General features: G+C 42.3%; 4 protein-coding genes across 4 annotated transcripts in view; 2 read left to right on the forward strand and 2 right to left on the reverse strand.

The window, feature by feature from the left end:
- LOC310927353 (arrestin-C-like) overlaps window positions 1-3,605 on the reverse strand; it is a gene marked incomplete at both ends in the record, with an annotated part of 5,127 nt that extends 1,522 nt beyond the window's left edge. Inside the window, 12 exons of the mRNA XM_083889648.1 lie at window positions 1-43; window positions 135-272; window positions 367-439; window positions 532-616; window positions 1,825-1,960; window positions 2,038-2,114; window positions 2,198-2,257; window positions 2,827-3,017; window positions 3,093-3,137; window positions 3,224-3,284; window positions 3,370-3,400; window positions 3,499-3,605. The exon at window positions 1-43 is cut by the window's left edge and continues 38 nt beyond it. Of these exons, the coding sequence (XP_083745774.1) occupies window positions 1-43; window positions 135-272; window positions 367-439; window positions 532-616; window positions 1,825-1,960; window positions 2,038-2,114; window positions 2,198-2,257; window positions 2,827-3,017; window positions 3,093-3,137; window positions 3,224-3,284; window positions 3,370-3,400; window positions 3,499-3,605 (1,047 nt within the window). The remainder of the gene's footprint in view (window positions 44-134; window positions 273-366; window positions 440-531; window positions 617-1,824; window positions 1,961-2,037; window positions 2,115-2,197; window positions 2,258-2,826; window positions 3,018-3,092; window positions 3,138-3,223; window positions 3,285-3,369; window positions 3,401-3,498) is intronic.
- A 6,354-nt stretch (window positions 3,606-9,959) lies between these two features.
- On the forward strand, window positions 9,960-24,632 carry mcf2b (MCF.2 cell line derived transforming sequence b; the record flags this gene model as incomplete). The annotated part of the gene is made up of 25 exons (XM_083888794.1): window positions 9,960-10,010; window positions 11,994-12,128; window positions 12,930-13,046; window positions 13,144-13,293; window positions 13,420-13,544; window positions 13,647-13,761; window positions 13,847-13,966; window positions 14,663-14,854; window positions 14,970-15,161; window positions 15,237-15,417; window positions 15,503-15,591; window positions 16,192-16,292; window positions 16,429-16,495; window positions 17,273-17,388; window positions 17,504-17,573; window positions 17,664-17,756; window positions 17,875-17,967; window positions 18,286-18,411; window positions 18,712-18,927; window positions 19,373-19,465; window positions 19,570-19,682; window positions 21,749-21,921; window positions 23,614-23,732; window positions 23,982-24,094; window positions 24,551-24,632. The coding sequence occupies 25 exons, from the start codon at window positions 9,960-9,962 to the stop codon at window positions 24,630-24,632; spliced, it is 3,042 nt and encodes a 1,013-aa protein (XP_083744920.1).
- Window positions 24,633-27,828: 3,196 nt separating this feature from the next.
- On the reverse strand, window positions 27,829-37,378 carry f9b (coagulation factor IXb; the record flags this gene model as incomplete). The annotated part of the gene is made up of 8 exons (XM_083889649.1): window positions 27,829-28,385; window positions 29,436-29,580; window positions 32,035-32,450; window positions 34,250-34,381; window positions 34,493-34,606; window positions 34,683-34,707; window positions 34,813-34,982; window positions 37,300-37,378. The coding sequence occupies 8 exons, from the start codon at window positions 37,376-37,378 to the stop codon at window positions 27,829-27,831; spliced, it is 1,638 nt and encodes a 545-aa protein (XP_083745775.1).
- Window positions 37,379-43,059: 5,681 nt separating this feature from the next.
- On the forward strand, window positions 43,060-44,993 carry LOC310927355 (keratin, type I cytoskeletal 13-like; the record flags this gene model as incomplete). Its single annotated transcript, XM_083889650.1, has 7 exons — window positions 43,060-43,449; window positions 43,575-43,657; window positions 43,831-43,987; window positions 44,066-44,227; window positions 44,387-44,512; window positions 44,605-44,825; window positions 44,912-44,993. 7 exons carry the CDS (start codon window positions 43,060-43,062, stop codon window positions 44,991-44,993), a joined length of 1,221 nt encoding a protein of 406 aa, XP_083745776.1.
- Between the last annotated feature and the right edge of the window lie 5,664 nt (window positions 44,994-50,657).

Genomic DNA, 50,657 nt, shown 5'->3' on the forward strand with positions numbered 1-50,657 from the left:
GGAAACCAGGATTCCCAACACCTCTTTATCGACATTCCGCAGCCTGAGGTAAAGAGAAATTATTTATATGGTTTATTAGAGGGTCAAACAATAAAAATGGCCGTAACTGTGCTCCATAGATTTTGTGAACCTACATGTTGGACGAGGCCAAGTTAGTGTCTTCGTCCTTCAGCCGTCCGTCCAGCGCCAAACCTCTTTTCTCCGTGTTCTCAGCCAGCACAGGAGTGATGGTCATGCTGTTCTCGTAGGTGCCGCTGGGCTCCACCGACACTCTGTTAGAGATGAAGCACAAACGAGTGTCAATTCATCGCGTCGTCACTGCTTTTGTGATATTTGTGCTGAGCCGTTTCACGTCTGTGCACGCACCCAAACTCTTTGGTGAGGACAGTCTTGGTGTATTTGTCCGCTGAGTAGAGGACAATGTCTGTGGTTTGGTCAACTGTGAAAGGACAAAGAACGAAGACAGAGTGAGACAAAACATGTGTCCGAGAAGTTTGTTCCAGTTGTTGTTCTGATAACAGTTTTACCCACCGGTGACTTTGATGTTCTTCACTGATTTGTTGCTCTCGTTGTTGATTTTGACTTTGATCGGGATGCTTTCACCGTGGAAGTAGAGCTGTGGTCAAAACAGGACGACAACATGTTAACGATGGACACGTTAGTGTTCTGCGATGTCCACTCTGAAACATTTTGGAGGGTTAATCTGCCATCACAAAAAAAAACCGATGCATAATCCGATTAAATAAAGGCAAGAACCACCTCCCTTTTCAGCAAAATCAGCCTCCATAGTTCCCTGATCCACATGGGAAAACATGGAGGATGGATGCACTCTGCAGTCTCACCATTAGATGTCACTAATTCTTACACTTTGGACCTTTAAGCTTGTTGCAGTTGCATATTATTAAAAACACAAACTCTTCAGAGAAGAAAACACGTGAGCAGCCTGCCGTCACCTATTGATTTAGGAAAGTGTCTTGTTTTCACCATATTTGGAAAAGAGTGGTGAAAAAAGTGAGGGGCGGAGCTTCCTGAGAGCAGGAGGAGGGTCAACAGGGAGGTCACTGTGCTGTCCGTCACATCATAGCAACACCGTAAAACTGATCTGAAACTAGTGATTAAGTCCAGTGTTTCCCAAACGTTCTATATGGAACCATGAAGAGTTTCTAAGAGTTGTTTGGTAAATTAATTCCAACTTAACCCTTGAAGGTACTACTCAACCATTTGGTGGACCACACTTTAAGTCACTATATCTCATTGAAAAATGCATCAAGCTGAACTCACTAACACTTAATGTGACTTGTGAATGTTGTACTTTATGAATTATGCAAACCAGGTTTATTATGAACAGACGTCTCAACCGTTTGGTAGAGGCCTGTATCTGAAATACTGTAGGGTCTAATTAAGATAAATAAATAAATAAATATTGATTGTCATTATGGTTATCATAAGGAAATAAAATAAAATAATAAAAAATGCAAAGAAATTATTTCTCCTTAGCTCTTTTCTTGGTGCGTACCTTAAACGATTATTGCATAAATGTTCACGAAAATTTTGGGAAAATTATTCTTTCACAATCCATCAACATGTGTCCCAACCGAGTTTTAGCGAATCACCAATTTAGACCATAAACAAACTCCTCAGGATCAAGTGAAAAGTATAGTTATTTCCCCTGGTGGACATTTAGGAGAATACAGGTTTCAGATACTTCCACATTGGCTTCACTCTCCATTTTCTTTCCATCTATTTATATTCTATCAGAATTAGAATTCATTCTGGTTATATTTTGTTTTTAAAGAGATGTAAATTGAGATGTTTGTACTGTACATCTTTCGCCATGGACACCTCCAGATGAACAGGCTTGTCAGACATCATGAAGCTCTTGCAGATGTCCGCCTTGGGCCCTTCTCCGACCTGTGACGGAGCGAACTGGACTTTACGGATGATGAGGCGAGCGGTGTCCCTGTCAGAGAGCAGAGGTATCGTGAGGTAACGGCAGATCAGTCACACTCAAACGCAGGAAGATGGAGGTGTTCTTACTTCTTATGAATCTTCTCATCTGGGTTACTTTTGGCCACGGCAAGGTACGTTTTGACCTCAAAGTCGACACCACAAGCCTACAAAGCAAATATTAAACCTATGGTCATTAAAATTCCGTCCGCGCTGAGGTAACGTGGAGGGATCTTGTGAAGAGATATACCTTGCCCTTGTCATCTGGCCCAGGCTGCAGAGAGACTGAGCATGGCAGGTTGTTGGGAATCTGGAGGGAAAACCAGATTTTGAATCAATATATGGATTATTTTACGATAGTTTGCAAGTTTTTACAAGTTTGGTTTTCTATGACCACACAATGATGATGAACTAGATGTGGAAATGCCATATTCCTAAAAACACATATGAGATTTTCTTTTAAAGGTGCCATATGTAAGAATGTGGACAAAAACGGTTACTACATTCAAATTCAAAATACCGAGGTCTTTTAGGTTTCATTTTCTGACGTAACCGGCAACCCGTGGTTGCTTGGCAGCTGAGACTCTACTGACTGCAATGATTGGTAGACGGCGGTAGGTGGCGCCAGATGCCAAAACATGATTTCAAAACATATACATGATTTGCAGTCTGCAAAATATATTTTTTAATGCAAATATTTTGTCTGTACTGTTGTTGTTGGTGAGTTCAGTTTGTTATATGAACATTATTCCTGAGTCTCTGTGACATATTAGGAGGATTTTATGACCATTTGCTTTAGATTTATTACATAGTGCACCTTTAACTGTGAAAAAGCTATTTTATGTCATAGAAAGTGGAACATTCAATGCTGTCGCGTACCTCAAAAGAGAAAGGGACGGCGTTGTCCCCGGCCTTCTTCATCAGGGTCTCGTGCATGGGGCTCAGAGTGGGCTTGTGGTCATCTGGGAAGATCTGGACGTGCTGGATCCAGATGTCTTTCCTGAAGCACAGGCCCATCACGTCCAGATCGTCGCTACCATAACGGAAGGCACATGCCAGCTGCACAAACACTGTCGCCACAAAAAAAAATTATTATGGATTTCATTTTTCGTGACTTTGTAATAATGACCTTATGGACACGTTACCTTTTCTGTCTCCAAAATCTGCTTTGTCCAGTTTCACCACACCATCTGTAAAGACAGCAGTGTTAGTATAGTTTGTATTATTCACCGTCCTCAGTCAGATGCACATGTACTGAAAAAAAAGGGCCGCGTACCGACTTTGTCCACAGAGGACATGTGATCCACATAGTCTCTCTTCCCCAAGAAGAGGGTCAGCTGTGAGACAGATGGACGTAAAAGCATCAATACAGAAATCAACCAAGAGGGAAAAGACAATACAAATCAACAAGTGTACGCTTACCCCTCCATTTCCACTCGTCTTCTTGAAAACCCTATGAAAACAGAAGAGACAAAACCACTTTAGGATTTGATCAAAACTCTCCCATGAGACTTTCCATCATCCGTCCATCGCTCAGTTGTGCCACTTCACAATTGGAAGTGATGATAGTCTCCAATTAAAGAGCAGAAGTAGTAGATGACCATCTGGGCTAAGCAGATAAAAATAGTGATTAGCTCCAGACTCTGTCGGTAAAGCATGTTGGTAACCAACAGAAGGGCCACTAATCCCTGATTATCTTTCATCCCGTTAGCAAAACCTAAGTGTGGAGCAGCTTAAGTTCATCATGCCCCCGAATTGAAAAGCTGACCCAGGTGACGGAGCCACAAATGGTCCACAAATAGAGTGCTTTATTTGTGGGTGCTACAATCCAAGTCCACATTTAACGGATCTGTAAGCCTCTACAAACCTTTAGTAAATACGTGGAGTTGGCTGAACTCCATCAGTCCCTGCAATTAAGTTCTTTAAATCAGGTTGAAATGTCAGTATTTCACCTCTTTTTTGGCAATATGCATTTTTGGTGATTACAGCTTGGAAGATGCTGCACAATAACGACGCAAAACACAGCTCTATATTTTTTTAAAGCTGCGGTAAGTAAGCTCAGAACAGAAATTATTTGCGCGCGGCTATCTGAAAATGAGCTCTGTGAAGCAAGACTATCAGACCAGATTGAGGGAGCATTTGTGTGTATACAGCAGCAGCAGCATTGGAGCAAGATTGGGTAAGAAGCGTTTAACAAACTGGTGAATGAGCAGTAGAACTTCTGGAACTCCTTATGAGGGTTTCTTTGTGCGTTCAGTCATACTTTAACTTGTACTAAATCATCATTGTTGTGGACTTATTTGACAGGTACTCACTTTGCCATCTCTGAAGAATCCTAAGAAGCTTTCTGCTGGGACAAAAGAAAAAATACGTCACTTAGGAATTCATAGCATCAGTCAAACTTTGTCATGAAGTCATTGCAGCCGGAGCTGATGCATTTTGTTCTGAGAGTACGGAAGGTTAATACACGGTGATAAGATTACACCAACAGTGTTAAGGCTCCTGAGCCGAAGCTGTTGTCTGTTACCTGCAAACTGCCACCATCATCCAGCACACGCAGTCATCACACCATCACACACTCCTGGGCAGCTTTACATAGCACTCACGATTATGTCACTCTGTGTTCTCCTGAGTGATGCTAATACTGTTGCTGGAGTGAACTATTCAAGGACATTTAAAGGGATCAAACCCATTCAGTTACTTGCAGTGGTATTCTTAGAGATGGTAAGTCCTAGGAGGAGCCCCACGATACAGTGGTTCCATAACATGGATTACACCAGAAAGGGACCTAAGAGCTATTCTCGGGAATCATTGACAGACAATTTTTACCTCCAAACACTTAAAAACACAGCCCAATTAAATGAAAATTGTGCATTTGCTTTTCCATTAAATTTGCTATTTTCTTTAACAATCCTCAGACTGAATTTGAGTTAAATACTGAGTAGAAATTACAATTCTATAAGTAAAAATATGTGGGGGGGGGGGTTTCTTGGCATTGAACCAATAATGTAACAAACAAAGGTTATATGTCCCAGAATTTGAAACCAATAAGTGGTTTTTCTTTGGAATTGGGCTCTTCCTCTTGGGTTTTTCCCCAGTTTTCCCCCTAATTTCAACCAAGGGTTTTAGGACATGTATGGATTGTAATTTGGGCTCCATATACAATTAATCTGATGGTTTAAACTGTAAAAAAAAAATGCAGCTGTTTCAGCATGGTGCTGTTTCAGCACGGGCACATCCTTTAAACATGTAAATAATCTAAATCCTTCCTTCATTCTTCCAACAACTGCACTTCACCCACTCAGTTTTCCACTTTAAATAGTGATCCTCACACAACTCAAAATGAAATAAACAACTTTATCCTCAAGAGTTGTATCTGCATGCACGTAAACATCTGAGTTGTGCTTCATCAGAACTGTTAAATCACCATGAACACAGTCCAAAAAGAGACATCCTGGACCTCTTGTCTTCAGAGTGACATAATTATTTCCTCATAATATGCACCACATGTCTTTCTTCTACACATTTATCTGTCTACGTGCATAAAATATGACTTGATAACTCAACACAAACGCTGTAACAATATAAAAAAAAACCCATCAGCATGCTTTTATTTTGAAAATCTCACTTCGACACAAAAAGCTCTGCCACTTTATCTTAAAATTATTTAAGGAAATGAAGTGGAGAGGAAGAGCAGAAAGAGGAGCCGACTCCTGGTGTGAGGCCGCAGTACCACTGATAGAGGAAGAGGGCGACAGAGAGCAGGGGTTTTGTGTACATTATGTTGTTCAAGCGCAACCAAATTGGTGATGTTGCTTCTCTAAGTTTTAGTGTTTACATTATCTCACTGTTTTGGTCCACACTAAAGCGTGAGCTCCTCTGGTGGACAGAGTGGCGAATGTCTGACTTTATACATGATTTTGAATTTGAATTTTAAATGCCATTAAAAAGTGCTAACATGGTAACACATTATCCTGTCCTAAGAGACATTTTCTTACCACTTTCTGATCCAAAATTAAAGCCACACAAACAAAATATAGGCAAGTTTAGACCCAATTATTCTATCACCTATTCATTCATCGGTACACATATACTGTATATGAGGCTTACCTCTCAGCTGTCAGTGATCTTGAGTGTGCCAGGTGAAGTTGAGAGTGTGGTCTGCGATGGCCGATCTGCCTTCTTATACCGTCAGCCTCTCTCTGCGCATCGCTCGGATTTAACCGTGTCATTACAGCTTCGTAATCTGGTTAAGCAATCAGCTGGTGGCTCTTTTTTCTTTTTTTGGACTACAAACAGTTTAAAAATACCAGGCGGCTAAATCACAGGGGGACACATGCAACACAACCAACACATGGCCGTGGCGTAGTCCACCAATAATCCCTCTCTCCACCTCTCCACAAAATCAAAGGATAAAAAAATCTCCTTTAATTCAGAATTAAATCAGAACATCTTCGGGTCACCTTTGTGTTTAATTGTGACACAGGCGTGTTGACTGTTTATAACCTTTTAACCTGCTATTTTTTGCCTGATCTTTGCGTAAGCTGTTACTTAATTTAGAAGAGGCACGTAAACAATGTCTCATTGTTGCTCATATCGGTTTTCTATGACTGTTTGTCTGATCTTTGCAAACAGAAATGATGTAGAATTATTTGAAAGAAGCTGAAAACATGCTTTTTCAACAGGTAGAATTCTGTGAAAGATTCCGTGGACGCTTCCTGTGTCGTCAGTCATTCTCCACACAGTTTGCAGTCGTCTTGCTTTACTACAGCAATGTTGTTGTTGTTGTTGTTGAACAGACGTAGAGGCCTGTATCTGAAATACTGTAGGGTCTAATTTAAAAATAAATAAATACTGATTGACGTTATTGTTATCATAAGTTAATTAAATTAAATATATTTTTTTTCTTTTTTCTTGGTGCATACCTTAAAGGGTTAAACTGCAAGATTAGAATTATAACATGTATTACAAATCTGAAAATTCTACATGTGCTTATGAATTTAACAAATATTACAGTGAATCTGGTTAATTCAGCGGTGCACATTTGTTTATATGTAAAGGTCACGCACTTTGTGTTATAGCGTGGAGATCCTCAATCCGTCTAATCTGCACAGATTAAGGGCTCCCCCCTCCTGTTACGATGCGGATGATCGAAGCGGGGTCAAAGTAAGCTGCCTTACTCAACACATTCTCAGTAGCCTGCTGCAGATTAGGCGGAATGACCTTTCAGGTAGTGATAGTTGAATATTTTGATTTTGGGGAATCATTTTTGATTCTCTGTCACAAGGTGCCAAAATCAATTGTATGATAATCCACAGATGAAAATTAACCTATGATAAGAAATACTTAAAAGACAATAATCATTTTATAATTTGTATAAAATAAAACACAATAAAAAGCTTTAAGATGGTGTTCAGTAAAGCTCCACAGGACTATGATGACTGTGCCAAAATGGATACGGTTCAACAGAGTGTATTTAAAACACAATATAGGTCAAATATGATGTAAAACCTTTGACTTCTGCCTCTTTTTCTTCTCTCATTTTGGCTGCGACAAAAACAGGAGTCGTCACAGTGGATTTGTCCTATCCACTTTTTATGCAACTCTTTTATGGCCAGTTGGTACTGGCACTAAGGCGCTGTAGCTTTAATATAAAGGTGAAATATAGCTATAAAGCTATATATAGCTATAAAATGGGGAATTATACAACAAGGAATAGTTCATTTAAGTTAAGTAGAGGATTAAGCAGCAGAGAACAGGTTACAGTTGGTGCTGTTTTTAATTAATTACGACTGGAGGCTGATTCCGACAGAGAGCAGCATTGTGGTTGAATGTTCAGTGTACTTAGAGCAAGTCTGACACGTAGACGGAAAACTGACCATCGAGGGATTTAAAAACAATCACTTAAATTTGATTCCTGTGATGACAAAAAGACAGCGACTCAAATAACATCTAATATGGTGCATATTCAAATACTGGATCCAGGAAGCAGTTTTGAATGATGGATGAATGGATACGTCTCTGTGTGGACCACTTTAGGCTCACATCCATTTTGTGTGAAAGCCAGTAGTGCCACATTATAGCTAGAAGGATAAATAGTATTAATTATGAATGAATATTTACACAAACAAGGATTTCCATCACAACTAGTATAGTGATCTTTTGAAGTGAAGCTAAAAAGGCATGGGTTTTATGGAAACATGTGATTCTGTCTCCAGGTAAATCACTGCTTTCTCTGTGCACTTTGTTTCCAGGAAAGTGTCTCTCAGCCTTTTTGACTGGCAACCTCAGGCCAACGTGACAGTGTGATCGTCTGTGACGAGGTTCTTCCTGCACTAACTCATGACCGCACAGCAAAGGTCATGTTTATTTGTACAGAATTATTCAAGAGGGGGCGAGAAAAAAATATACTGATATGCATGTATAATTTAAATATCAAGAATCAACATTTTAAATGTAAATAACGAACCCAGAAGTTGTCTGAACTTGTATAGAATCACCATTTTTTAGGCACTTAACGTTAGTGAAAATGGTCGAAAACTGGCATGCAAATCAGAACTGGCCCTAGAATAAGGGAAATACTTAAAAGTGGTGCAAAATGGCTCAGTAGCGCACCCAGAGGTGACACTTGGTAGGACAAAGCAGAAACTAAGTTGCATTAAATTTCACAAGACGAAGAGAAAAGGCTATTGTGACCATGACCACAATGTAAATTGTATGTTAATCGTACGTTAATCGTGTCAGTTTCAAAATACAATATACCATCAAAACTGTGATAACAACAAAATGTGTATCTAGTCTGGCCAGTAGGGGGCAGGTCAAGTGAAAACAAAAGTCTAACTTCTTGGGAAATAGTAACTGCGGTTTGGTAAAATTTCAAAAATAAAAGTATAGTTCACAATAACAATAAAAACGTTTTTACACATTTTACTCACATTTGTTGTAATTTCAGTATTGGATTAGGTTAAATCATAAATGTAACGTGTGAAAAACAAATGACTTTCATCATTTTCATCGTCATTAGCATTAGCATTAGCATTCAGGTGAACACGGAAGAAAAAAGTGATGACTTACAGTGAAGAGTAAAAAGACATCATTGGGCAATGGCAGCAAACTTTGTCTGCACCTGAAATGTTTGCAGACAAAAGGACACAGAGGAGGAGGTCCTATGGCCTGTCACTTCCTGGAAGAGGAGGAGCTAATTTTATTTTATTTTTTTTAAATAAACAGTGATTTCCCTGTGCTGATAATATGTCACTAATACCAACTATCACATTTACGAAACTTACAAACTATCCCTTTTTGTACTGTCAGTGTACCAGACAACCTGATCTCATGTATATGCAGCACACATGAACTGGCATTCTGACCATTTTCAATCTAATATTCTCGATATTCAATGTTTATCGGTGGAATTCAGTGGGTAAACGGTGCATTGGTGGATGTGATTTACAGAGACGCACTAATATCTGGTTCATCTGTGCAAAAATAGTGAACCAAATGTTGCCTCTCATCACTTCCTTGTTTTGAAGCGCCATCTAGTGTTTTCAGTATACAATTACAGTCAGCATCACTTTTTCTCCTGTTTTTGAATTTAAAAAAGAGGACAATAGTATATTTTATTGTCAGAAACATGAAGACAATTTATGTTACATAAAAAACACAATATCCCTTATTTTTGCGCTTATTTTAAATCTAAACTTTATTTTAAGTGTATGGGCATTTTAGTGCCAAGTTATTGATGCTTTGACGTCAGGTGAGTGAAACACACCCCGCATCCTTCTGCTCCACAACAGTAGTGCCTTTGAGCTGAGGTGTGCGCACATGAGCGCACTGAGCGCACGCACTGAGCGCCTCCCGCCCGGACACTGCAGCAGTGGACGGTAACGTGCCATCGCTGCGGCTGCTCGTCCCCGACACCGCGCGCGGCGCGTCCCGCTGCAGACTTCCCAACAGCCCGGTCCCGCTCCCGCTCCCGGTACCAGGGAGAAGAAGGTTAAACGCCTGAAGTCATGGCCGAGTCCAACCCACTGCGGGGGTTCCCCCGTCTGCGCCGGGCCGCGGTAAGATCCGCCGGAGGAGGAGTAGGAGGAGAAGAGGGAGGAGGAAGGCAGTGAGGATACTGCAGCAGAGAGATGAGGAGAGGTGGATGAGCTGTAGAGAGAGAGGCTGGGGTGTTTTAAAACTGCAGTGCAAACGTGGTTCTTCCACCAACAGCCTGTTCAGATGCAGAGATCAGTGTCAGGAGTCTGCAGGACAGGCCAATGACAAATGTGTGTGCTTGTGTTTGTGTGTGGGAGCTTTTCAGGCATAAACACTGACCTTGTAGTCTCAGTATAGAGAGAAAAACCTGGTCCTGATGAGGAGGAACTGGTTAAGTTTAGGGTTAAGATTTGAATGTTGTGGCAATGATGGTTGAGGTTAGGGCCAATGTTTTGTTGAGGCTGTCCAAATGAATGGAAGTCCTAGGAAGAATAGCTGTGCAAACCTGTGTGTGTGTGTGTGTGTGTGTGTGTGTGTGTGTGTGTGTGTGTGTGTGTGTGTGTGTGTGTGTGTGTGAACTGCAGTGTATAATGTGCTTAAGTTTGTGCAGCTTCTGTGTCTCCAACAGCCAATAATGTGCAAATGGTGCTGCACAGAAACCAATGCAACTTCCACCATGTTTGCATTATGAAGTCAAGAAGAAGATCACAATGACCTGAAATAACGATTAGCACGCACATTATTTCTGTGTAAAAGTCTGCTGTTGAAGCTATAACTTTTGGGACTATTTTGTGGCCTGTGATTGGGCCGAGAAAATCAGTCACATTGACGATGATGGTTTATTAACTCTGAGGTTCAAAGTGTAAAAAGTCAGCCAAAAACACCCTCAGTGCTGATGTACACAATGTGTTGGGGTTGAGAATAACACAATCAGATGACAGTTGAAGTTGAGGATTAGGTAAATAATGCTGTTTTCTCACATGAAGGCTGCAGCTAATGATTATTTCCATTATCAATTAGTCTGTTGATTGTTGTTTGAACCATAAAACATTAGAAAAACTGTGAACATCTCATTATATCTGCAAACCCAAAATGCTTAAATCACAGACCTGTGTTTTGCGATCAAGAAAAAACACCCTCAAACCAGTTCACATAGATAATTCTCAATTAGGTGCTGCAGCCTTGACATTAGGCTGATGTTTGCAAAATCCTGTGAGAAAATGCGTCGTAGACTGGAAAAAACCAACCAATTTGATTCAGTTTTAATGATTTATTTATTATGTGGAGCGAAGAAACCAGAAAATACTCACGTCTAAGGGGCAGATTGTTGCAGTTCTAATATCATGGAAGTTATTTGCCTTTAAGAAGGAGTAATAACCTCAACACATGGCTTATCATCGCGTTGGAAAGACCCAGGACTCACAGATAAATGGACATATCTCATGTTTGTTGTTACAGTGATAAAGCAGACGATGTCAGGCCTGTGAGAGACAATGCAGAGGCAGGACAGTGAATAATCAAGGAGCTTAGAAGGACACATGAGCAGAGTCAGCCAAACACTTAACAACTCCCAGATTGATGCTGATGCTGTGTTGAGGCTGCACGTCGAACACTAATCTGCTGTCACGTCCACACTTCTGTCTGCCTCACCACTTCCTGTCGTTTTCCTGCTCTGTAGTAGCCGCCGTGTCATCCAGCAATGCTGTGGAGAATAGTAAATCCACACTGTTGAGGCAACATCGTCATTGTGTGTCTGTATCTTTTAAATGTGCACTTTAAAAGCAATAAACTGCTTGCAAATCAGGCTTTTGGTGCAAAAGGAGAAAATAGCATTTGTTTTGGTGTGTGATGCTCGTGAAAGTGTGACACCTAGTGGCAAAATGGGTCATGTATTCAACCTGATATGACCTCCTGTGAAAGTGGAATATTTTCATGTATCACCTCTGATGTCATTTGTCCTGACGCTCATCCCCCCCCCCCCCACCCCTCTTCCGGGTTCTCGCAGCATCTATTAATAGCACAGCCGGGAACAAGCAAATAAAATGACAAAATGCCTCTTTCAGACGTCATTTCCAGGCAATCTGCATTTGGTCTTGGTGCTCAATCCCAGCAGCCTGTTAAGTTCGGCCCCCAGTCCGTCTTCAAGCACCGATCTGGGCTTTCGCTTCAGCCAGGATGACTTCCTGCTGAAAATGCCGGTGAGGAAAATGATGACGAGTGATGGGAAGTCAAGAGTTGATGATTCATATTTAAAATTACATTTCTGTACCTTATCAAGTAGAACTATATAACGTTTTTCGGCTTGTACTCATAGGAGAACCCCTTTTGGAGGGTTCAATCAAGAACGCTTTTAAAAACCTTTTTACAGGAAAGGGGTTTTAAAGGCTTCTCTGGATCAAAATGGTTCTTACTGGAAACGTTAGTGTTACCAAGAACCATTGAAAAACCCTTTCTTTGGGAAAGAGTTTTTCAGAAGCAAATGGTTCCAGGTAGTATCTCAGCCCTTTGGAACCCTTATTTCTAAGAGTATATGTTTATATATAAACTTACTTGGAAGCCCAAAATACTCATCAAAACCAGGGATGGGAATCGGTATCGGTCGGCATTGGTATCAGTTCGATACTGGTCAGAAACACTGGATCGGATATCGGACAGATGAAGTAAAGTCCGATACAAGTTTGCAAAATGTGAATAAAAATCAGCAAAAGTAATGTGTTTTTAACAGCTCCATAGTTCTAAATGACTTTATTGGACTAATATTAAAAAAGTTATTAAAAAGATGGCGTCCCATCCCTTTATTTTTTCTTATATTTAATGAAAATAACTGAAACTATTGTTATAGAACAGTTAGAGGTTGGAAAATGAACTGTTTCACTATATTCTATACATGAATACAGACAGAAAATGTCTCTAAATTCCCTTAAAATACAATAATTTAAAATATGAGTTGCTCTGTTCAAGTTTAACATCAACACTTTTTGCTGCTGTTCTCTGTGGAGGTGGTGATGCTGCGCTCAGTTGGAGAACTCCTGCGCTACATCGACGAAAACCACCTGACGTCAGACTTCACTGCAAAAGTGGAGGTTTGCCAAAGTGACTGGGTCGTCCTTCGCACGGTGAACACTTCATAGTCTCTCATGTCAACAATCTACCAAAGCATTATCTTGAGAAATGTTAGATAATGGGCTTGTGTGTGTGTTTTTGTACCTTCAGTCCATCGAGACCTTCGCAGTGACAGTGAAGGAGATCGCACAGCTGCTGCAGGGCTTCGGATCCGAACTTTCCGAGACCGAAATCCCCGACGAATCCAACGCCATTGAGTTCCTGCTGCACACACACACACAGCGGTACAGACAGATGAAGGTTGGCGCTCCTCCTGTCTTTTGTTGGCCTTTTTCACGATCTCCCTAAAGCCTGTGGCAGTTTTTGTGTTCCTTACAGATGTTATTGTGTGGTCGAGTGATGACATTTTCCCCTCTGTTGTTCCAGGATGATATCCGCGGTGTGATGAAAGAAGGACGCCTCCTTCTTTCAAACCTGCAAACTGTCAAGGCCGCAAAGAGAGATGCAGAGGAGGAGGGGGAAATACAGACAGACATGGACACTGTTCATAGGTAGCTAATATTAGAAACATGGTTTAACATTTTCCACCATTTGCTGCTTTTCATGGCCAAAGTTCACAGAGAAAATGTGACGTGTGCACACGTATGTTTCAGGCTTCTGAATCAGCTCAGAGACATGGAGGAGGCATTCGATGGCTTCTTTGAGAAACACCACCTGAAGCTGCAGCAGTTTCTCCAGCTGCTTCAGTATGAAATCAGCTTCCAGCAGGTGTGGATTTTATTCCCTGTAACACGGCAGTTTTGACTCCTCTGTTTTGCCTCTGCGACCCTTAACTTCCAACTCCCGCGTTTAGATGGACGAGGAGCTGGAGCAGATCTCTGCCCAGGAGAAGGGGATCGCCTCGGTGGGCTCCACGCTGGTTCAGACAGAGCAGCTTCTCAAAGACCTGGAGATGCTGGACAAACAAGCTGAGGTCACAAACAGCACGCACACGACTGAAAACATGAAATACATAATAGGACGATGTTTTGTGTCTGGGTTTATGGCATCGGCAGGAGCTTTAAATTAAAAGTGTGTCATATTTAGTAGGGTTTATAGGCAGAAAATGAGTGTACTGCACTCTTAGAAATAAGGGTTCCAAAATGGTCCTTCTACAAGGGCTGAGGTTCTACCTGGACCCATTTGCTTCTGGAAAACCCTTTCCTGGAGAAAGGGTTTTTCAAGGGTTCTTGGTAACACTAATGGTTCCACTAAGAACCATTTTGATCCAGAGAACTCTTTAAAAACCCTTTCCTGAATAAAGGGTTTTAAAAGGGTTCTTGGTGGAACCCTTCAAAAGGGTTCTCCTATGAGGACAAGCCGAAGAACCATATATGGTTCTACTTAGCACTTTTATTTCTCAGAGTGTACCTATAAGTGTGTTTATGTAGTTGTATAATTTCTTTAAAATGAAAGGTTAAGGTAGCCTTAAAATATGGGGCGATATGGGGGCTTTGCTTTGCTTTGACATGACATGCTGGTAAAAATGCAGTATATTGTAATATTATTACATTATAATGATAATAATACTGTCTTTTTACTCATTTTTATTCATGTAAAGGTTATAGTACTTGTTAAGATTAACTAAAACTAAACTCAGACTCACATTTTGTGTTTTATTGTGCATCAGGAGGAGATGGCTCACGCTCAGGTGTTGATCCTGCATGGTCACCAGTTGGCCACCAACCATCACTACGCCCTGGCCCTCATCATCCAGCACTGCAACGAGCTGCGGCACCACTGCGACGTCATCACCAACGCCATACGCACCAAGCGGGCCTCGCTCACTCGAGGCCGAGACCTGCTGCGACGCCTCGAGGATGTAAGAAATACACTTTGATTTATGCGTAATTCTTTCTTTATTAAATCAAATTTCCTCTGTGCAAAATATACTCATGTTGTGTACCTTCTTTTCTTTCTGTTTCTGTTGTTTCCAGGCACTTCGGTGGTGCGACGAAGGCGCTTATCTTCTGGCGAGTCAGATGGTCGACAAGTTTCAGACCAAAGAAGGAGCTCAGGAGGCACTGCACTACCTGAGCTGTCACCAGGAGAGGGCGCCGTCGGCAGTGAAAAACAACCAGGACACTCTGAGTCTGGAGTTTGAAGCCATACTCACCCCACAGCTGCAGGTAACACACCAACAACACATACTCATATTTGACCCACTAAGCCCGACTGAGCCTGTACCTCCGTCTTCTTTCTAGTCCCAAATCGCCATGGTAACAGAGAAGCTGAACTCGATGCAGTCTATGATCAGAAACAGGGAGCAGTGTCTGAGGAAGCTGGCAGACGTGCAGGTCAGACCCATTCAGCCGGTGGCTCCGAGGCCTGAACCGGACCAGACGTCACAGCGCTGCAAGTCACACCTCTTCTCCCCCAAACATGGTACGATAATCCCTCTGACGTCGTCTCACGCCCACCGTCATAAACATGTGACGTCTCTTCCCGCCGTTTGTCAAAATGTCTGCAGGTGTCGACTTAAACGTCCTGAATTCCAAGTTCTCCTTTGACATACTCCCTGGCAAGAAAGCGGCGAGGAGGAACAACTCTCAGCGCAAGGTTCGTGTGGTTCGAAAATGTTGAGTTTTTCTCCGTCTTTCAAACATAAGAGAGCAAAAGTGCTGTTATTTTTTACATTTATCTTTTTATTTTAACTATCCCTTAGTGCTCATGCGGCACATATATGTGCCACTGGTGCAACCATGGTAAATTGCTGTAGCAATAATGCACAACTCCTTATATGGACATCCTGGGGGGTGTGTGTTTATAGGTCACATATTCCGGCTTTAACCCTTTAAGGTTCTACTCAACCATTTGGTCGACCACACTTTAAGTCACTATATCTCTTTGAAAAATGCATCAAGCTGTGTGACTTGTTATGAATGTACATTTATGAATTATGCAAACCAGGTTTATAACAGACGTCTCAACCGTTTGGTAGAGGCCTGTATCTGTTGATTTTTTAATTTTTTACTACTTTCAGATCAGATTGAGTAGGTGGTGCTGATAAAAAGCATATAAGACACTCTATATTGCACATTCTTATACCCTCTGTATATACTGTATAATTAAATGGAAAAAAAAGCAATGCTCTATGTTCTAAGGACTAAACATGTATAATTAGTATAAGACTTGGTGTGTTTTTGTGTGTGTTCTCAGATTGAGGTGATGCATGATTACCAGGGCAACCGCAGCTGTCTGTACGGCCTCACTCCTGAGACTGATTCAGAGGCAGAAGACAATCCAGAGCAGGTCACTCGGTGCGCAGTCTTTCACCTGAGAGCTCACTTTAAGCATTTTAATTCAAGTTTTGCAGTGTAAACAGTTGCATTAAACATGTATTTAATTTTGGCTTTCAATTTACAATTATTATTTCCCTGCTTTTATTCTCTGTAGACATATTATTAAGGAGCTGATTGCTACAGAGAGGATCTATGTGGACGAACTTCTGTCTGTCCTCCTGGTGAGTTTCACATTTTATGGCATTTTGTTGCTTTTTGCAGATTCCTATTCCCACTGTAGCTGACCTTATACCACTATTCTAATGATGTGTTAGTTTTCAGTATAGGCTCATATACTCATATAGGCGCGATATTAACAATCCCACTGGTGTCCACTCATATGTGACGTTCTTAATTGCAATCATTTACAAAATTGACCGTGGTCTATGGATTAAGGACAAGAAAGAAGCGAGTGAGGCCATTAAAGCTGAAGTGCATGACTCTTAGATATAAACGCATGTCCATTAGCGGTGCGCGTTAGGTCATATCGGTTAAGTGAGTGGACTATACGTCTGTGAATGCAGGATATGGAGAGAGGTCCATATGCACATGGACTTATAGTCGTCCTTTCACTGCCCACTCTCCTCCTAACCCTGATGGACTCATGCAGACAGCCTCTCTCTATGTCTCTCTTTCAAAACTGTCAAAATAAAATTAATTTTGCAGCCCCCTGGTGGATAAAGCAGCTAATCCCACCATACTTCCTGGGCTTCACCTCTCAATCTGGAAGATTATATGCATTTTTATGTACAGAACAGAATAGAGTACGTCTTTATTGTCCACCAAATTGGAAAAATGGTCTTATTTGCTGGTCTGTGGTTTGGTCTCTGTTGAATTAAGGATGCTGATGGCGACACAGCAGCACCTCCTGGACCTCAGAAGCTGAAACTGAGTTTATGTTTTTCCTTTTAAAAAAAAAATATTTTTCACTTCCCTCCCTCGTCCTCTCCTCTTATCAGGGCTACAGGGCAGAAATGGAGGACCCATCTGCGGCTTATCTCCTCCCTGCCACTCTGCGCAGCCAGAAGGACGTTCTGTTTGGCAACATGCCAGAGATTTACCAGTTCCACAGCAGGCAAGTCTCCCCCCGATACTTTACACATGGACACACACACACAAGCTGTTGTAGAATTGTCCTCACTCCACAAAAAAAATCCAATTTCCTTTTATTTTGATTTTTCTGTTTTCAGGATGTTTCTTCAAGATCTGCAGAGATGCCTGGAGACTCCAGAGAGAGTGGGGGCCTGCTTCTTACATCGGGTGAGAAAACGCTTAATGGGCGCTGACACCTTTAAGTGTCCTATTTTATTGGGCTATTATACGTGTGTGTATTTGTGTTGGCGTGAGCAGAAAGAGAAGTTCCAGGTGTACGAGCGTTACTGCCAAAACAAGCCTCGCTCCGAGTTGCTATGGAGACAGTGCTCTGATTCGCCCTTCTTCCAGGTAGTTACATTAAGATAATGCATGATCATCAATGAGGAATGAGAAAATCTTCATATTCCTGCGCCAGGAAGCAAATATCTGGGAGTAATGTGTCTCTACTTTTGCTCTTTGTCTGCAGGACTGCCAGAAGAAGTTGGATCACAAACTGGGTTTGGGCTCCTACCTCCTCAAACCAGTCCAACGTCTCACCAAGTACCAGCTGCTACTCAAGGTTTGGTCAGACAGATGCAGAAATGCATCTCGCACAATGACAACGATTGTCGCAATTGTGCACCAGTGGCTCCTTAAACCAATTTGTCTGCAACTGTGTGAAGTTATTGAGGGAAAATTGTGTCCTCATATTCACATGACACTGAGACCATCGAGTTTACTCAAGTCAAAGATGCAGATAAATGATATCACACACTGTATGTGGATGTTTCCAATGGGCATGAAGACAGACAGGATATTCTTTAAACCCGACATCAAGACAAACGACTCAACATCAGATTAGATAAACTATCATTCTGTGAACTCTGCTGTCGTTCAGGAGCTGCTGAAGCACTGCACCGAGGAGCGATACCGCTGTGAACTGCAGGAGGCGCTGGACTCCATGCTGGAGCTGCTGAAGTCTGTCAACGACTCCATGCACCAGATCGCCATCACTGGATATCAGGTGGAAGCTGGCAATTTTGTTTGTCTTTTTTTTTTTAATTTAGAAGTGGAAATATAGACAGTTTTTTCTCTATTTTATATATTTTTTTAATACAGGTTTTCCCATATAATCTGCAATATTATAATTCCAATTTAGTTTTCTTTTTTAATGAACATCATTATGCCCAGTTAAGACATAGTTAGAATATATATATTATAATAATAATGTAATAATTAAGATTTTGCAGTCTTATTTTCTTTTTAAATGTTCTGCATAAACATATTATAATTCACACACTTCTGTCTCCTCTGTCCGTCCCAGGGTGACCTCAGCCAGCTGGGCCGCATGGTGATGCAGGGGAGCTTCAGTGTGTGGATCAGCCACAAGAGGGCAGCGGTGCGCATGAAAGAGCTGGCCAGGTTCAAACCCATGCAGAGACATCTCTTCCTCTATGACCACGCGCTGCTCTTCTGCAAGCGCAGGGACGAGGACAACCACGACAGGACGCCCTTCTACAGCTTCAAGTCGTGCCTCAGAGTAACAATACACTCACTTTATTAGCTACAGTTAGAAACAACCAATACAATTAGATCTTACTTTTACGATGTCTACACTCACAAACCATTTTACTGCAAGTGATGGAGACCATTCTCTGCAGACCCCAGGGATGGTTGTGCATGAAAATCCCAGTAGATCAGCAGTTTCTGAAATATACTCCATGTCACGTCATGTTCAAAGTCACATAAATAACCTTTCTTCCACATTCTGATGCTTGGTTTTGAACTTGAGCAGGTCTTCTTGACCATGTCTAAATGTCTCAATGCCATGTGACTGACTGAGAAGATATTAACTTGTACCCAGGTGTACCCAATAAAGTGGCCAGGGATTATTGCATTAGGTTTATCCCGGATTATTAATGAATAATCAGTAACTTTAACAGGTTTTAGTGAAATGAATGACTGTTCCTCTTTTTTTTCTGCAGATGAGCTCAGTGGGAATCACAGAAACAGTGAAAGGAGATGTGAAGAAATTTGAGATCTGGTACAGTGGCAGAGAAGTCGTCTACATAGTTCAGGTATCTGATCTACTTTCTGTTTCAAACAGTTCTTTTATTGAACCGATTTTGGTTTCACTCACACACATCCCTTGTTTTGTGTATGTGTGTGTGTGTGTGTTCAGGCTCAAACAGTGGAGGTCAAAGTCGCTTGGCTGACGGAGATCCGAAAAATTCTCACCAATCAGCTGAAGCTCGGTCAGTTTCTGGACCTTCGTGACCCATGTTTTTCCTCTTTCCTTAAATGTACATTAAAGACATTCTGCTCTTTAGTGGCGATAGTTTCTCGCTAAGCAGCCATTTGAACAGCAGATAATCGCCTGTAAATATCTTCTTCTTTTCCTCAGGTGAAGGTCGTCCACTTCCAGGCCACCATGTCTCTGACAGGTGATCCTCTCTGCATGACTATCTGTCATCGTCTATGTCGGTCTGTGACCTGCTGCTGCTGGTGTGTGGTGGTGAGAGTGGGCAGATTCCAGCCTCCATTTGAACACTGATTTAAAGCCAGATGAATTAAAAGATTCTCTCACCTGTAGATAAAAATTCAATTTCCAAAATGATTTGTTGATAAGAATCCCCAATTTCACCCACATGCCGACTAATCGTCAAAGCATGAAGGTTTTCTGTAAATCAGAGAGTGAGTGCAGTCTTGTGCATTACCATTTTTGTCATTACCCTTCAGAACCAGCATGCATGAATGACGACGGCTTTATAACCAGCTGTTTTCTATAAATACTAATGGTTTTCTCACTGTTTAACAATCCGCGGTCGGAAGCTTTAAAGAGCAGTTGACCATGATTGAAAACCTCTGCATGGACGCATCGCCGAGGCTACTTTATATGGTCCCTAAGTGTGTTAACGTCGTCTTATTGATCCTTGGGTTAGGCAACCGTCTAAACATTAAAGGGTCCGTAAATTATGATCAGTGGGATTCGTGTGTAAATGATTCTTTGTGACATGATAGTGACAATAATGGAGACTGGTTTGCTTCTAAGTGTGAATGGGTGTGTGCTTGTGAGGTTTTTATTACTAATAGCATGCTGGCATGGTCTGAATTCAATAAGGTTTGAAGCTTTATGCTGCGTTCCAGAGCCCATCCAAACTAGTTGGACGTGGGACTTATCCTGCCTCCAACTAGAAAAAGTGCACTGGAATACCTGTCGAAGTGGGACCTCCTAATCGCGAAGTCACCAAAATGACGTTGGAGAATAATGGCGGCTCCCATGGAGTCACACGAATACGTTATAAACTTTACTTTTCTGTGTATAGACTTGTTTTAAACACAGCAATTTTATCACAACTTGTTTTCCATGTTATGGCGTGAAATTATGTCATTGTTGTTATCCGTTAGCATGAAGATATGTAGGGCTACGATAAAAGTATACTCATGACGTTATATGTATGACTTTTACATAAACGGCTCGCTTGTGTATGTAAGTAGACTGAATTGCTGACAGTCAAAATGCCTCTTCAAACATAAATCTAAAGCGCCGCGATCGTCCATGTTTTCTAACATTCGACTTCAATTGCTGGAATGCTTTGAAGTAGGAGCTAGTACAATTCAGGTAGAATAAGACCCACATCCCATTTGTTTGGATGGGCTCTGGAACGCAGCATATGTCAAATAAGACACCGTTTCCTGTTGTCCACAATCGTCATGCTGTGAAAAGATTGAAAATACTGGCTATACACTCTTAGAAATAAGGGTTCCAAAAGGGTCCTTCTACAAGGGCTGAGGTTCTACCTGGAACCATTTGCTTGTGAAAAACCCTTTCCTGAAGAAAGGGTTTTAAAAGGGTTCTTGGTAACACTAATGGTTCCAGTAAGAACCATTTTGATCCAGAGAACTCTTTAAAACCCCTTTTCTGAATAAAGGGTTTTAAAAGTTAGTTATACTATAGTGTGAAACTACCATGTTGTTAATAGTATTAAATTGCACAACATTTGTATAGGTTCTACTTTATTTAGCAGATGGTTCATGGATTTCTGCACAAAGTTCATGCATCTGCTAAAATAAAGAAGGTTAAACCTCACTGAAAAATAACTTATATAATTTATGATGGAATAATCTTTCCATATATTGCAGTGATCTGTGATAACAAAAATGTGCTATAAACTCAAAACAACCTTTAAATTCAGACACTGAAATATATGTGACTGTGAAGTGAAACGAATGCTGTATTGATTTCCAGAATGTGGATGAGTTCGTTTTTGTGACATGGTTGTTGTGTGTCCGTTGTTTGTTTGTTTGTTTGTTTGTTTGTTGTGGTCATGTCTTTGGTCGTGTTTGGTGATGCCGTTCAGTGCATCACATGTGTGTGTGTCGTGGGGCGGAGCGCCGGTGGGAGGCTGCTCAGCGTGTCTCCCTGTTCTTCATAGCTCGTCGGCAACAAGCCACTCCCACAGGCGCCGGGGGGAGGAGTCAGAGCACAGCAGTCCAGCCCACTCAGACCCTGTGGTTCAATCGCCGCGACGCAGTGAGTCACACAAACAGATTCAAACAAAGCCAAACATTGTCACAAATCACTTGCTTGGAATGTCATTGGTTTCTAAAACGGGTTTTACCTGATTTGCTAAAATCAAATTATATGTCCTGATAAGAAAAAAAGACCTTGAAATACTGTAATAAACACCTAATAAACCTATCAAACGTCATCAACCTATGAACATGCTCCAACAGCCATCAGTTCTGCATGTGCCGATGTTTTCTTGACAAGTAAAAAGACGTAAATAACATATCTTATCAAAGTAATGTAAAAAGTCCATATTCTAGACAGATCTTCCCTGTGTATATATGTGACATGGAAGAGATGGGTGAGCAAAAACTAGGTCATGGAGGCTTCAGCGATGTTAATTACTCAGAAGTCCACAGGGGGATGAGATTAATCTCGACATGTCAAAAGAGTCGAGATTAAATTTGAGATTCAAGTCGCCTTCTCAGGATTAGAATAAAGTTGAAGTAGAGGCTGGACAGTCAGTTTCAGCCGCGGTTGGAATGTGAGGTTTTGACCGACTGACACTGGAAACTGTAGAATAACAATAAAGTAAGGTCTCTCTCTTTAGTGATGGAACCAACCGCGCAGAACTCAAGTCGTAAACCTGGACACTCAGTACCTGTCCTAATCTGCAAGATATTCCAACTTTATTCTCAAAATTTCAAGTCATGACAATATTTTTTTTCATGCATGGCGCTTCACTCTTAAAAAAAAAAAGTGCTAAGTAGAACCATATAAGGTTCTTCGGCTTGTCCTCATAGGAGAGGCTTCAAGTGGAACCTTTTTATAGAGGTTCCACCTGGAACCCTTTTGGAGGGTTCCACCAAGAACCCTTTTTAAAACCCTTTATTCAGGAAAGGGGTTTTAAAGGGTTCTCTGGATCAAAATGGTTCTTACTGGAACCATTAGTGTTAGCAAGAACCCTTGAAAAACACTTTCTTTGGGAAAGGGTTTTCCAGAAGCAAATGGTTCCAGGTAGAACCTCAGCCCTTGTAGAAGGACACTTTTGGAACCCTTATTTCTAAGAGTGTACGGTCTTAGAAATAAAAGTGCTAAGTAGAACCATATAAGGTTCTTCGGCTTGTCCTCATAGGAGAACCCTTTTTGGTTCCAGGTAGAACCTTTTATAAAGGTTCCACTTGGAACCCTTAGTGTTACCAAGAACCCTTTTAAAACCCTTTATTCAGGAAAGGGGTGTATAGGGTTCTCTGGATCAAAATGGTTCTTACTGGAACCATTAGTGTTACCAAGAACCCTTGAAAAACAAATGGTTCCATGCAGAACCTCAGCCCTTGTGGAAGAACACTTTTGGAACCCTTATTTCTAAGGGTGTAATACTTTGTCAAACTTTGACGCTTTAATCCTTTTATACAGTTTTTGTCATATATTTGTATTATTTGCCATAAATACCAGAGCAGTTGGGAAGATAATACAGTACATAATGATTATTTAAGATTAAGTCAAAGCTCAGTGGAGAATATTAATGTTTTTTTTTTATAAACATATACTGGTGGACAAAGTCTGCACACATCCAAAATCCTCTGTGGTGCACAATGAGCAGTTAGAAGCTTCTTTACAGTCATGTGTTCACGTTCCACTGTGTGTGGACTAAAGCAGCTATTTAAAGTCACAGTGCTGTACTTTAGCACCGTCTCAGTTGTCTGTCACTTTCAGGTTGGCCTGTCCCCGCACACACGGTGGCGATCTGCGAAGGCCTGGAGGACTGGGGCGCGACGGATCTCTCCAACATATCCGACTCTGATGAGGACGAGGAGGATCAGCCCAGTCCACTGGTGAAGGAGTTCCTTCATATCCTGCCGCATGTTGACTTTAATTTTTATGTTTATTCACTTCTCTTTTTGTTAGATATCTTCACATAAGTATGTGTTAGGATATTAAAGGGGCCGTTTACATAATCCTAAATTTGCAATAAAACACCTCTGTATAGATACATGTAGATTTAAAATATATAGATTAAGGACTAAATTAAGGATTAAGGATTAAGGATTAAAATGTTCACTGTTTTCTTTCTTCTGTTCCAGGTGGCGGGCAGGTACAGAGTCATGGTCGAGAGCAGCATGGCCAGCACTGATGACATCATTTTTAACTGTGGTGATGTCATCCAGCTGCTCCACGAGGACTCGTCGGGAATGTGGTAATGGACATAAACGTGAAGGCCTCTTTTCTGGTTTTAAAACAAAGGATAACAGTCAAACGCACTGTTGATCAATCATACATCATCTATTTTCTGTCATAAACGTTTTAACCGGCTTCAAAAATCAAGACTCAACGTTATAATTTATATTTCCAAATGACACAGAACAACGCAGGAAGTAATTGGGTCATAGAAAAGACTTTGTCTAAAACATCAGCAGGGTTAGGGTTAGGGTACAGGGAGCGGTTTGTGGGCATCTTTTCCCAGTGGGTATATTTTCTGAAGCCACTGACGAAAATATCCCATGGAAGTATTGTTTTTAGTGAATCTGTCTGTTTATTTGTGCTTCTGCACTTGCTAATATGACCAGCAGAGGCCGCCAGAGGCTTGTTGCGTGAATGTCGTGAAAGTCTGATCTCTGATTGCCTTCTTGTTTTTATTTTTGCATATTTACAGGATGGTGAGGAACATTAGTCGCAGTGAAGAAGGACGCGTTCTGCTCGAAGACCTGCACAGAATTCTGGGAGAAACCTGCTGAGAGCCAATCAGAACTAAGGATTAAGCCTGTTTCCATTCTCCTTTGACATTTATCTGGCTTACTGTCACTAAATACCCAAACGCGCTGACGTTCTCACATATCCCATCAACACCCTGACCAAACGGGAACGCGTGACTCGTTCATCCTGAGATTTAAGCACAACATCAGCCACAAACCTCACACTTTGAACTGTTCACCTCAGAAAGCTGTAAAATACAGAGAAGACTGAACTCACAAGCCTTATTCTTATTTATCTGTTATTTCCAATATGACAGAATGTCTGGACTCAAGGCTTTGAACAGGGTGCACTATTTTAATTTACTTTATTTTAATTTCTTCTTATGAATTACCACAGAACGTGTGCATATGCCGACCGACATATCATCACAGCTCATGTGCCAAACAGCATTATTTTGTACACCTTTGTAAGAAATAGCTTTATCTTTGTTTTGAATGGATTTAAATCGTCGTCCTGCAGCAGCCAGCAGCATCACCAGAGTGACCACATCATGTAAAACTATCAGCATCTGCAAGATGTGACACCAACATATATGCATCATGATGCATATATAACATGTATAATAGTAATAATAATGCAGTTTAAAGGTTTGTTTTGCTCTGTGAGGGATGCACATCACCTTATCAGTTGGATTTTTGCATTACGGCTCAATGAGGAATTGTAAGTGTTAATATTTGCACATTTGCTTCTCCTGTTATGACAAGTGGAAATGTTTCACTTCCTCAACATGAGCTATCAGGGTCTGAGAAAATCGCTTGAATATGCAGGTATTTCATATTTAATCTTTCATTTGTGTCATACTACCTGTAAAACAGCTGCTACTGAAAATGCGTTCTTTGTGTTTTGCACCTTTGAGCTTTGACCGGTGCCTTTGTTGTAGTTGCCCACTGTTATGATGACGTGTTTCTCTTAGTTTGCTGCTCTGCATGGACAAATTCCTGAAAACGCCCACTGCTGTCTATCACGCTGCTCATTTACATCGACGGGAAAACTATGCTCAGTAACTGCAGAGTAAGGGCCAATTCCAATTCCTATCTTAACCCTCAATCTTAACCCTCAAGCTCAACCCTTAATCTTAACTGGCCCTCAAAACCAAGTGTTGAGGGTTATTTTGTCACTTAGAAATGGGACACCCCTTAAATGCAGATACGTCTTCAGACTGTAGGGGGCAGAATAACGCGAAAGCTGCGTCCAGTCTGTCAACTCCAAAAAGGAAGTAGAAGAAGAACACATTTACGTCAGGATTATGTATTTATTATTTTATTTCAGTCAAGTTATTAGGTTGTCAGTTAGTTATAAGATGATACTCATACAAATACCACAACCACGGACATATTCAGCTGACAGTTACCACACACCACGACTTATTGAAGGGTAAACGATAGCAAACGGTCGCGTGTGCGCACCGGCCGGCTAGATCGTAAGATTGTAAAATAAAAATAAATGTTCCGCAACAATGACGTCAGTAATCCATAATATGGGCCTAAACTAAGATAATACAATGGTTTTCATCATTTTTATATCTCTATTAACAAAGAAAATACTTAATTTGTAGCGTACTCGCTTCGCTGCTTTCAACGCCATATTTCTTATGTGAAAACACGCAATGCATTCTGGGTAGCCCTTGCTCCCAAGGGTGGTCTTGGAAAATCTCAATATTGAGGGCGATACAGCCCTTAAACTTGCCCCTCAACTTAATTTTTCTGAGAATCGGGACAGCACTTGCACTAGAGGGAGCACGCATTTTTGAGATTGAGGGTTAAGCAAGGAATTCACCCTTAGAGTAGGATAGACTTAGAACTACTGAAATAATAATACAGTTACAGTGTGAGTTACACCAAGATTTGAGGGGCTGAATATAGTCAGGTCTTAAAAGTGCCCTCTCTGGCTTTACATTGTAAAAAAAGGTATTTATAAAGCTTTTAAACTATAGTATAAAAGTGGTGGTTTTGAAAACAGTGTGTCGTAAATACTCCTTTACGCCTTTAGATCAAACTTACAGTAAAGTGCAAATACGTAGAACTTAACTGTTGTCTGTCAGTTGACAATTAACCGTGCATTAGTTTGCTACAGATTTCACTCACACAGTGTCAACATTATAGTCACTTCAAAGCATAACTGTTCAGATAAGGTGAATTTAACAGTGAGTCGTTTTCATTTATTTTTATTTCCATTGGCATCACTTTGGTTTGATGCGTGCCGCTGTAACATTTGCTGCCTTTTGCACCTTTTTGATATTTTGAACCATCGATCGCCGGAGCCTGTATGATACCGCACAATGTACTATATGATTATTTTACAAAATAAAAGCACAGAATTGTTTAATTTCAATAAACCAAAATGATGCGATTTCTTTTTGTCTTTCTGTTCAATCCTCTGCACATCTGTGGTTCATCTAAGATTTCTTTCTCTGACTAATGTTGCCTGATTATTCAACATCCTGTGGGGACTATGATTGCATGTGCAGATTGCACATGATTGACACCTCCTTAACTTAACTATAGGTTAATTGCAAGGACAGCTTAATTCAGATTAGTAAAGGTTATGGTGTATTGAACCATAACAATCTCTGATTAAGTCATGAAAGGAAAGGAATTAATGTATGTTTTTGACATATATATGAATACAATTAGATATTGCATGAAATAATTATCATATATATAATAAAAATTACACTTTTTACTTCCTGACATCAGATACTAATACACTTACATAGAGCAAGATCACACCAAGTCTGCTGTGAAAGAGGCCTTTTAAGCTTAAGTGGTGCACACTTTGAGACACAATGATTGATTACTGCATGTATTATATTGAATATTGTTTATTTAAGGAACAAGGGAGATGCATGGTTTTCAGGAGAATGAAAACAGAAGGCAAACAAGTCATAAAACATAGGGTTTGCAGTTGATGCACACACCTATTTCGCCCTAACAAGGTGCCATCAACCTCCAAATGTTAATATTTATCTTGAAAATATCAATGTATCATTGCTCCACTTCAAACATGAGAAGACAAAATATTCAGAGGAGCTTTAAAATTTTATTTTTGCAACATTTAAACAGAGATTTGCAATTATTTTGAGTGGATTTTATCGGAATTCTCGAACTAACATGACCACCTGACGCAACAGAAGAAAATCTTCGACTTCCTCAGCAGTTGACTGGCAGCTGTGGCTTTTTAAGCAATTCGAATCCCTGTTTTGTTACTGATCCATGTGTAATACCGAGAGACCCGAGTGTAGATGCCAAACTTTCCATCCTTGGCACATTCCTCACCCCAGCTGACGATACCTGTCAGGAACCAAGTGCCCTTGAACTTGGTGGCATGTGGGCCCCCGCTGTCCCCCTGGCATGAATCCTTCTCTGTATTTTCATAGCCAGCGCAGAACATGAATCGCGTGATGTGGTCCCTGCTGCTCTGTTTGCACTGGGTTCGTTCCACATAGGGCACCTCCAGCTTCTGAAGCTTGGTGGCCTCGATACCAAGGAACTTCTGTCGTCCCCAGCCACTCACCAGGGAGCCACTGGCCTCCCTCAGTATGGTCTCTGTAAATTCTTTGTGGCCAAGGCAGATCGGACGCCGCCGGTTGGACAGTTCCACTGGACTGGCGAGCTTCAGCAGTGCAATGTCATGGTTGTATGGGGACTTCTTATGATTATAAATTGGGTGCAAATGCTGCTCTACCACCAAACGGTCTTGCTCTGAGCCCTCGTCCTTTTCCACATCATGTTCACCTGCAAGCACAGATTCATATATTTACTGCATCAGTCGATCTGTATAGCAGCATTCAAATGTCGTGTCACCCAGTGACATTCTGCTGCTGTTCACAGGAAGTGATTTCGCCAGTAACTTATTGCGCTTTTCCAACAGCGAGACTCGACTCCCCTCGGCACGGCATTTTGCTTTTCCATTCACGAGAGTACCTGGTATATTTTTTAGTACCTGCTCTGACGGAGTTCCAAGCGAGCTGAGCCGATACTTGGTCATGACGAGTCATGATGACTCCCCCATTTTGAGGAGGTATTGTATTGTCATGGAAAACCAACCAAAGCGTACAGAGTTTGCGCCGTGCCGAGACGAGGCGACCATGTAGTGGAAAAGTGTCAATAGATGGGTCCACTTGAACAAACAGGAATTGAAAATACATTCAAAAGCCACCAGGGGGCGACGACACTTCTTTCTCGAGAAGGGAACCTGACAATCAATGTTCTCCAATTGTGCAACTATTTTAAACATTCACGGCTACAGTTTCACATACACTATTTGACATAAATCCAATTTAATGAAACTGGATAATCTTTAACATTTTAAATAAATGACTTGCCAAATTGTACTGGTTGGGGACATTTTCACAGTCTGTACATTACATTACATAATCTTTGATTCTGTTCAGCTTGCTTGATGTATCAGTTAAAATCCAATTAGCTGTTGTTTTTTCTGAACTTAAGTTTTATTACTATGCAATAGTGGCAAACGGAACTACTGCTCTGAATAAATCGATGAATTTCGCTCAGGTTTACTGCTTGGTTGTCTTGTTTAATACCTTGGGGATGCTGACTCAAGAATAAACAGTCCCTGCTGGCAACTGAATTACCACAGGATGATTACCGCAGGAAGCTTTGATAAGAGCAGAGTCCATCCTCGGCCACCTCATGCATGTGCAAGTTATTATTTTGTATCTATGGCCTTTGAGAGGATAGAAATGCTGTATCTTAGAAGCAATAGTTGTTCAATTTCAGATAAGCTGAGACAAACTTGTAGATAATATATTTTATTTTCCCTACCCACTCTGACGAAGAAACCTCGGATAGGAACTTCACCCAGCACCAGGCAGTGAGCAGCGGTGATGACCCACCATTCACTGAGCAGAGATCCTCCACAGAAGGACTGTGCTCTCCCAAGAGTAGGGGAGTGAAACATCAAGGCCACCTGCAGACAGACACACAGACATCCACATAATATGCTTGGTCTCTTTCAGCGTTCTGAAGCAAAACTGTGTTTTAAAATCCCACACAACCTGCGGGACCATATCTATGCTCCCCGCTTTGTAATTGACCGGGGAACATAGGACCCTTTTTTAGAGAAAGGGTCCTATGTTCCCCGCTGTTCACCCAAAAGGTCCTATATTCCCCGCTTTGTATGAGACCGGGGAACATAGGACCCTTTCTCTAAAAAAAGGGTTCCAACTCCCCCAACAGCAACCCCGGACCCCCCACCGATTTCTTTCCCTCCTCCAGTGCTCCAGTCCAGAGGCCAGCGAGACGTACAGGACCAATCAGATCCACACCGTCATTGGAGCACCGAGTCACCCATCAGCCTCTCCCCAACTTCCGACCACCCCCCATCCCCCAGACTAGCAGCACCTCCAGACCAGAACCCATTCCTCCGTACAACATAGTACCCTCCACCTCCACCCCACTTCCCCAGAGGACGAAAAAGGTCACCTGGGGCCACATACCCGTAAAAACAGATACCCGGACCATAGCCCCCGCCTCACCCCTGTCACCCATTCTTTCCATCACCCCACCAACAACGACCCACCCTGAGCCTTTGACCTTACAGTCCACCCTCATTCATGCCCCACCCGTGAGAAAAACGTTGGTTATAGCTGAAAAACACACCCCCCACCATGCAGATAAGAGATCCCCCCACACCCCCGAATTACTTTCTGTCTCCCTCAACAGCACCACCAATGTTTCTACTGTAATTCCAGATAATATCTCTCCCTTTCCTTCCCAGACGGATGATGGTGCTGACGTCCCGGACCACCCGGCGGTGCAGCTACCCCCACCTCCCCCCAAAAAAGTGGAGAGGGCAACGATGAGAACGAGGTCCGTCAAGGTCAATTCAGACCAAGTAAACCTCACTGAGCCCTCATCTCCACAACCAGGTGGGGTCGCGCTGCCTGATGGGCTGGTCCCCGACGCCAGCCCATCTCCACCCCCTAGACACCTCACCACTTCACCATCTACGCCCCCTGCACAATCCTCCCCCCCTCCTCTCACCCCAACTCCTTTGTCAAATCCACCTTCCTCACCACTTACGAATCCCACCTCACTGCTAGATAACCCACTCTTCCCCCTCACCCCAGTACCCTCCGGCTCATCTCTTCAGAGACCCACCTATCATATTGCACGCCCCAACTACAAAATCCAGGATTGGTTCTTCAAACCCAGAAGACCAATCCTGGTACTCGGTGACTCCAATGTCAACCGCATCCCGGCTCACAATAACCCACTCATCCAACTTGACAGCTACCCCGGTGCTAACACTTATCATTTTCAGAAAATAGCAGATATAGCAGAAAAGACATTACCCAGCCCCGGGTAATAATTTCTCACCTCATCTCACTCCGACACAACAGAACAACCTCACTATAATCAACAACACCATGGTCACACACTACCCATTTCTCACCGAAATACCCCACGACACCTTCCACATAGAAAAGGACAACATTCATTGGACTTCTACCACAGCTCAGCTTATTTTTAACAACTGGTGTGCACAATTAAATTTATAATCACTTCCAAGAACGACCTGACTCACAACCCACAACTGACATCACTCCCACCGACTTCCGTCCCACCTCAGACCTCAGTCACACACCCAGACCTGGGGTGGAATTCACCATCCAATATCTGTAACCTCTCTACACTCTTCACCCCAACACAGGCACAACTTACCCTGCTGGAGAGGGGGCTCTCCTTCATCCCCCGACCAACAACTCATGACTGGGAGGAACTTCAAAGGGACCTTCACAACTACCACAGACGCATCAAATTACAGGACTACTTTCATACACAACCAGACACACATTCCATTCTTTTTTACTTTGTTCATGATCCACAATCATGGACCCTAACTCTATTTATCTTTTAACTGCCCACCAAGCTTCTTAGACATTTTAAAATATCAATTTTAATCTCTTAAATATTTTACAAACTTACACACACACACACCCCCCCACCGGCGACCCGGCTTCAACTCCAGATCTCCACAGTACAATTTTATTGGATTTTAAATTAACTCATCTCCACAGTGGGCCCCCTCTTTCCTGCCCAGAACTCTGCCTGGGGATCACACCCTGGTCCCGTCCGCTGACCCTGGACTGGACCTCCACCACCAACCGGATCAGTAGGCCAGTGCTATCTAAGTTTTATCTTTTTAACTCCTAACCCCAACCCGAACCCCAACCCTAACCCTAACCCTAACCTTAACCCTACCCTAACCCTAACCCTTTACTCTGGAGCTCCACACCCAGGCTTCCACAAAGTGGGGAACATAGGACCCTTTTTTAAAAAAAAGGTCCGATGCTCCCCGATCGGGGAACATAGGACCCGGGGAAAATAGGACCCAAGGAACATAGGTACGACCCCCAACCTGCCATGGTATCTCTCCAGGAATGGCCTCATCGCCTCCCACGATCCTCTGGTCAGTGTTTTCTTCTGCTGTGATGGACGGTTGAGTCGGGAAGAAAGCCCAGGAATGAAGATCGGTCTTTCCATTCCGCTCACTGCTGTTCATGGGATTTAAAGAGGAGCTCGAGTCCGACTGAAATGAGCGAATTTCTATTACTGAGGCCTCAGGGACGTCAGTCAAAGCAGAGTCATTTACAGCGAGGTCGTCATAATCATAGTACTGTGCGATACTGTCGTCGTAGAAGACGTCGTGTAGAGCGTCACTGGCGTTGGAGCTGACGTTGGCTCCCGTCTGGTTTGACGATCGTGGCGTCAAGAGCAACCTGGTGGTGGATTTGGATTTGGACACCAAGATCACCTGACCACAGCTGAATGTCTCTGTGCAGAAAATGGATGATAAAATGATGAAAATACTTATAATAGCCAGGTTTCATAGCTTTATTCCTGGAATCCCAGTCTTGTGTTTTTTCCACTCACTTTAATCTGTAAAACTTCCATCAGAATGTAATGTTTGACCTCTTGCCAGGTATCGCTATGAAGCATGTAGATCACAAGCTGACAAATTTATGTAGATATAAAGAAAACGAATGGGCTCTGGCTCAGCGTTTGATATATTTAGGCTGGCATTTATGTATCTAACCAGGCTTGTTGCGGGGTCGGCAAATCAAGCAACCGGCTGAGAGGGGGATCAAGAAAGCAGCTGATTAACATAATATACAGCAGTGACAGTTTTAAGAGAACCCAATTTAAATTTTGTTTGCCCAGCTATGTGCAGGGGAGTACATCAACAACATGGTTGGGAAGAAATGTACTTCGCATAACTGCACTAGTTTGTTTAATTTCAATTTAGAGTAGTAGTAGATAAGCATATATTTAAAAAAAACCTGGTTCCTGGTTACTTATAATGTTATTAAATGTAAACAAATTGCTGTTACATTCAAGCCATTGTCAAACGAGTCCACATCTTATCAGCTCTACATATGACTATGTTTGTTAATATAGCAGTGTTTAGGTTTTGTGTCGCCTGGCAACATTCCTGCTCTGCACACAGGAAGTGATTTGTTTTATGTCAAGATAGACAATAGAAAAATTGTGCCGGTAAAGTGAGGCAGCTGCAAATAGATTGGATTATGACTGAAAACAGAAATTCAATAACTCACAGAAAAATGTTGGCGGTGCCTGCCCGGCTGTGTATACACGCGAATGCTCCCTCAGTCAAGTCTGATAGTATTGCTTCACAGAGCCCGTTTTCAGATAAAGGACGCACCATACAAATAATGTCACATCGTTTATGTCCAAGAAGACCAAACGGAAGCTGAATAATAATAGTAATTTTGCTGAAAATTCATGGAGTTTGCATGTTCTCTCTGTGTGTGGGTTTTCTCCGGCTTTTCCGGGTTCCTCCCACAGTCCAAAAACATGCAATATGGGGTTTAAGTGGACATTCTAAATTGACCGTAGGTGTGAATATGAGAATGGATGGCTGTTTGTCTCTATGTGGCCATGTGATGGACTGTTGATCTGTCCAGGGACGCCTATCGCCCTATGTCAGCTGAGATTGGCACGGCACCCCCCACAACCCTCATGCGGAGGATAAAGCTGTAGAAGATGGATGGATGGGTTTTGCAGACCCTGGTTCCTGTGTGAGATGCGCTCTTTGACATAAGCAAATTAAACTAATGCTTTTTCCCACAAAATCTGTTGAAACAACCCATATTAAGTATTGGTCGCCTCTGTTTTGGGATCTTGTGCGGTGGTTCTCAATTAGTACCCCAGCTTCCAGTGATAACTGTAAATGATATACTTCCTCTGACAGGAATAAACAGCAACACACAGTTTATGAGTCCGTCCTAATGCGCAGCAAAGGGACGAAAGATGATTCCAGCTTTCTGTCTCATTGCTGTCTCAACAGCCTGCCTCATGTTAAAGATCTGGTCGTCTCACATGCAGGGTTCACCATCAAAGGATGCAGGTTGAAATTAGCATGTAAACGTTTCACGGTGAGATTTGCTTTCGGCACTGTGCATGTGTGTTTATTCTGCAGCTCCTGTTTAGTATGCAGTACATGGTTTTAAATTCCGCTGTTTGATATGCAAAATAATGAGCAGAAGGAATCTGTGATGAAAATAACAAAACCTCTACATGGTGTGTGAGGTTTATCATCAGTGTTATTTTACCTGTTGGTACACAGCTCCTTTTGTCTGGGCCCAGTTTGTACCCGGCTGCACACTGGCACACAGGCCGCTCCGCTCTCATCACGCAGAAATGTGAGCAGCCGCCGTTGTTGACCGAACACTGCTTGGTCACCTCTGGAAACAGGCAGGAAAACGGAATGTTTCTGATTTTTCTTTTAGGAGTTGTTATCTTAACACCATTGACTGTATATCATTTTTTGCACTCTGGGTGTTTGTAACCCTCACCAATCTCACAGTTCTTGCCACCAAAGTTTGGTTTGCACCAGCAAACATGAGTACCAACTCCATCTTCACACACACCGTCATTCTGACAGGGCGGCGGCTTACACTGATCACCATCTACACACACATGCAGAGTATTAACGGTGATTGCATACTCTAATGTCAATGAGAAGTTGTCATTCTCTTGACTTACCAACGTAACTAGCCCAGAATTCCATCTGAATAATAACACACACAAGTTAATGATAAACTTTGTTCGGTTTTAAAGACTTTTCAGTGATTAAAGGAAGGAAATGGTTTATTTGTGTGTTTGTAAAACCTACAGTTTTCTCATCGTTCTCAAACACTTCCCTGGCCTCCTCCATTGTGCAAGTTTCCTCTTTACACTCCCGCTCCAGATTGTCCTTCTGCAATTCTTCAAGATGGCCACTGTTGTACCTGCGCTGACGCAGCAGCACCGCGTGTGCGGTCTGCTGCGTCAAAAACACGGCTCCTGTGGACGTAAAAGAGGAAGCTTTGGTTTTAATCTACAGCAGTGTGCGCTGACCTAACTGCAAAGGCTACAGTGCATCCGGAAAGTATTCACAGCACTTCACCTTTTCCACATTTTGCTATGTGAAAGCCTTATTCCAATTCCTCAAAATTCTACACACAACACCCCATAATGACAATGTGAACATTTTTTTTTACCTTGACTGAGGAATCCCTTGCACATACTGTAAGTATTCCCAGTCCTTGCTCAATACTTTGTTGATGCACCTTTGGCAGCAATCGCAGCCTCTAGTCTTTTTGAATATGATGCCACAGGTTTGGCACACCTATCTTTGGGCAGTTTTTGCCCATTCCTCTTTGCAGCACCTCTCAAGCTCCCTCAGGTTGGATGGGAAGCGTCCGTGCACAGCCATTTTCAGATCTCTCCAGAGATGTTCAAACAGATTCAAGTCTGGGCTCTGGCTGGGCCACTCAAGGACATTCAAAACTGTCGCCCCAGTCTGAGATCAAGTGTGCTCTGGAGCAGGTTTTCATCCAGGATTTGTCTGCACATTTGGTGAATTGTTCACTCTAAATTGACCGTAAGAGTGTAAGTGAATGGTTGTCTCTATATGTGGTCCTGTCCAGGGTGTACCCTGCCTATCACCCTATGTCAGCTGAGATAGGCCCAGCACCCCCTGCAACCCTCCGGTGGAGGATAAAGTGCTAGAAAATGGATGGATGGATGGGTCTGTACATTGCATTATCTTTCCCTCTGTCCTGTCTAGTCTCCCAGTTCCTGCTGCTGAAAAACCCCCCAGCATGAAGCTGCCACCACCATGCTTCAATGTAGGGATGGTATGGGCGTGGTGATGAGCGGTGCCTGGTTTCCTCCAAACATAACGCCTGGAATTCAATCTTTGTCTCATCAGAGCAGAGCATTTTGTTTCTCATGGTCTGAGAGTCCTTCAGGTGGCGTTTGGCAAACTCCAGACGGGCTGCCATGTGCCTTTTACTAAGGTGTGGCTTCCATCTGGCCACTCTACCATACAGGCCTGATTGGTGGATTGCTGCAGAGATGGTTGTCCTTCTGGAAGGTTCTCCTCTCTCCACAAAGGAACTCTGGAGCTCTGACCATCAGGTTCTTGGCCACCTCCCCGACTCCCCTAATCTCTCAGTTTAGATGGCCGGCCAGCTCTAGGAAGAGTCCTGGTGGTTCCGAACTTCTTCCACTTCCGGATGATGGAGGCCACTGTGCTCATTGGGACCTTCAAAGCAGCAGAAACTTTTCTGAAACCCTGTTCCCCAGATTTGTGCCTCGAGACAATCCTGTTTCAGAGGTCTATGACTTCATGCTTGGTTTGTGCTTTGACATGCACTGTCAACTGGAACTAATATAGACAGGTGTGGGCCTTTCCAAATCATGTCTAATCAGCTGAATTTACCACAGGTGGACTCCAATTAAACTGCAGAAACATCTCAAGGATGATCAGTGGAAACAGAATGTACCTGAGCTCAATTTTGAGCTTCATGGCAAAGACTGTGAATACTTATGTACATGTGATTTCTTAGTTTTTTTATGTCAATTCTTTTTTTTTGACATTGTCCTTATGGAGCTCCATTTTGGACTGGCGAGCTGTCCAGGGTGTACCCTTAACATAGCCTATTGCCCTATGTCAGCTGAGATAGGCACAGCACCCCCTTCAACCCTCCGGTGGAGGATAAAGCAGTAGATAATGTTTGAGTTCCATTTTGGAATAAGGCTGTAACATAACAAAATGTGGAAAACGTGAAGCCCTGTGAATACTTTCCAGGTGCGCTGTACATCTGCGTATATGTATGACAAATTATGCGAGATTATGTCCAACTCAACCTCTGTCTAAACATGCTAATCGTTATGATTCTCTGATCAAAAGCATATTTGGAAACCATCACTTTGTCAACTTTCCATCTATTCGTGCTCAAAACAACAGCATTTTTGAATCAACGACAATAAATATACACTTAAAAGTGTTTCCCTCTCCCCTTTGTCTATGAGCATGTAGACAGAACTGTCTGTGTTGCAGAACTGGTCCGACTAATTTCTATGAATATGTAGATTGTTTTCACTCTTTTAAAAAGGTCATCTAAATGAGTTGTCGCCCATATTTAATTCAAACATATTGCATCCGCCGTTCTCCACAGCAGTGGAAATTGCAGTTCGACAGTTACAACAAATGTTTTTGTGCTGCGCTCCAGGCTCAGAGTACAGGCCTGATCGTCAACAATCCGACCAGCATTACATGCATCGCTGACCTTAGCCTGTCTCCTAAATGGAACGGCGCTCTGCTGCTGTTTACCTATGTGGGTTTCAGCTGCCAGTCCACACACCTCCAGCAGTAAACCAGCAAAGACGACCAGTAAACATATGCCAGCCATCTTGTCTCTATCAGTCGTTCGCCTGCTCCTGACGGGTCGAACTGATCCACCACTCCAAAGTACAACAACTAACTGTTTGCTCAGCTGAGAGGCCACAGAGCATGTGCACCTGTGTGTATGTATATGTAGTTTTGAGACAGAGAGACACAGCGACTGAGTTTGAGAGGCAGATGCTTTTATTCTGCCGTGACAGATCGAAATTGAGCAACAGCAAATATTGACAGTTGACGAGACGCAGAAACAGTTCTGGAAATCGCGTGCGTGTACGTCACCTTTGGGACAAATGCTTTTTACAAAGCTCGTTTTGAGGTTAGTTGTTAAGGTCTGGGTCATGGAGGTGTTCATTGAATGTCAGCACTTGTCTGGCATAAACACTGACTTTGTCAGGAACAGTAGTCAAAAACCTGGTCCAAATGAGGCAGAGCCTCATTTCTAAGGAACTGGTTACAAGTTTTGGAATGAGATTTGAATTGTGGTTAGGTTGAGGTTGGGGGTTAGACATCGACTGGTTCTCTTTAGGGTTAAATGAGTGTGTCCTCACTGAGAACGCTGTGTTTGTCTGAAAGAGCCGATTGGACGAGAGTCCTCATAGTAAACAACGTGAGTAATAGCTGATAACATGATCAATAGCTGGTAACATGTAAACTCACACCACACTCTCTCCCCTCTCCCTCACAACCACACACATTCCTAACCCTAATATCACCTTTATTCTAACCCTAACCCTAAAACCAAGCCTTAACCCAATAACCAGCCCTTTTATGGTGTAACGGAAAACGAGGACCGGCCAAATTATCCTCACTTTCACAAAATGTCCTCGCTTCATGAGGTTTATGAATGACCCTCACACACACACACCGGCTTGCACAGCTATTCTTCTTAGGACACTGTATTGACTTTCTAGCCGGCCTCATTAGGCCGGCTAGAAAGCCTCACAGGTTTTGGTCCCCATGAGGATTATTATTGTTCCTGACAAGGTCAGTGTTGATGCCAGATGAAATTCTAATGAGGTAACAAATACCCACCGACACCCACACACATAGTTCTATTTGTAAGTACTAACATTTAGTTCATTCTGCTCTTAAACCCAAAGATAACATAAAAGCCTGAAACCAAACTCTGACCCTGAGCTAACAGGGAGACGATGGAGAGAATATTCTTCCTCATAAGCAGTAAATTCTTAGTGTATGCAATGCACTCAGTGTTATTGTGTGAGAATGAATCATGCACATTTGCAAACTGCTACACACAGGCCTCAGGAGAATATGAGCGCAACATGAAGAAAGAGATTCCCCTTGTCCCCAACTACAAGGACACAAAAAACACAACACAGCATATCTCCTGGCAGAGAGTGGAAGTCCACCACAGCGAGAATCCACCCTCTTATACTGGAACCTCCTGTGTCGGACCAATCAGCTCGCAGGATCCACCTCACACACACACAGCAATCAATATTACACACCTGCAGCTCATTACACACAGTTTGTGTGAACAGGTTTGACCTGCAGAGAAAACAGCAGCAGCTCCAGGGGAAATATCACACATAGTCATTTTTAAATAAAAACAAAAGCATAGAAAATTGACTTTAAAGGTATTTTACCATATTATTACTTCAAATGTGCTTTTAATTTTTTTTTAAGAAATAGCAAAGTGGGGACTAAGATCCTTGATCCGCGTCTACCTATCAAATAGGGACCCTCCCACTGTTACAGTGAAAGTGTCTGCAGCCATTGTTTCACCTAATGAGTGTCTGTTTACTGCCAAGTCTTTCTTTGAGTCTCCAAATAAATGATCATTTAACTTTAATGTTATCAACATTTAAACCTTTCTCTGTGATACAAATATTAAATGATCATGTATTAATTATAAGAATAATTAAGAAAAAAACATTTACTTTCAAATTACAAGTAACTTGGCTGATCTCAGTAATCTCAGATAGTGAGGGGGAGGGGCATCAGGGAGGGGGAGGAGCTTGTGTAACCAGCTATAAAGAGTGAAAACACGTCGTTCGTCTGCTAACACAGCAAAGTGTCGCAGTTTAACGAAGTAACAGAAATATAAACAAAATATTGTCGGTTGAAAAATTCACGACTGAAAGTAAATTTATGATTAAGGAGAATAATTTATCATCGTTCGCTAACGGCCTGAGCGTAGCTGTTAGCTAACGTTAGCTCGTTGGGTTATTAGTAGTGCTGTGCAAAAGGTTAACGCTCGTTAACGCATGACACGTTTCCATGACGACTGACGGGAAAAAGACGAGCGTGACGTCATGATTACGTGCCGCGACACCGGAGTCCAGGCACCGTTTACCAGTTAGCTCCATTAGCCGCATTAGCTCCTTTTAGCGTTAGCCTACAGTGGAACTGGAGCGGTCTTTTTTATTAGAGGAAAAGAGCAGCACTAACAAATAACCAGCGTACCTGCGTACTGTGTATGTGCGCCTCTGTTTTTAAAGTTTAGCGTTACTTTAGAGACTCATTTTAACAATCGGGAGTTACGTAAACATGACTTCACGTGTGTCTTTTCCCGGTCAGTCGTCATGGAAATGTGCCGTGCGTTAACGTTGTTAGCTAAAGGTCTTCATTTAAATTCGTGCGTCAGCTGCGATAGAAAAAGTGAATCACAGAGAATCATTTGGACTTTTTTGTACGAACAGTTTTTCAGTCTATTCTGTTTCTGTTGCAGCGGCGCTGGATACTCCAGCTCCTCCGGCATGTCCTCCGGATTGTCTTCTGGAATGTCTGGTGGAATGTCCTCCGGAATGTCTTCCGTGATGTCAGGTGGAATGTCCTCTGGGCTGTCCTCAGTCATGTCTTCAGGCACGTCCTCCGGCTTGTCCTCTGGCTTGTCCTCCGACTCGTCCTCCACCAAACCCGCTGGCCCCACCTCCACCACCAAAACCAAGCAGAAGATCGTGGCGGTGGTGGAGGAGATCGTGAACGGCGTGGTGGTGAGCTCCAAGGAGATTGTCCAGGATGCCTAGTGAGCACCAACAGGGGGCGCACTCACTGCTCCGACAAAGGAATAAAGATGCAAATGAAAGTCAAAAACCAGTTGTTGTTGTTTTTGTCTACGACTGCAGTTCTTCTCATGGCCACCAGATGATGTTAATGAGTTCCAAAGACAAGACGGAACGTAGCCAATCAGAGTCTTTCATTTCTAGACTTCACGTGTTTCACGTGTTAAATATTAAAAATCTCACAGAAAAGTACGTACGTCTTTGTACTTTAGAAAAAATCATTTCCACAAATTCTCTTTAAAAAAAAGGTTTCTTTCAAAATAAAAGCTCTTTTTTATTTGATTTTTCCAATCACATCTCAGCATATGCAGTACTTTATCAGTGTATACAGTACTTTATCAAGTACTTTATCAATGTATACAGCACTTGATCAATGTATACAGTACTTGATCAATGTATACAGTACTTTATCAATGTATACAGTAATTTATCAGTGGATAGAGTACTTGATCAATGTATACAGTACTTTATCAATGTATACAGTACTTTATCAGTGTATACAACTTTATCAGATGCTTATGTCTGATCTGAGGGAGTTATTACAGAGTTATGAGGGAGTTATTACAGCGTTATGAGGGAGTTATTTCAGCGTTATGAGGGAGTTATTACAGCATTATGAGGGAGTTATTTCAGCGTTATGAGGGAGTTATTACAGATTTATGATGGAGTTATTACAGCATTATGAGGACAGTTTGTATGAACAGGATTCACACACAGACACAAACATGGTCACTTTCACTTCCTCATTCATGGCAGAAGAAGAAGCTGAGGTATTTTGAAAAACAGGGACACGCCCAGTTTCTGTATGGACATGTAAAGAAGTCTTTTGTTTTTTTAAGACTGTCGTGAATTAACGCTGAAGACAATGACTTCAATAACAAGAACAAGTGCATTTAGTATATTTGACATTTTACGACATGATTGAAGACATCAGTAGATGTTTCATTAATGTAATAACTCTGTTATCAGTGTGAGTGAGTGAGTGAGTGAGTGAGTGAGTGAGTGAGTGAGTGAGTGAGTGAGTGAGTGAGTGAGTGTGTGAGTACATGCAGACAGAGCAACCTCTGTATGTGTGAGTGCTGGTTATGTCTATTATATCATTTTCATGAAGACAAAAGTCAATTTTTTTACTGGTGGAACCAAAGCTTTGAGCTGTAAGAATAGTGAGTGACATTTTATGACCTGAGGTTTATTACCTGGTGAGATGAGAACTGACTAACAGGTTAGTTAACTAACAGGTTAGTTTGTGTGAGCAGGTTTGACCTGCAGAGAAAACAGCAGCAGCTCCAGGGGAAATATCTGTGTGTGTTACACAACATAACACACACACACACACACACACACACACACACACACACACACACACACACACACACACACACACACACACACACACACACACACACACACACACACACACACACACAGGGGGGGGGTCCCATCTCCCATTTGTTGCGCAATACTGTTTCACCACCCCAGGTGCTTTGCTGCAGTATTGGCTATTTTCCCTGTCAGGTGTGAGCTTGTGCGGGCTTTTTCCACAGCAAGCAAAGCAATTCATTAAAACATTAAAAATACAAAATTACAAATAAAATAATGCATGCAAAGTGTATTATGTATGTAGATCATATTTGTACAACTGAAATGACAAAGATCTTTAGGGGAAAAAAACATGTTTTTCAATGACACTGTAAGATGTTTAAACTAGGGCTGGACAATTATTGCAAAACATATTAGTCACAATTATTTTTAACTGATATTGAAATCATGATTAATAGACACGATATTCAGAGTATTTATTGAACCACCAAAACTCCACTTTAAATATAATTTAAAAGAACAGCCAGAAATACATTAGTAACAAGCAAAAAAAAATAAATAATTATAGTAAATTAAAATAATGATAGCAGCACTGCCGCACAACTTGCAAAAAATTACAACAGGCAAAACACACTAATAGCCTCTGTTTTATATATTATATAATATTATTGATCCACACACGTCACTCGCTAGCTGCATCTGCACATAACACTGGTGCATTCAAGGTGTTTTTGTAGCATAGGAATTTACATACACGCCGCGCCGTGCGGCACATTAATCGTTTTTCTTCGATTATAATCTTTTAATGATCGTGAAAAGCCAAAATCAAAATCATGGATAAAATTCAATTTATCGTCCAGCCCAAGTTCAGACCCCCCTCAAATGTTGCATTTGAGGCTTTCAGGGGGTCTCGAGTGTTAATCGGGGGGTCTGAACCCCCCCCAGACCCCCTGTATTTCGCACAGTGGATAAAGACCTGTGAAAGAAAAAAGACCAAGATGACATGAGTGACTTAAACACACACACACACACACACACACACACACACACACACACACACAGTTGTGTCTTCTCATTGTGCAATACTGTGACATTTTCAAATTCCTTGTTGGGTGTTGGCCCTAGTGAATGTTTGTCTTATCTTTGCCTGAGGGAAGGTGCATGTGTGTATGTGTGTGGTTGGTGGGCGGTGGGGGTGCAGGACACTGGACCCCTCCCTCACTTTGGACAAGCATAAAAAGAGCCAGAGTCCAGTCTCTCACTCATTCCCTCGTCTCCAGCCTGAGCAGGACATCTCCACCTCCACCTCCACCTCCATCTCATCTCCACCTCCACCATCACCATGACCTCCTACTCTCGTGCCGTCTCTTACTCCACTGCTGGAAACCGCCTGGGTTCCCTCAGAGCCCCCAGCGTTTATGGTGGTGCCGGTGGCTCTGGAGTCCGCATCTCCAGCAGTAACGCCTCCAGGAGCTACGGCTCAGGTGTCGGTGCAGGAGGCAACATGGGATTCAACCTGGCTGACGGCGTGGACGTGGTCTCTGAGAACAAGAAGTTCACCATGCAGAACCTCAACGACCGTCTGTCCACCTACCTGGACAAGGTCCGCAAGCTGGAGGTTGCCAACAGCGAACTGGAGCTGAAGATCCGTCAGTTCCTGGAGAACAAGGCCAAACCTGCGGGCCACGACTACTCTGCGTTCCAGGTGGTGATCGGTGACCTGCAGAACAAGGTGAGACCACACTCAAACACCTGACCACACCCTGCAACTAAACTGCTGTATTGTCTGTTGTCTTCATGAGATGAAAAACTTTATTGTACACACGTTATAATGACACTGATATTTGATTCTGGCAGATCTTAATCGCCACCCGTACAAACGGAGGTATGTACCTGTCCATCGACAACGCCAAACTGGCTGCTGATGACTTCAGGGTCAAGTGAGTAAACATGAGATCACAAACTCAACGTAACCTGATACATAGGGCGGAGTCACACAGGCACAGGGCGGAGTCTGAACAGACCTGAAGAGCAGATTGAACAGTTACATATGAATAAAGTTTGGTTCTTAAGAATCTTCTCACAGAGGAAACTGTGATTCTTTTGTCTTCAGGTATGAGAATGAGCTGGCCATGCGCCAGGGCGTGGAGGCCGACATCGCCGGACTGAAGAGAGTCCTGGAAGATCTGACTCTGGGAAGATCTGACCTGGATATGCAGATCGAGGCCTTGAGGGAGGAGCTTATCCAGCTCAAGCACAACCATCAAGAGGTGAGTTTTCTCAGCTCCTCGTGTTCAAAACGTTTCTAAAGTTTCTAAAGACTGAGGCTGATTTGTGCGTCTGTGCAGGATCTGCTGGCTCTGCGCTCTCAGATGAGCGGACAGGTCCACGTTGAGGTGGACGCTGCTCCTCAGCAGGACTTGTCCGTGACCATGGCGTCCATTAGAGAACACTACGAGAGCGTCGCCGCCAAGAACCGCAGAGAGCTGGAGGCCTGGTTCCAGGCCAAGGTGAGAGCCACGGCGAGGTTTTCTCATTCTCTTCACCACAGATAGATGCTAGCAGCATCTAGTGGCTGTTAGAAGAGCTGCAGTACTAACTTGTACTAACTACTAGAAAGAACATAAAGCAATAGTATGACATGCTTACCTTCTTTCTTCCTCCTCCAGACTGATGAGCTGAATAAGGAGGTGTCTGTGAGCACAGAGACTCTCCAGACGTCACGCTCTGAAATCACAGAGGTCAAACGAACGCTGCAGAGTCTGCAGATCGAGCTCCAATCACAGCTCAGCATGGTGGGTTCACTCTCTTCACTCTCTTCACTCTCTTCACTCTCTTCACTCTTCACAGTCTGCACAAACCTGAACCTCTTTCTTGGCTCTTTTAGAAAGCTTCTCTTGAAGGAACCCTCGCTGAGACCAAAAACAGGTACGCTAACATGCTAGCCGCTTACCAGAGGCAGGTGACTGCTCTGGAAGAGCAGCTGGCAAACCTGAGGGCCGACCTGGAGCGACAGGGACAGGAGTACCAGGTGCTGCTGGACACCAAGACCAGGCTGGAGATGGAGATCGCTGAGTACAGGAGGCTGCTGGACGGAGAGGCTTCAGCGTGAGTCCTTCAGCTCTGTTTACAACAGCTTCACTGATGAAAGACAGGAAATTGACGCATTTGTGTGTTTGTGTGTTTGTCTGCAGTGTGTCCAAGACCACCACCAGTCGCAGAGTGGTCGTCGTCACCAAAGAGATCATCAACGGTCAAGAGATCACCATCTCTTAGAAACATCTGCTCACTCACTGTTCTCAGGAAAAATAAAAGTTCTTCTGATGAACCAACATGTTTGTGCGTCAGTGTCCATGATTTACACAACAATCTACACAACTACACAACAATCTACATAACAATCAGTGTTGGGGTAGTAAAAAAAAGGATGAATTACTACTTACTTGTGTAAATTGTAATGAGATAACTTTACTAGTTACTGTATTTGAAAAGTAACTTCACTACTCATTACTTTACTTTCCTGTTTCTTAATTGTGTAGATACATGGACAAACATCACTTAGTGTTTATTGTATAAAGTAAAACCTTATGATCAAACACTGGATAATTTCTCTATGTACAGGTTTATCCTCACATCCATATAATTATGACACAAATAAATAATGATCTTTAAGACGAGGGTCGAGTACAGTGATGAAATACAATAGATCTGAGTAGATCTGAGAAGATCAGAGTAGATCTTAGTAAAACGTGTTGACAGATTCTCAAGAGCTCACTTTTCATTGTTTTCACTCCGTGTGTCAAAAGTGTCAATCTTTGTGAAGAAGAAGCTTTAACGTCTGTAATTACTTTGTTACCCTAAAAAGTAATAGTGTTACTGTAATCGTTACCCCCAACACTGACAACAACCTACACAACAATCTACACAACTGAGCTAAGCTAAGCTACATTTAAAAACATTTTTTTTCATGTCACAAAGATACACACAGACACGCACAGTTACACACACACACACACGCACACACACACACAGTGACGGTTTTTTCATGTCACAAAGATACACACACACACACACACACACACACACACACAGTGACAGTTTTTTCATGTCACATATATACATGAACTTGAGTTTATGACATGAGAAACAATGTTTAAAGAAACATTCCTCACATATATAAAAAATATATATTAAAGGGACAGTCAGATTGAATTGACACATCATCAACATTGATTTTGGCCCTGAGAATTCATTAGATTTTTGATTCTGAGAGCACTATTCCATTCACCAGCCTGGGATCCAGACACTCACTCTTCTAGCCACAGAATTACTTAATGGCCACTGGAAATTGAGCTTCTATGGTGGAAAATTCATCACAACTTGTTAACTATGACCTTTGAGAAACTTTACGATACAACGCAGTTGTAGTTAGAAGTTGGAATTTCCAAGTTATATGGAAATTTCCAAGCGAGAAAGATCGAACAACCTCACAAACCCCACCATAAGATTTCACATTGGCTGCCACTATCATCAATAGTGGAAACACTTCTGTCTTATTTGTTTTACAGTAAATAAATCATACAAACAGTACTGTTCAAAGTTTGATTTTTGGATATGTTTGCATCATTGTTTTTTTCTGACTATTGGAGTTTGGTCAGGCCAGAGGTAAATGGAATGCACCATGACTATCTGAAACAAGGGGGGTGTTCAAATGGACTTTATCATTAATATGACGTAATTTGAAGACAGCAAATCACATCATGTGTCACATCACATGTGGGTACATGATGGTGACATTGGCCTTAAGCCACTTGGACAGAGTAGAAGAAAATGACAAGATGTTTCAAAACTCATCAGCTGACCGTGCAGTTTAAACAGCACAGTAACAAAAAAAAGGAGACCCAAACTCTGAGCTCAGTCTGGAGTATTGAAGGCTGCGTGATTAGAGTGTGAGTTACACAGGGAGTGGCTGTGGACAAATCTCTGTGATTGACAGCCAAGTCAGCTGGCCTTCAGCCAGAAGCTCCTTGGCCACATCAGCCTTGTGGAGACTTATTGGCTGAGGGTGATTTACATATGGTGAGGGAAGGTTGTTCCACCCACACCACCCCGCCTTTTATTGGTACAAATTATATGCAAAGTCTTAAATTTATCTCCGTGGCGAAGTATAGATTTCTCAGCAAGAAAAAAAAAACAAATTGCAAGGGAAGATATCAATTAGCACCTTCTCTGCTGCCCCTGTGGTCACAGTTATGATTGAATCACTTGGTGCTGATTAGTGTCCTGGGACTGTTTCAGTCCTGGAGCTCAGCAGTGGAGGAGGGGGTCACTGACATCAGGGATAAGGACATAAAAGGGCAAAATAAAGTGGGATTCAACCAGAAGCGGTCATTTTTATATGACATATTTTAGCATCAGCAAAATGATTGCAACTGGATTCACACAGTCAAGCCCTTGTAAACAGACTGGACGCTGGTGAGGAAGAAAGTATTGACGAAGACTGTGGTTTCAGGCCGAGGATCAAGTCGATAACCTATTTTTCCACGTCACTCCTCATCAATCAATACACAAATACCGATTGATTATCATACGGCTGTGTTGCCTTCAGTGAGTGAGGTTAAAGAATGTGTTTCTTTAACAACACAGCTCACTGTGCTGAGAAATGACTATTCACTGTTTGTCTATAACAGTGCCAATTATAATGTTGTAATAGGTGTTTTCATTTGTTGGTTTCATAGACTTTCTGTTATTATAAATGGAGATTGTCTTCAAGAGTGTGTGGTCTGTCCCTGGTCTCTTTTACTCAAGACAACACAGAGTGTGTGACGCCTTAGTTACATAGATAACTAACCATGTGTTTCCTTAAGATTCAATGTGTAAGAAGTAGTGATTGGAACAAACTGGGGAGTTCTACACTCATATACTCTATAGTGGCCATTGAATACGAGAAAGGATTGGGTCGTTGGGTCAGATTTGGAGATGCTAGTCTTCACTCCAACCGCTTCACACTCAATTGCGAACCTCCCCAGCAAGACCCGAAGGTGGCAGTTTGATGAAGCTAAGAGGATCACATCATCTGCATAAAGTAGAGACGAGATCCTCGATTCCAACAAACTCCACACCCTCCACTCCACGGCTGTGCTACCAAAATAAGTTATGAACAGAATTCCGTATAGGGACTGAATGGCCCTTGGTCCATCCAGACCATATTCCTGGAGTGCCCCCCATAGGATGCCCCTGGGGACATGGTCATAAGGCTCCCAAAAGTTCCATGTCCCCTCCTTGGTAAGAGTAAAGAAGTGGTCCATGGTTCCACTACTATAGTGTATTTCTCCTCATACACTCTTAGAAATAAGGGTTCCAAAACAATCCTTTTACAAGGGCTGAGGTTCTACCTGGAACCATTTGCTTCTGAAAAACCCTTTCCTGAAGAAAGGGGTTTAAAAGGGTTCTTGGCGGAATCCGCCAAAAGGATTCCTTTATAAAAAGGTTCTACCTGGAGCCAAAAATGGTTCTCCTATGTGGATAAGCCGAAGAAACTTATATGGTTCTACTTAGCACTTTATTTCTAAGAGTGTAGCCCCTCATACATTTGAACTTTAAAGCAGTATTGGACAACTTTTTGCCTTAAAGGTGAAGTAAGTAGTTTATAGTGCCATCTAGAGGAGAGGCTGAAATTTACAACAAATAACTGCTCCTCTGCTCACCCCCTCCCTTCCCTGAGCGCTACGGTATCCTCAGCTGGTCAAATGTCGTCCTCGTCATCTTTCTCCGTGTCAGCAGATGAGGTTCGTGAGGTGAGGGAGAGGGCGAGCTACCGCGGCCGTAGCAGACGAAGCGGAGAGAGGAGGCGGGACTTCCGCTACAAGTAAAGAGACGCTTGATTTGTTCTCTCGCGTTTGTCCTTACAGGCTCCGGTAGAAACATGGCGTCTCGCTGCTAACAGTGGCTATGCAACCGCGGCCCGAGACCATGTTATTTACATGACATTTTGAAACACTATGAAAATGAAACAAAAAATATTATACAGCGACTAGACAATTCAGGAGCACATAATATGTATAAAAAAGTGGATTTTGGGTTATATAAACCCATAAATACTACACAGTGTCCCTTTAAATGTGTGATTATGGTGTTAAACTATTGTACAGTTTAATGGTAATGAGAAAGCAACACCCTCTGCTTTTATATACGCCATGTTTGAGAAACCCTCCACATAATGAAAACAAATGCTACTTGATAAACTACAGTGTGGTACAGTGTGTAAAATCATATACACTAGTGTTGGTGAATTTCACACACTGGGCCTTTAATTCTGTGGTACCATGTGTTCTCAGTGAGCAGCTGGTCCCAGATCTGTAATCCATCTGGGAGTCAAACCGGCAGAAGGACAGCGTTTTGCTCATTTATTCACAAAGGAGTCAAAAGGTCAGAGTGACTTGACGTCACATCGAAACCTGCGAGACACGAGTCCAACAAACTGACAAACTGACGTACGAGATGACGTCAAAAGAGATGCCGTGAGTGGGATTTAGCGTGTGTGACGATGAGTCAGCATCACTTCGGGAAGATAAAATCCTCTGTAACATGCTGTGACACATTTTCACCCTCTGAACAACAGCACAAGGATGGAAAATGATGCTGCTCTGTCTCTCCATATCAGGCCTTAATGAGGAGTTACTTAGTAAATGATTTTTAAAATGAATTTACTTGTTGTCTCTCTCTCTCTGACCTGACTGACCTTTTGTTTGCAGGAATAATACCTGGCAAATGCTGATTCCAAATGTTTCTTACGGTAAAACTGGGTCTCCTGAAAAGTAGTTTCTGCAGTGCGAAGCAGAAACAAACAAAATCAGGGCTTCTTCCTGCTGCAGGTCAGCCGAGGCAGTGCCACATGGCTATACCTGAAGTAGGTTAATGGAAGAAACTACATTTATCTCTCTTTGACCTGGGCACTAACAAACAGAATAAGCCTCTGCTGGAGAGTGCATTATTGTCCAGTGTGTACAGCTGATTAAGTCAACAAAGTGCGTGAAGTGTACTACAGTACTCGTCTTTTGGAAAGATAATGAAAGCAAACAATGATCGTTAAGATATCATCTACACACTGTGAGGAAGTGGCACTGTAAAAGCAGGATAACATTGGACACAGTGCGAGTGTATCCTGCTCCTGTCCTGGTGAAAAAGCCATTTTCCTGCACAGATTGATTAAGTGGTCGATAATGTGACTCATTTGCATGTCGTTGGACTGCTGAGTTCGCAGGTGGATCCGCATTCATCGGATTTAAGACAACCTTGCGAGCACGGTGACCTTCTAAAAGTCTAAAAAGTGCATTACACTATTGTAACCTGCCTCAGGGAAATCAGTTAGACCTAAACAAGCAATAACTGCAGCTGATTATACTTTAAAGATTCATTTTAAGAGTAACTTTGTTGTTGCCAGGTTGAGGGAAGTCCTCCTGAAGACTGCAACTGGCAACCTCTTGAAAGTTTCTTTCAAAACAGCGAGCAAACCACTTAATATGTTTGCCATTTCTCTCAATGAAAGACCCAATGACCTTTGAACCTTGACTGCAGACATGGAGGTCACATATTAGAGCCTATAGATGTAAATAAAAAGTGATCATGAGTGAATGGTGACACTCTGAAGGAGGATTAACAACCCAAAGTCTCTCAGTGACTCATAACTAATCAATGAATCATTAGTGAAGCAGAACATTGACACTGATTACAATTTAACATAATGATCAACACCAGTTTTATACAACGTAAGTCATTTCTAATGAGCCAGTCATGTCAATCGATAGAGTCGTGAATGACTGCATCAATCTAGCTGGTCAGTATGTCACGAAAGGGATAGTTAGCCTGAGCACGAATGTGCGAAGGAAGGAACCTATTGTTCGCGTTGAGACTGTTGATTTTCTCCAATATGCATAAAAA

Source organism: Microchirus variegatus, assembly GCF_963457635.1.
Source record: "Microchirus variegatus genome assembly, chromosome: 5".
Taxonomy (NCBI): Eukaryota; Metazoa; Chordata; class Actinopteri; order Pleuronectiformes; family Soleidae; genus Microchirus; species Microchirus variegatus.